We start from the raw sequence: 71,406 nt of genomic DNA, 5'->3' as shown, positions 1-71,406 counted from the left end.
TGGTTAGTAGGCCTATAATTCAGGTAGTTACAAGGTACGTCAGTATTTTATTGGGTGTGACCAAGATCACTATTATTTACTAGCAAAATGCACGTGCTTTGCACGCGATGTCAAATAAAACTTACTGAAGAGTGTAAACATAATTTGGGTGAGCATACTTACAATTCACATTATGCCTGAGAATACGCACTAGCAGCCGTTTAAAATTTGACTTGAAGGCCGGGAACTCCAACTCTATTTGATTTTCAGACATACATAAACAATAAACTTTTAAGTATAGCTCAAAATCACGTGTACTTTGAGCCTCTTATCCTAGCAAGTGCACGTTGTAAATGACAAAGATAAAATGTTAGTGCATCAAAAGCATCTTTGTAACATCCTTCACTGAAAGCAATATACAAACCTTAGGTAAATAAGTAATATACAACTGTAGGTATTGAATTTGAAGAATGTGACATAACCTCCAAAGCTTAGTCATTTGGTTTGTTAATTATTCATCCAAAATGGAGTTACAATGGCATCTGCGACACAACAACATACTCAGTCTACATAGGATATTACATCAATATAAGAATTAAAGTACACCAATAACAAAAAGAAGTAGGTCGCTTTGACTTGTCCTCTACTATAATAGCTGATATGTTGCAACCATCTACTCGTAAGCAGCTACTCCACAAGCGATGATGGATCAGCTGATGTGTTGCATTGGTCATATACATCAAGAACTTGTCCCGACACTTTACAAAAACACGCTTCAAAATCTAGCACTTCGCATTGAGAGCTAGATGAGAGACTACTGGCAGTTAAGTATCAAACACTTCGACTACGTCTCTACAACATGGAGAAAGTTGATGAATCTTGCAATAGAAGCGTCGTCCTCTCTCAAAATGAGAGAAAATGGTGGGAGAGGATTGACCTAGGTGTGAAGGCTAGCCGTTTCAGTGCTTAATGCTTCCTGCTCGTTTTCTTGCTTTTAATATCCTAAGGAGCATGATTTAACAGAAGAAAGCTTTTGTAATGTGACTGAAAACTAAGAACGGTAATTACGTAATGTGACTGAAAATTGGAAACTGGTAATTACGTCAGAGGATTGCTACCTTGACTCTTTCTAGAGACAGAGACAAATGGGAGCCATCAAGGTCTGACAACTCTAATCCTTCTTCCTTTAGAATATCAATTGACGGTCTCCATTTCACGTGATTGATGCCATCGATTCTACTGATGCATGATGCTATTATTGGTTTATATTCTCAACCCAAGCAGTAGATAATGCTATAACAGGTAAATCTCAAAAAACATCAACAATTAACCCTGACAGCCTGCAAGAAATCAATTAAACATAACCAAAATACAAGGGGCCAAATTAATAGCATGCATATTCAGTATAACCTTAACATAAATAATGGAGGGAAGATAATGGATGCATATAAACTCCACAATAATCTTTATAATCCTTATGACAAACATTTTTAAAAAGAATACCATAACCGATGGTGTTTATTAATAGTTTCTGCACTCCTTAGTAGTGAAAACTATAGCATGTTCATGTTAGGGGCTTGAAGATTCAGAAAAACCATCAAAACAAATGCAGAACTCATAAATTAAAAACTATAACCAAATTCACATTATGTGGATTGGGAAGTTTAATTAGAATGAAAATAGATAACATCTTCATTTATACATAACAAATGACATTCAATAGCAGAAACTGAATATAAAATTCACATTGAGGAAAACACTATATTTCTCCTTCCAATCACATAGAATAATTAAAAAGGAGAATCATTTTGTCAACTGGGATCAGCCAGTGAATCTATAACAGACCATTACACAATTATGACAAAATGAACCATGAGCTTTTCAACGTTCTCTTTTACAGGACCCACAATCCCACATGTGAAAAAATAATGTTTCAATTATGATTTCTAGCCATTTTTTTTACACACCTGGAAAAGATCGGAACTACCATAACCCCCACCCCCTTTTCCCTTCACACACACACACACACACACACACACAATTTTAGCATTATATTATACATTAGTATATGTTATGATCTTGCAGCTGAGTTACTATGGACTAAGTACCGTGATAACATAATTACACCAAACTTATCATATTGCTAAAATGATATACACTACTGTTTATTTACAGTTGTATTGCATAAGATATAAATAAACAATAATTTTCAGCTGATAGCTTCGTTCAACTTCACTCGTCATTTAAATTTATTCATTTAAAAGAAAGGGAAAAAAAATGTACATGAAAACACTTTCTAACCAAGGAATTCAAAATATGCAAACACAAAGAAGAACTAAAAGAACATAGATAAGTTCACGGAGTTATACCAGCATTCTATCCAAATTAAGTTTGACAATCTTAAAGAATCAAGGATGTGATAAGTTATGGCTTACATTTAACACTTTTTTAAGGTTACATCTTTCCCCAACCATGTAGCAATTACTGATTGAAAACAACATAAACATATAAGTCACTCAAATAGATATTATTAATCTTAATTAATCATTTTTTAGACTGTAGGCTTGATCCGAATTGGGGCTGGAACAATATACTCTGACACTGACACTAACATTAACACCAGAAGTGGTTCAAAGCTCCCACCTTCAACGTTGAAGATTCCAAAGTCATGAGGCACACACTCTAAATTAGGGTCTAAAAATCTATTGTGGTAGTCATGCATTTGTGAAGTAAATATGATTTGGTTTACACCCAGGCATATCTCAAAATTCAGTGTACATCATAAAACAAATGCACCTCATTTCACTAGACAAACAAATGCCTATTAAACCAAATCTTAATTCTAAATAGTTTTATATGTGATGAAACTTTAGCAAAACAAATACAATGTAAAGAATTGAACATAATAAGCACAATAAAATAAATTTCCCCTCACCTTCAATCCATGTACATAATCACCGCGCTTATAATAAGCCGGACTCTTGGCAACTCTCCATTCCACAGTCCCCATTTCATCTACAAAACAAAAACAAACCCAAATAAAAAACACATAAACCACAATGAAACAATCTGAAAACCATCCAAACTAATACTCACAATGATTATTCTCGAAAACCAAAATCGCAGGCAAATCCCAAAGAGCCGCCATATTAAGCGCCTCAAACAACTGCCCCTGATTTACAGCACCGTCACCATACAATGCAAAAGTAACACACCCATCTTTCTTATACTTATGAGTACCAACAATCCCATGGCCACCAAAAAACCCACTATCTTTTTTATAAAAATGTATGGACCCGCCTTTCCCTTTACTACACCCCATCCTTTCTCCCCATCAACTCAGAAAATACCTCAACTAACAAACCACCACATCATAAAAACAAACAATGGTCACGATAAGCAGTTATAATCACGTCTTTTTTAGTTATAACTGCTTCCATACCAATAGCAACAGCTTCTTGTCCATCATATATATGACAAAAGCCACGCATTAGTTTTGCTTTGTATAATGAATCTGCTGCTATTTCCATACGTCTCATTAATACCATTGTTTTGAAAAAGTCCATTAGTTCTGATGGGAAGGTTGGTTCAAGGCAATTAAAATATAAAAAAACAACAAATCATAAGAACTAGTCCATTGAAGATTTTTTTTGAACAACAAAGCAAGAAAATTCATTGAATATTTGTAATTGATTTTGAAAATTGACTGACTGAGAGAATTTAAAAGAAAAAGAAACGTACCTGATTTCAAATTATGCAACTTGCTAATCGACGGAGCGATGGGATGATTCTTTCTTCTTCTATTTTTTTTTTCTTCTTTGGTCATATAGAATATTGAAAAGAGGAGAGCAACCCTTCATTGGTGAGAGAGAAGTTTAAGTACTTTTCGTTTTTTTGAATAATTCATCAAAACCCACATACCAAAACATGAAAAAACCAAACCCCAACTGTGGAGGTACAGTTTAGGCATGACCTTACAATCTCGGAGAATAGGGTTTGTATAAGATGTTTGACTGAACTCAAGTCGGTGCTCTGAGTTACCTACATATCTAGTTATCTGATGAACTGGAATCAAGTCAGACGTAGTTCATGTTGAGTGATTGAGTGGGAGATGGAGACAATGTCCGCCTCTCTTTGAGAATGGAGAAGACATCTCCTTTTATAGGCGTAGATCCCTCGTTTGTGTTGTCTTGATGATTGGTTTTACTTCTTCCGCTTCTGGCAATGATCCGCCATTAATGATGTTGTTGTTGACCGACTTGCGTGTTTACATTTCCTAGGTCGTTTAGACGACCTGACCTTAGGTCATATGCACGACCTGTTTGTAGTCTGGATACGTGGTCTGCCACGAGTGGTTGAGAGTGGAGGGTACTAACATAGCCCCCTTTCTTTATATCAATGTTTGTAGAATACTGGTGTAAAGAAAGATAATAAAGGAGACCGCGTGTCTTACTTGGTTGAAAATAGAGATTGCTGCGAATTGAATTTTTTTGTGTTTGTAGGCTGGATGTCGATTGTTGCTTAGAGCTTTGTTGGGAATTTGATGTGATAGGTCCTACGTCGTAGTATGCAGATCGTAGCTTGTAATGCGTGGATCGTAAATCGTAAATCGTATGTCGTAGCTCGTAGTGCATAGATCGTAGTTTGTAGATTGATTTTGACTGATAATTAGCCTCTGAGTGGTAATTACAGTTGAATCAAGCTTAACCCTGGCGTTGGTGTTAAGTTGATTGTACGCCTTTTGGAGGCGTCACTATGGTTGATAGCTAGCCTTTTGGGGGTATCAGTATAGTTGATAGCTAACCTTTTGGGGGCGTCACTATGGTTGATAGCTAGTTTTTTGGGGGTGTCACTATGGTTGAATCAAGCTTAACCCTGGCGTTGGTGTTAAGTTGATTGTACTCCTTTTGGGGGCATTTTTATTGATAGCTAGCCTTTTGGGGGTGTCACTATAGTTGATAGCTAGCCTTTTGGAGGTGTCACTATAGTTGATAGCTAGCCTTTTGGGAGTGTCACTATGGTTGATAGCTAGTTTTTTGGGGGCGTCACTATGGTTGAATCAAGCTTAACCCTGGCGTTGGTGTTAAGTTGATTGTACTCCTTTTGGGGGCATTTTTATTGATAGCTAGCCTTTTGGGGGTGTCACTATAGTTGATAGCTAGCCTTTTGAGGGCGTCACTATGGTTGAATCAAGCTTAACCCTGGCGTTGGTGTTAAGTTGATTGTACGCCTTTTGGGGGCATTTTTGTTGATAGTTAGCCTTTTGGGGGCGTCACTATGGTTGATAGCTAGCCTTTTGGGGGCGTCATTATAGTTGATAGCTAGCCTTTTAGGGGAGTCACTATGGTTGAATCAAGCTTAACCCTGGCATTGGTGTTAAGTTGATTGTACGCCTTTTGAGGGTGTTTCTGTTGATAGCTAGCTTTTTGGGGGCGTCACTATGGTTGATAGCTAGCCTTTTGGGGGCGTCACTATAGTTGATAGCTAGCCTTTTGGGGGCGTCACTATGGTTGAATTAAGCTTAACCCTGGCGTTGGTATTAAGTTAATTGTATGCCTTTTGGGGGCATTTTTGTTGATAGTTAGCCTTTTGGGGGCGTCACTATGGTTGATATCTAACCTTTTGGGGGCGCTATTTGATAAAACATAAAAATGATAGTTTACCTACGAAATGAACGATGAAACTCAAAACGTAAGTAAACTAAAACTTGGTATCTTGCCTATATTTATCAAAGTTGTCTACTCTCAATTCTATCGAAATAGAGTGGAGTAAAAAATTCGTTCCACTCCTAGTTCTCTAGCATGGAATGATTTCATAGTTAACTAATCGGTCTTAAGTCTAGTGAGAGATTTACGAAGGGAATTCTATACTACGAGGGGAAAACAATTAACAAGTTACGAATAACGAAATGAGAGAATGCCCGCTAAGGGTTTGAATCTAGATAAAGAATTAAAGGGAATTGAATCCACCTCAACTCGACTTAATCCTACTAACAAAGACTCGTCGTGATCCATATTGAATGCTTTGCATATCAAAATAGTAATTATAATCCCTAATTATACATGACATTTCTACCAATTCATAACTAGCATGTGAGCAATTAAACCCATTCTCATGGTGAATTAATCGGTCCTAGAGTGGAATAATTATCACGACGATTCCTAAGTTTAACAAAGATCAAGCGTCATCAAGGCTTCTTCAACCTCTAATGGAGGTTTAGCCTTGATTCATACCACTATCATTTCCCATTGAATTATAACTAGACATCATATAAAAATTCTATCTTTATGCAATTTATCTAAACAATAATTGAAATTTTAGGTAATAACTAGGAAATGAATAACAAGTAATAAAGGAATTTAGATCTAAACAATTGTAAATGACAAAAATCGAAATTAACCAACTAACTATTTTATTTATCAAACTAATGAAGAACAATGATTCTAAGAGTTTAATCTAAAACAAGAATTGAATTTAAACTAAACTTAATTTAATTAATGAAAACTAGATCTAGAATTATCTATAGTTTTAGGTCTAACTAGCTACTTTTCTTATCCTAACCTAATTTATTTTCTAACCTAACTATCTACCATTAACAAAGAGTCAAGCTTTTTTTTTTATACTTTCAGATCCAAAAATCGTGCATGGGTTTGGAGCCATGTTTTTGGCCGGAAAATCGGGCCCAAAACCCAATTTCTTTAGTCCAAAATGGGCTCTTCAGCTGCAATTGGCTTTAACAAATATTTCGTCCACTTCTGCTCCTCTGATTGGATCAAGGCATGGACCATTGAAAAGCTCTTTCCAAGCCGGTCGTTTTGATGTAAGGTAGGCCCAATTCTGAGGTCTGAGTCCAAAGATATGGTCTTCGGAAGTTCTCACGACTTTGTACATAATCAAGTTTACCGCGTGGACTTTGACTTTTCATCTTTTGACCGGGCTTTACAGAGGCTTTGTCTTCTTGAAAATTGGCCTTTAATCACAGAACTCCTTAGCTACCGACCTTTACTCCTTTATCTCGCTAAAGTGGCACATTTCTGCACATAATGGACTTTGAAGCCTGGAATGCATAAAAATACGTAATCAGTATTAACTCTTACTTATTATTCACATAATTGGTCTTAAAAGTATGATTGTTAAGGGGTTAAAACTACAATTTTGGGCTCTTATCAAACCACCCCCAAACAGCATTTTGCTTTGTCCTCAAGCAAATATGAGAAATTAGAATAAGTGACCAAAAATGGAGTTCTAACTACTCTCTACTTATTTGAGTCATTGTATTTACCATATGCATAAGGCCTTAAACCACTAGGAATTCCCTAGTAGGCGAAGTTATAGCCTCGTGAGAGTTTTCCAGATGAAGGTACTCACAAACTTCATCTATACTACAACGACTAAGAAATAAAACTATTATTTCCTCATTCATGTCTCAACTATCTATACATCTCACTAGCAAATGAATAAGAATAACCAAGTCAAAACCTAAGCTAATATATGCATAATAATCAATCATCTATGATACAAATATATATACTATGAGTAATACTATGAAATGCCTAGCAGGTTCAAGATTCTCGAAAACTTGAATAAGCGCCCTTAAGTAGGTCCTCACATAAATGTCAAGACAAAACCACTCGATTTTTCTGCTCAAGTTTAATACTCCGATTGTGCGATGGGCACACTTTATCTTACAATCTCAATGACAAACAAGGAAGCCGGAGTCGATCAAACACATCTGCCACTTACTATCACACTAACCTATTCCTAATTGAGCTAGAGGTCTTTATTAGGTGTTGCGGAGATTAGGAGATGGTTTAAGAATGAAGGAAATGGATATTCAAAAGGACAAGTCTGAGATAATAGAGTCTTCATATTATGTAACTTAGAGAAAACCTTGTTATGTTCTTTTGCTTATATACTTTGTTTCCATCCTTAGCCATATTTTTCTTTTTCTTTTCTTTGGCTTTTGACTCCCTTTTATTCTATTTTTGGAGTTTTTATTTATTTATATTTTTTTTTTCTTTTCCTTGGATGGAAACTTCTTTTCTTTTCTCAAGCAACTAACTAATTTTTGTTTACATAGGTTTTTCTTCTTCTTTCTTCACTCATTCTATTCTCGGACTTATTCTAGATTGGGTAAGTTGAATTTTTTATTTTGTTTTGTTTTTGTAAACAGGGTAAAGGAATTGTGGTTTATGGAAGGCTAAAGAAAAGCTCGAGGGGCTTACTAGCGGAAAATAATTCATAGGTTTGAATTTCTCGGCTATATCGATCCAAAGAGGGCCTAAATTCTCGCTTTAGGATATGGCATAGTGATCAAGCAAGTGGGCGTGTGATTTCTCTATCCGATTTTACTTCTCCCCTTGTGTCATTTCTCAAATGTTTCGCCATATAAGGCTTTTAGGCTATATTCTCACAGATTTGTAGAATAAGTACTCTAGCCTAGATTTCAAAACTTATCGCTAACAATCATAGATACTCATGTAATATATTTATAGATAGATGCAAAGATTATTACCTACATATTAACCTAAGTTTCTAACAATTATTCTGATGCAAAAGCTACGTGAGACTTTTAGATTGTTAAGAGCATAGAAAAAAAAACAATACCAATATTCCTAAGTGTATAGCATAAACTTATTTATTTATATTTTTGAAATTTTTAACTTGAAAACAAATGCATATTATACATATCTATATCCTAACAGATGCCTTAATTACACGTGTTTCTATGCCCCCAAACAAGAAGCATGCTTTGTCCTCAAAGCATTTAAATAAAGAGGATAGAAAAATACCATGGAAACGCGTGAAATTCTGGAACATCTGTAAAACAAGGTTAGAACATACTAATATAGGAAATAAAAATACTGACGCAGCTCTATAAGAGTTCCACCCATTATGGGGTTAACAGAATGAAATTGCTTGGGACATAAGCAGACAATAACAAACTAAAAACTTACCTTATCTCCCGCTTAAACATCCTCCTCCTCATCAAAGAGATGAGGTTCCTTCGCATCCTGCCAGGCCATTATAACTTGCCAAGCTTGCCGCCATTTATCATATACTAATGCTAACCTATTAAGTGTTATTATGTCTGATGGGATGTACGGGGCGACCAAATAAGGCTGCACCTGCCATCCCGGCCAACTCATAATTCGCAATGAGCGAACCACCCAATTGGTGGGTCTCATGACTTCAACCCTTTTCCAATCTGTGAATTGGGCACAGAATATAGGTAAACAACTACGCATGATGCGGCTTACCAAAACAGGCATAAGAAGATACTTACGCCTCATGCTTTTTCTTATTAAGACTAGCTAGCTAAAACTCGTGGAATGTCATATCGGGCGACGCCCCTCACCTAAAGCGAGGAAAAAATGTCACCAGCCAGTAGTGTTTGCGTAAATGAACTGCCATTCCCCAAAATATTCATCGGGATGAATAACATGGTGGTGCCTACGCTTTAGGGGACAGGCTACCAAGGGCAATGTTATATCGCCCCTGGTCCATTACTCGAAATACCCTTCCCCCATAATACTCATGGAAATATGTATAATCATAAAGGTATGCATTATCGGTCATATATGCCCGTGTGTGAACAGGATCAGGTATTGGTAATCCGGAAACTAAAGCGACCACATTTTTATTGAATTCTAGTGTCGTGTCATTAACTACGACGGAGAATTCTTGTTCTCCATCCTGATTACAATAGAATCTAACATGGTTGTAGAAATAAGCGATGAAGTCGCGGCCGAATATGAATCGTCATCACTTACCGTAGATGACGCCATCCTAATCGGCAGGATCCCGTGGTCGAAACCAATGTCCATAGGTCTCGGTTCCCAACACGCCTTCGAAAGACTGTTCGGTATGACTATAGGAGATGTCATCTCATCTACTCTTTTCAATGTACTCAAAAATCCTGGAACAACCCTCGAAAAAATTGGAAATTTTCGTGTACCGGAGGCGAGGGTAGCTGGCGCGCTTCCACTTGGGCGAGGTGCTTGTTAGTTTTTTTTTTGAGTTACAATGTTTTGAAGCGAAGTCGCTAACTTTAAGAAGCTGGGTCATTCGGTGTTTTTTTGTTACGGTGTTTGGGCACGAAGTCGCTCTCTTGGTAGGCGAGAAAAGCGCTTAGTAAGTCTTTGAAAAAAGTTTACAAGAAAAAAGAAGGAAAAGCTTGGAGTGAGAGGTGAGAGATGATGGTGGGGTGTAGTGTGGGTTGTTAGTGTAGAATGAAGGAAGTTTAAATAGGTTATGAGCTTCCAAAACGAATCGGCAAGTTGCCAAATTGTTTTAAGGCAATTTTCGGAAATAGAAAAATTCCAAACCCGAAAACGGAAACAAACCATATTCTTGATTTTCTAACAACCCTGGTATCTTTTATAGTGAATTTAGAATAGTAACTGCTAAACTCTCCTAGATTTCATGCTACCACCACACATAATCATAGATATGCCGATATTGGCCAAATTCTCAACCTTTACTCCAAGACAACCTTACAGAAGATGATCATATAACGAATTATGCTCGGTATAAATATTACCACCCCCAAACAATTCGGGAAGGTGGAATTAATGATAAAAACACGTACAATTCTAAAATAACCATTTAAATTAAAATTTTAAATCCAAACAACATAAAACAAACACATAAATATTTAAATTTAACAACTGAATTAAAATCCAACAAATAAAACAATAAAAACAATGAAATAACAGCGAACACAAACTGAGGGTGAACACCTAGCCATGTGATGAAGATGGACCCTGAGATGGAGATTGGTCCTGGGATGAAGAATGGCTTGAGCCATCTGTCCTTCGGCGATGACGCTCATGCCTCTTAGACTCGGCTGAAACAAAATCCTCCACGGGTGGCATGCGTCGTAGCATCTCTATTCGGAACAAGCGCCGTATTCCATCTCATCCGAAGATCGCATAATCGGGCTTGGTGATGCTTGGTGGATAGTCTCCAAGTTAGACAAGATATATCGTCGACCCGACTTTTCGAAAGCATTTCAAATCTCGTCAAGGTTCGTTTTTGCTTATTTCGAAGTACAATCTGTCTATCTCGGATATCTTCACAAATACCATAAACGCAACGCAAGCCAGTTTGCAACACTTGCATGAGTTCTAAATTAGAATTACAACTATCTAATGCATCGTCATCCAAACATGTCATATCCTCCCTTTCATCTTCCGACTCCACCACATTTCCTTCAGACAACGGCCAAGTCTCTTGGATGCAATCCGTATAGATACTTGCATTAGAATGCAATTTGATCTTAATAGGAGCAGATTTTGTGACAACTCTAAATGAGAGCATGATCTTAGTGATCAATACGGGAAGAGGCGCCATGCTCTTTCCCACTCCTCTAATCACATTAAAAATTAAATCAAGGATGCAGAAATTATACTTATTGGTTTGCAAAATCCAGAGAACGTCGCGCATATTTGCGGGGCCGATATCGCTGACTTTGTCTTTCCCGAGGACGTTCCTACCAATCCACTGAGCTACAGCCAGTTGATTGGTTCTCAGGGTTGACTGGCAAACGCAATGAGAACTCGTATTGTATTCACCCTCCACGACAGTATCTTTCATCAAAGCAGAACTCCAAAGATAATCGATTCCTGAATGGTTGTTTTTAGGTTGCTTTCAGGCGTAATTCCTAATAGCTCAGCCAACAACTGTCTTGTTACTTCCCTCCTCGTTCCTGCTACCTTAATGAAAATCCTATCCCCCTCCAATTCTCGCTTCTTATAAAACTGTTCTACCAAATCGTAGTGATAGAACTCCTCAGTCGAGTACCACATGCAGTCCATTCCAATTTCTCCTAATCATCTCCGCATTGTAAAATGTAAAATGGCGCCGGCGTCGGGTCATAAACGCTGCTTCGACACAATTCTTCGTCGTAGAGCCATTGAAGTTTTTGAAACAACCAATAGTTTTGTAGACGGTGAAGGAGGCGAGTTTGATGTAAAACAACTAAAAACACGGTGGTGGCGATGGTGGGTATGGTGGCAGCTTGAAGCTTGAATTGGTGGCTATTTTCGGAGTTTTAAAATTGTTGGGGTTGGTGGTAGTAATGGTTTGGAGAAGATTTCAGTTTGGTTTAACTGCTTGGCGTGGGTGTAGTTAGGTTTTCTTTCCTCTTTTTTTTTTTTTTTTTTTTTTTTTTTTTAGGTTGAAAACTTTGTTAATGGCGGTGGTGGGATTAGAACGCGATACTGTTCGTGGAAACAAAGTATGCAGCGCTACCGCCAGTCTTGTCGAAGCTTTTGGGCCCAAGCCTAATTTGAATTTCGAACTTTTTCGATATTTCGCGCAATTTCAAATTCAATTTGCCGCTTCGTTACTGGTCCGATTTTGGCGAATGAGTTATGGAAATGATTAGTAGAGAATTTCCAATCCAATGATCCATAACACACTTAATTCCAACCAAGGGATGACGTATAAGAAGGTGGAAAAACGCCTCGAAATGCGTGTGTGACGTAAGTTATATGAACGAAGGAAATCTAAGTTTTAGATAACGTCAACCCAAATGAACTACAACTAATGGGCCTAAGCAATACAAATGGAAAGTTCGAGCAATCCGGATGGAAAGACCGACTGCCCACCCCCAAACAAATTTTTAAACACAAAATTTGTTTTAAACGTGGGTCGTTTAAAGTCAGATTCCCAAGACTTGTTGGATTGCTATTTCTATGATTTTAGAATTTTTATTTTTATTTTTATTTTTTTATTTTTTATTAGTTTATTATAAGAAACACGAAAAACAATAAATACATAATTCACCCTATAGAGGAACATGACTCAAAAACTAAGAAAACATGCAAAAGTGGAAAACGTGAATTATGTGAAACGGGACTTAGGATCCGATACTTACAAAGAACACACTCCATAGGGAGGGCCCGTTACTGAATGGTGCACTTACCACTATATGGAAGTGAAAGGAAGTACACCAAAAGACAAGAGTCAATCCTCATAGACAGGGTCCTGTAAAAGGACTTCCTCTACATCAGGGGACATAAGTTCGTGAAAATGTTTTAACCGTTGACCATTAACTTGAAAGGTACTGCCTTGGGATTTACTAAGGTGATTGCCCCGTAAGGGGGGTGACTTCAAGAACTTAAAAGGACCGCACAACGGGTTTTAGTTTCCCAGGAAAATATATATAGACGGAGTTGTAAAGCAAAACCTTTTGACCAACCACAAACTCTTTTTGCTAAGATTTGCTTATCATGAACACGCTTCATGTTAGCTTTATAATCCTTCATGATCGTAAGAATCGCCACGGATTTCTTCAAGCTCATTCAATTGCAACTTGCGCTTGACACCCGCTTCATCAATATTGAAGTTAAGGCTTTTATAGCCCACGAGCACGGTGCTCTAATTCAACGGGCAAATGACATGGTTTTCCAAATACAAGTCTAAAGGGAGACATACCTATAGAGTTTTGAAAGCCGTGTTATAATTCCATAAAGCATCCGATGACACTTTTCCCGAGTCTTTTTTCCTATCGTGGTTTACATGCTTGTTTCTAAAATCTTTTGATTTCCTATTAGAAACTTCTACTTGTCCACTAGTTTGTGGATGATAAGGAGTTGCTACTTTGTGTGTAACTCCATACTTTTTCACTAGGGATGCAATAACTCAATGCAAAAATATGTTCCACCATCACTAATGATGGCTTTAGGAATGCCAAACCGACAAAAATATATTCCTTAATAAAAATACAACCGCCTTATGGTCATTGCTACGGCAAGCCGTATGCCTCTATCCATTTAGACACGTAGTCCACGCAACTAGAATATAAAATATAACTGTGGGGAAACAGGAAGGGACCCATGAAATCAATGCCCCAAACGCCAAAAATTTCTACTATCAAGATTGGATTTAATGGCATCATATTACGCCATGGATTCGCCCAAGTTGTTTGGCAACGAATACACGCCTTGCAATGCACTTGGGCATCCTTAAAAGGGTAGGCCAATAAAATTCACATTGAAGAACTTTAGCGGCTGTTTTCATTCCACTAAAATGGCCACCACACTCTTTGTCATGGCGTAACGATAGAGCTTCATTATATTCCCAATCGGGAATGCAACGATGAATAATCTGATCCGCATAATACTTAAAAAGGTAGGGCTCATCCCAAAGAGTATAACTTTAACTCGCCAAGAACTTCTTACATTCATTTCTTGACCAATTATAAGGCATAACATCAGCCGCTAAATAATTTACAATGTCGATACCATGGTGTTTGAAAAAATAGCATACGATGCTCATCGAAAAGAGTCCGGTATGGACTCGAATCACTATTATCATCGCTTGTAAGTCTAGATAAGTGGTCGGCAACTACGCTTTTTACCCCTCTTTTTGTCCTTTATTTCTAATGTGAACTCTTGCAAGAGAAGAATCCATCGATTAATCTCTCGCTTAGCATCCTTCTTTGCAAGAAGGTACTTTGGTCGCATGGTCCGTGTAAACTAAAGTTTTAAAACCAACCAAATAAGGATCTAAACTTATCTAAAGCATAAATGACAGCTAAGAATTCTTTTTCAAGAGTTGAATAATTCCGTTGAGCATCGTTTAAGGTTTTACTAGCATAATAAATAACAAATGGACTTATTATCTAGTTTTTATCCCAAGATCGCACTAACCGCGATAATCACTAGCATCACACATGAGTTCAAAAGGTTTAGACCAATCGGGATGTTTGATAATTGGTGCAGAGGTTAGGGTGGCTTTTAAAGTTTCAAAAGCCTGCTTACAGTTAAAATTAAAATCAAAGATTGCATCCTTTAAAAGCAGATTAGTTAAAGGCCTAGCTATTTTCGAGAAATCTTTAATAAATCGCCTATAAAAACCTGCATGGCCTAGAAATGCTCTAATATCACGGACAGTCCGTGGTTTAGGTAGAGTCGCTATCTTATCTAGTTTGGCCTTATCTACTTCGATGCCATCGCTAGATACAATGTGACCTAGTACTATGCCCTTTTTCACCATGAAATTACACTTTTCCCATTTTAAAACGAGGCTCTTTTCTTCACACCGTGTCAAAACCTTAGATAGGTTAGACAAGCAGTCTGTGAAGGAGTCTCCATAGATAGAAAAATCATTCATGAAAACTTCCATAAAGCGCTTTACCATGTCACTAAATATATGAAGCATACACCGCTGGAAGGTACCAGGAGCATTACAAAGGCCAAAAAGCATTCGTTTATAGGCATACGTTCCAAAGGGACATGTGAAGGTAGTCTTTTCTTGGTCATCAATATCAATAATAATCTGAAAATAGCCTGAGTAGCCATCCGTAAAACAATAAAAAAGCATGACCCAACTAGGGCGCTCGAGCATCCGATCTATAAAAGGTAAAGGAAAGTGATCATTTCGTCATAGCATTTAAACGTCTGTAATCAATACAGATTCTCCATTTCATAGGACCTTGTGTGACAACATAGTTACTCTTATCGTTACGTACCATGGTAACTCCCGATTTCTTAGGAACTACATGAATGGGACTTACCCATTCGCTATCAGAGATTGGGTATATGATACCCGCATCAAGTAATTGTAAGACTTCTTCCCTAACCACCTCATGGCAGGGTTCAGACGACGCTGAGGTTCACGAGAAGTCTTTGTGTTATCCTCCAAATGGATGCGATGAGTACAAACATTAGGGTCAATTCCCTTAATGTCGGCTAGGGACCAACCAATCGCAGACCGATGTTCCCTAATCACCCTGATTAAACGTGTCTCTTCATCCTTAGTTAACTGAGAAGATATAATTACCGGATGACTATCATCCGGATCAAGTTGAATATATTTTAATTCTGGGGGAAGAGGTTTAAGCACCGGGGTGGAAGGAAAATCAATAGATGTTTCATCAGGGTCCCCATTTTGCATAATGAATACTTGCTTAGGTAGCAAGTCTTCATACGCAGTATATGGAGCAACCGGGCGGTCTATAATTGGTGTGGACTCAAGGATGGTGTTGACTTCCTCTAAGTAGAGTCATTTATAAAATCTGAAGTTCCAAAAGAAAGGAATTTATACAAATGGGTTTTCGTGAAACGTGTTGTTAAAATAATCTTGAGCTAAGCTGTCAATCATGCTAACCTCCCCATCTATAGACGAATCTAGTAAAATGTTTCATCATTTTAAAAACATTTACCTCAACAGAAAGATGGCCAAAAGATAAGGATATCTTACCATCGCGGCAATTTATAAGCGCATTGGCAGTTGCCCAGAAGGGACGCCCTAAGATGATCGGTATAGAGTCGTTAGCTAGCTTAATTTCCTCATCGAGGATAACAAAATCGCCAGGATAGTAGAAATCCCGAACCTTAACAAGCACGCTTTCCACTACACCCTTAGGATACTTAATTGACTCGTCCGCTAACCGCAACGTTATTCTTGTAGGTTGCATTTCCGTAGAACCTATTTGTTTATACAAATAATACGGAGTAAGTTAACACTCGCCCCGTGTCTAATAAAGCGGTCGTCGCCGTGGGACTCTCCTAAGGTGCATTTTATCAATAGGACGACCGTGGTCCTTGTACTTAACAATTCCATTATTTTCGGATAAAGTTGGGAACCGCTCAGGTTAGAAAGGCGCCTTTAGGTATGTTGGTCTTACGCCTAGTAGTGCACAACTCTTTAAGAAACATAGCGTGGTTAGGTAGCTTTTAATAGCTTCGAGAAAAGGAAGGTTTATCATTAGATTTTGAAAACGCTCCTAATCTCCTCAAAGTTTGTATCCCTCGTTAGCATGGCTAATTTCTAAGGGAACGGTGGTTTCGCTTATATATTTAAGCGTATGGCTCGACTTGATGTGTAACCTTGGCTTTTGTTTCTTAGTTTGTTGTTGAACCGGTACCTCTACAAAGTTGTAGGCTCTTCAGTTTCTATTTCGGTATCTAGTTCGATATCCGTGTAGGAGTATCATGGGGTAACTATAGGCATAGTTACTTTGTTATCAACCACTCTTCCGCAATCCGGAGAGTGGTGATGGCATTAAGGTCACTTACGATTGTAGTTTTCGTACTAGTATTACCGCTTACCTCAAAGGTCGTGGTTTGCCGTTTTAGGGTTTGGTATCGCTTTGTCCCGAAACACGCCTTTGGTTGGGTTTTCTCTTGGGCTAATTGTTGTATGCCCTGATTTATGGATTGAAAGATCTATTGGTTTGATTGAGTCATTGTTTGGAAAAGTTGTTGGGTAACCTGTATAAAGGCGTCGATACGATCCGATTGTGTAGGTGTAGTAGTCACAGGTGGTGCGACTGGAACTATCTCTCGTTGATTATTTATGGGTGGGTTGTGATAGTTACTATTGTTAACCCGAACGATACCTCTATTGGTATTATAACTATTATAATTACCCTGACCTTGTGCTAGACCTTATCGTGGTTACGCTTGGTTGTTATAATTATTATAATTTCCTTGACCTTGTCCTTGTGTAGGTGGAGCTTGGTTATAATTGTTTGCTTGCCTAACATTTTGGTTATTAAACCCTGGAGGTGTAACTTGTTGATTGTTTCGCCAACTAAAGTTGGGATGTTGTCTCCATGGGGCATTAGGAATAGGATAGCTATTAATGGAGCAAACATTATCTTGCTCTAATTATTGTTGTTCATAAAGCTTAGAGGACAATAGGAGTCGTGGTGCTCGTGACTCAAAACAGAAATTACATGGGTTGGAGTTGACATTCATGGACGGAATAGGCTTTGTTGAACGCAAATAGCCTATACCTTTTAGTTAGAGATTCGATTAAATTTTTAAGTTCGATCGGGTTTCATCTCAAACACACCGCGCCTTAATCATTGAAGAAGAACTAGCAGAGCGGGGATATCATCACTACCCCCACCATTATTATTGGCTTTAGTTTGATCTTCTAAAATTTGTAAGCCTCCGAGGCTCCTTTACTTAGGAAACTACCCCATTCATTATGTCAAGGACTTCTTTATGGTGGTGTAGAAGTCCTTTGGAAAAGGCACGAACTAATGTGTCTTTTGCTAGGTTATGGTGTGGACACTCTATAAGCAGATCGATGAAACGATTCCAAGCCTCAGAAAATGATTCATGAGGATTCTGTCGAAAAAAATGAATCTTGGAAAGCATCTCATCCGCCTTTAGGGGTGGGTAAAATGTTCCATAAACAAATGAAACACGCTTTAGCCCACGAAGTCCACAGAGTTAGGGCGCTTGGGCGCTAACCAAGACGCCGCCTTATCAGCTAAGGTGAAGGGAAATACCCTCAGTTTAATTTGTTCCGCACCAACCGTAGGATGATGGAATGTTGTAATGACTTGTTCAATCCTACGCATGTGACGGGTAACAAATTAAATATGTTTGGGGGGATTCGGAAATCCCCCACTGGGTCTGCTAGAACGATGCAAGATTTAGGGCTATCGCTCAAGGCTTTGTAAAAGTCGAGAGATGAGTCTCTTTTCTTCACCATTATGTCGGTGTGGTGGGTGGGATAATAGCTAGAGGTGTAGTGATTGGTAAACTCGATAGACTTGTTTGTTGACGCTGACGGTTAATTACGCTCGGTTTTTCTCCCACTGCACCTTAATCTCATGCAAGTCTAAGTCTAAACACGACAAACACTCCAAACAATTTTGATATATTAGTATAAACCTCTAACCGAGATGCGAGGTATGGAAGAAAGGAATACCTGATTGTGTCCTTGCTTCACTTATGAATAGCGCCTTATTTACGATGTTCAAGTGTATATAATAAGTTAGAACACCAAAAACTTAAAAACTCGGGTTCAAAACAAACCCGTGGAAATCCGCAAAATTCAAATTTTTAGTATGCGCCACTTTGGCGCTGGTCGCATCGTGTAAACTCAAGTTACAGTGTTTTAGTATGGTCGTGCTCACTTTGGGCTGGTCGCTCAAGGTTCCAGCGCTTGGTAGCGAGGCTTGTGCGCTTCGCTTTTGGTCGTCGCCGCTCGCTGTAATTTTTCGCGAACTTTTCAATTCTCAAACGGACAACCACAAGATGAATCAAACAAGGGTGTGGGGGGTTTAATGGGACTTAAAAATGACTAATTATACTATGAAAACAATGCTAAAGGTAACTACGATGGCAGCGGCACCATTTGATAAAACATAAAAATGATAGTTTACCTACGAAATGAACGATGAAACTCAAAACGTAAGTAAACTAAAACTTTGCATCTTGCCTATATTTATCAAAGTTGTCTACTCTCAATTCTATCGAAATAGAGTGAAGTAACAAATTCGTTCCACTCCTAGTTCTCTAGCATGGAATGATTTCATAGTTAACTAATCGGTCTTAAGTCTAGTGAGAGATTTACTGAAGGGAATTCTATACTACTTAGGGAAAACAATTAACAAGTTACTTAATAACGAAAACGAGAGAATGCTAAGGGTTTGAATATAGATAAAGAATTAAAGGGAATTGAATCCACCTCAACTCGACTTAATCCTACTAACAAAGACTCGTCGTGATCCATATTGAATGCTTTGCATATCAAAATAGTAATTATAATCCCTAATTATACATGGTATTTCTACCAATTCATAACTAGTATGTGAGCGATTAAACCCATTCTCATGGTGAATTAATCGGTCCTAGAGTGGAATAATTATCACGATGATTCCTAAGTTTAACAAAGATCAAGCGTCATCAAGGCTTCTTTAACCCCTCTAATGGAAGTTTAGCCTTGATTCATACCACTATCATTTCCCATTGAATTATAACTAGACATCATATAAAAATTCTATCTTTATGCAATTTATCTAAACAATAATTGAAATCTTAGGTAATAACTAGGAAATGAATAACAAGTAATAAAGGAATTTAGATCTAAACAATTGTAAATGACAAAAATCGAAATTGACAAACTAACTATTTTATTTATCAAACTAATGAAGAGCAATGATTCTAAGAGTTTAATCTAAAACAAGAATTGAATTTAAACTAAACTTAATTTAATTAATGAAAACTAGATCTAGAATTATCTATAGTTTTAGGTCTAACTAGCTACTTTTCTTATCCTAACCTAATTTATTTTCCAACCTAACTATCTACCATTAACAAAGAGTCAAGCTTTTGTTTTTAAACTTTCAGATCCAAAAATCGTGCATGGGCTTGGAGCCATGTTTTGGGCCTAAAAATCGGGCCCAAAACACAATTTCTTTAGTCCAAAATGGGCTCTTCAGCTGCAATTGGCTTCGACAAACATTTCGTCCTCTTCTGCTCCTCCGATTGGATCAAGGCTTGGACCATTGAAAAGCTCTTTCCGAGCCGGTCGTTTTGATGTAAGGTAGGCTCAATTCCGAGGTCTAAGTCCAAAGATATGATCTTCGGAAGTTCTGCTGACTTTGTGCACTGTTTCTGCCCGCGTGGACTTTGACTTTTCATCTTTTGACCGGGCTTTACAGAGGCTTTGTCTTCTTGAAAATTGGCCTTTAATCACAGAACTCCTTAGCAACCGACCTTTGCTCCTTTATCTCGCTAAAGTGGCACATTTTGCATATAATGGACTTTGAAGCCTGGAATGCATAAAAAACACGTGTCGATATTAACTCTTACTTATTATTCACATAATTGGTCTAAAAGTACGATTGTTAAGGGGTTAAAACTACAGTTTTGGGCTCTTATCACTATTGTTGTCATAGATGCCATTTGAGTTGGCTGATTAGTAAGCCTTTTGGGGGGCATTACTATGACTGATCGTTAACCTTTAGCTAACGTGCTTATCACTAGCCCCCAGTTTGTAGTAGAAGCAGCCCTTTGTGGGTGTTAATGTTGTTTAGCCCCAGTGAAATAATTTGTCCCAGTTCGGAGGTGGCTATGGCTATCCCCCAGCTTGATTGGCTTGCAATAAACTGCAAGGGAGTGAGCTTCCATTTTGCAATTCAAGTGAGAGCTGACTTGAGGACGACATGTCTTGATGGACGACTGGTGAGGATGAACCGATCCGAGGATGAGCCGCTCGGTGATAAGCCGCTTACGAGGATGGCCTGTTTTGAGGACGACCTGAGCTAAGGATGAGCTAAGCTGAGGATGAGTTGTTCTGAGGCTGAGCTATTCTAAGGATGAGCTGACTTGAGGAGGGCCTGTCTTGAGGACGACCTGAGCTGAGGATGAGCTGACTTGAGGATGGCTTGTCTTGAGGACGACCTGAGCTGAGGATGAGCTGAGAATGGCCTGTCTTGAGGACGACCTGAGATGAGGATGAGCTGTTCTGAGGATGAGTTGAGCTGAGGATGAGCTGAGCTGATCTTTAGCTAATTGGAGTAAGTTTGTTGTGTTTTGGTATTTTGGCCATAACTTTGGCTACAGTTGTTAGAATCACGCGTGTGAGCCAAATTCGGAAAGATCTCGGCAGCGCGCATACTATCACCACTAAGCTATGCTCTGTGGTGGCCATTTTCGAGGTCAAAATCCACTGTTTTCCCCTCTAAAATCACCTTTTTCTGTTTTTGTCCTACCAGAGCTGATGATGCGCTGATCTGATGGATGACCTGGATGAGGACGATCTGGAGGAGGACGACTTGGCTGAGGATGACGACCTGACTGAGGATGACCTGGCTTGATGATGTGCTGATCTGATGGATGACCTGTGTCACACCCCGAATTTCGACAAAATTCAGAAAAACAATATTTGTTCCCGACTCTTCGATCTTCGAGGTGTGACGCACTCTCAACTCCCAAAAACCCATAAACAATTTAAATATGCAAATAATTGAAAACCAATAAAAATTTTAACTTAAACAAAAGTCATCTTCATTACAAAAATTTACAAATGAAAATGCAAATACTTTTATCTCAACTGAAAATCTATATCACCTCAAAGGAAAACAAAGCCTATCTTGAAATGCGACGCTAACGCAAACCACAAGCAGCAACCAATCTTCTTCAACACTAAACCTGTCAAGACTTATCAACTATGTTCATTTAATGAACACACCCGATAAGCAAACATGCAAATCGGGTCAGCATTATAAAAATGTTGGTGTGAGTAGCTCTAAAATACAACATATACTTATACCAATATATACACAAACCATACGGCAGTTAGTTCCTCCACCGAGGCGCCTTAATTTTCAACGACTAATATAACATCCATAAGTACAATAATTAAGGCAGGTAGTTCCTCCACTGAGGCGCCTTAACTTCCCACTAACCACACAACAAACTATACACATAATAAATAAGGCAGGTAGTTCCTCCATCGAGGCGCCTTAGGTTCAACTAAACAAATAACCAACCAAACGTATTTTATACGTACCGCATTCCATGCTCAATTACAGAGTGGGTCATCCCTGCACCAGTAATTAGTTTGACCCACCCTTCTCCAAAACCATATACAATCATCTATTTAAAGATATATATATAGTTAACCAACATATTACCATAATTATATTAATTAAGGCTTTCTTTATGTGTCCATAAAATCACGTCGTATCTATGTCTTACCTAGTTTCTCTGGCTACCACAATCGCTTCCCAACGCCGAACATGTACATCCACATGCCTCCCCTTACATAATGAACCACTCCGTGTGTAACTACCTGGCGGGATGGATGCGCGCACTAGATAACCCTCACACGGAAGCCATTATGTAAGTAATCGCCACTATTAAGCATAAAATATCGCTACCGCTTCTTCTTTTTCTTAACGGAATAATCAAGCCACTATTCGGCTTTCCCGTAAGGGTCATTCAGATTAACTGAAACGCCAGAAGGGCCAATCACATTACTTACACCCGAAGGCCATTCAGATTCACTGAAACGCCAGAAGGGCCAATCACATTACTTACGCCTGAAGGCCATTCAGATTCACTGAAATGCCAGAAGGGCCAAATCACATGAGTTGTGGTAGCTAGGTTCTAAGATTTTCGTTATGTAATTTATTCAAGTGTCATCCATTTATGACTCATAATAATTCCACTCTATCACGTGCATGTCAAATACCTTATTGCACTATGCCACAATCTTTAGAAATATCTTAATTATATCTCATAACCACTTTCATTCTTTCACGTGCCAATATATTATTGCACTAAGCCACAATCCCGTGGGCAAACATTTACAAATACTATACTACCTCATAGTAGCATCTCACATATATAATAATGAAATGTTTATACATTTATTTCTCCAAAACTATTGCATTTAATATATATATCACAACATATTATATAATGTCACAATATCAACGTCAAATCTTAATTAGATAATGACCACCAAATTTATACAAGCTTCCACAACATTTTAGCATTTGATTTGTCCATACAATTTACAACATAAAATGTAGTACAATTAAACAGTCCACAGTCCACAATCAAAGCCCAATATATATATATGTTTTACACACTACTCACGTCAAATCTTAATTAGATAATGACAAACAACGTTATATAATTTTCGACAATATTTTATTACTATATTTGTCCATATTCTTAAATATGATAAAAATTGGAAAAAGTCAACATTTCCACAGTCACCGGTCAAAGTCAACGGTCCACGGTCAAAGTCAACGATCAACGGCAAATGGTCAATGGTCAAAGTCAACGGTCAACGGTCAAAGTCAACGCATCATGGTCGAAGTCAAAGTCAACACATCATTGTCAAAGTCAAACTGTCGTTTCTATGTTCAACAGGTTCATATTCATAGCCATGGTTCATGGCTAAGGTCAAAGGTGCATGGCTCATGGGCTCATGACTAAGGTAATGGTTCGGACCCAACTAGCCAAGCCCAAACCTTAGAACCCGAAAGTCTAAACATTTAAAGACCCAATTGAATCTCTATTTTTAAGTCCTGGATGGCCCCAAACAATATTAGAAATTTGCCCAAAACAGTTAAGTGGTTCGGCCCAAAAACTTTAAATTAAACTGGCCCCAAACTAGACAAATAGAAAATGGCCCAACCCACTAACTAATATCAAAACCGGTCTGCCCTACAATTTAAACCGGCCCAAGAAAACTAAACTAGAATCCGGCCCAACCAAACAACCGAAGCCCAAGAGAAACCGACCCAGGCTCAGGCTTCTCCTCCACCACCAGCACCAAATCGACCACCACCCCTCATCTCCTCACCACATCAGTTTCATTCCTCATCGAAAACCACCAACCTTTAATTAACACACCACACACTTATATGGATTGTCGAGATCACTCCCCAAACTCAGATCTCGACCGCCATTAACATATGTTCAAAGCTTCACCCGCTCCACTTGACAGCCCTCACGCTCCCCACTATCACCAAACATCATCCCCAATCTCCAATCGACACAAAAACAACCATAACAGTTCCGATTCATTTTGCTGGCGATTTCTCTGAGCCGCCATTTACAATGGTTAAAGCTTTCTCCAAGCTCCAACAACCCACCCAACTCTCTAAATCATCAATCAATCCCATAACAAAATACAACAGTTTAACATCACAATTAAAAAACATAGTTTATACAAATATGAACAGGACGATTCTGTTCCTTTGGCTGGGCGACGCCATTGACGGCCATTCTGAGCTTGAATAGCTTAAATTCAGAGTTTCCAAAACCACGACCAAACAGAGTTTAAACGAAACACAAGGCGATATCTTCTTTGTGGGGCTTCATACCATTAATTAACAACTTTGTCGATCTCCGAGTCTCAACAGAGTTTCAAAATACAGTTTAACCAATTTTTAGACGAATGCTAATAACAAAATAATGAACTGAAAATATGAGCAGAAACTTTTTAACAGTATACGCCGGTACACGGAAAACTTTAAATTCGGTGAAATAGCAAAAATAGCTACTCACCTTTACTAACAGCTCGACGAATCGTCATCATCCGAATCGTCGCGCTCCAAGGCTCTAGCCCACGAGCTTTTATCTCCGCCTCTATTTTTATTATTTTTTTATTCTCTTAAAACCCTATTCTCTAAAACAATGTGATTATATACTTGGGTCTGAAACCCAATCCCAACACAGACTCGGGCCCAGAAATCAGGCCCACATGTCCCAAATCCAATCCAACTGATTTTTAAATAAATTTTAATTAATTAATTAATTAATAAATATAAAAAATATGTATTTTAAATACAGGCGTTACAACCTGGCTGAGGATGACCTGAGCTGATGGATGACCTGGCGGAGGTCTTTGCATGAAATCTAGCTGAGGTTTTGATATAGCTCTGTGATGAGTTGTGCTGGTGTGCACTTCTCCTCATTGATATTAACATGCTCTGAAATTTTTGTTTTAGAGTGGTTGAATCAGCACCTTAGTTGGCCTGATAAGGAGCGACCTGTAAGCTGGATTCCTAGATCTGTATTGTCACCGATTCATCGTAAAGGAACGTGTGATATGGTGGTAGTTGTAGCCCTTGGGTTGGTACTGGACCGACTGCAAGTGATATGTAAATCTGAAATATATCTTGCAACATAGAAGTGTGCACAGATTATCCGAATTGATCTAAGATTAAAGATTAGTATAAATGAATGATAGTTGAATGTAGACTTATCTCTTAGAACGCTGACTTTTCGCTTGCTGCCATTGATAGTTGAATGGAAGAATGCTGACTGTTCTTCCCTGGTAGTTTTACCAAGTTTCGTGGGCTTGAGAAAATGGTGTGAATGTTTTTTCTCAAGAAAATGAATCGGCAGACGGCGCTAATGTGGAGGTACAATTTAGGCATGACCTTACAATCTCGGAGAATAGGGTTTGTATAAGATGTTTGACCAACTTCGTGTCGGTGCTCGAAGTTGCCCTCATTATCGATTCTCGATGAACTGGAATCAAGTCAGACGTAGTTCATGTTGAGTGATTGAGTGGGAGATGGAGACAATGTCCGCCTCTCTTTGAGAATGGAGAAGACGCCTCCTTTTATAGGGGGTAGATCCCCCTTTTGTGTTGTCTTGATGATTGATTTTACTCCTTCCGTTACGAAGTAATGATCTGTTATTAATGATGTTGTTGACCAGCTTGCATCGGTTATGTTTCCTAGGTCGTTTGGACAACCTGACCTTAGGTCTTATGCACGACCTGTTTGTAGTCTGGACACGTGGTCTGCCACGAGTGGTTGAGAGTGGAGGGTACTGACACCAACAATGAAATCTCACAAATTAAATCAAAACCTCTCAAGGACCGAATTGAGCATCAAACTAACCTTTTCTCAGGAGAATAATCGTTGATGTTGAATTAAAAACAAAACCCTTAGACAAATTAAACTTCAATAGCAGGAGAAAATATGATTTTTTTTCATTTTGTTATCTATTGGCAAAAAAAGGTGGGAGAGACGTAGAGTGAAGATTGAGAGGGGGACGGAAAGAGAAACGACTCTGTATTTATGGTAATTAAAGACATATAATTAATATTTAGTGGGCATTTATTGTGTGGGCGTACAATTCAAAATGGCGTGGATTTGGTTTTTTAATTAACCACCACATGAAATGACCGATTACCCCTATTAAACAGTGTTAAACAACACTTTAATTGAATGACAATATCAGTACAACGAATTTACATGGGTGTAAAAAGACCAAATAATTATTATTAATATTATTTAGGTGTTTGATTTAATTATTCATTTGGGGGGAGGGGGGTATTGTGCATAAAAAAAAATACCCGGATGAATTTAAGAGTCCAGGTTAGTTATACAAAATACTACGAGTAGAGATTTATTTATATATTTTGCATAATAACAATATAATATATTTACCTAGGGATGTCCATCTTGCCCAAAACCCGAAACCCGCCCAAAACCCGAACAAAATACCCGCACCGAACCCTGCCCGAACTCGACAAAACCCAAACCCAAACCCAAACCGAAATACATAGGGTAGGGTTTGGTCACACACTCTAAATCCGGACCGACCTAAGCCCGACCCGATAATTTAGCCCTAAACCCGTTAAAAAGGCTAAAAACCCTGAAACCGAATCCGGACCGAAATCGAACCCCAAATCCGGTTTCAATTGCATACTACTAATCTCATATAAAAAAATGAGTTAGATAAATATTTGGATTATGATCTCATTCATGTTTATAATGATGAGTTATTTAATATATTGGATTATGACAAAAATTATGTCAGGATTTCCAATTTTTTCAGTAATTGCACGTGATCATGTGTCTATAGTTTATTTCGAGTCCATCTATTTTTAAATCATATCAAATAATTATGTCCGAGTATAGGTGATAATTACTTTCAAATTCATTAGAAGTTTTATTTTGCTTGAAGGATTGGTGGATAGCCGAAAAAGAAATAAAATGTAGATATATATTTCAAATAAAGTTTCTTATTGCCTTATTTCTTCATTTATACAGGGCTTTATCTTATATGAAACCCGAACCTGAGCCCGATGGGTACCCGAAATATAGGGTTAGAGTAGAGTTTGGTCACACTTTTTAACAAAATACCCGACTTCAAACCCGACTTGTTGAAAACCAGTCCGGGTTCAAATAACCCGATACCCGTTTAAAACCCAAAAAGTCGAGTTCAAACTAGGTCGGGTACCCATTTGGACATCCCTATATTTACCCCCTAATAAAACTACAATATATTTTGTATGATCTCCTACAAATCTCTACAAAAGATTATTTATTTATATATTTATTATTATTTTTTTAATTTTTTTGGGTGGTGAATAATTTCACCCCTAACACTATATTAAAAAATCTTGCGCCATCCACCAACTCGAGCAATATTAACCATGTTATTGTAATCCCCACAGCCATTACTGACTATATCCCACCACTAGCACTATCATCAACAATGAGAATCCTCTCTATACATACAAGCAATAAACTAGTTATTTTTAGCTACAACATCAAGAACAATTTTTGCATCGGTTATCATGAACTATTTCAGCAATATGGACTTGTGCTAAGGTGACTGTGGTGGACAAATATCGTATACTATAATATTCGCCATTATTTCGATAATTTTAACACCTTAACACAGTATATCCCAAATAAGATTAATTAATAATTATTATATTTATTGAATGAAACTAATAACCACGACCCCATCAGAAACACACAAAAGAAGAAAAGTAAATGAATCAACAAATACGGCTCTCCTTGATTAGCCCACATTGGAATTTGAACCCGCGTTCCTATTTCCTTGTTTGGTTAGACAAACAATAAAATCAATGAAATTTCCGTACATACCCAAAAAGAAAAAAAGAGGTTCCATATGAAAATGAGCGGGTGGGAAAGAATAAGAAGAACATCAAGAACAACGAGACTCGGAGGAAGGGGAGAGAGAGAGATGAATGAAAGACAAGGATCTGTTCGACTCGGACGAGTTCAACCACAAGCTCCTACTCATCGTACTATTTTTATTAACGATCGTGATGCTAATCAGCCCGTCAAATTTAGGGTTAGTTATGTCCTTTCCTTTTATTTAATAATAATAATCAGATCTGTGAATCTTTTTCATCTATTCATTCAATTCAATTGAAAATATGGTAAAGCCGAGTTGGAAGTTAGAGGCTTTAATAGGAGGATAGATGCATGTTGCTTATTCAAACACTAAAATATATTCGAATGCTGTTTTCAGTTTTGAGGTATATGATTCAATTGTTTTGAACAGAGTTGTAATTTCCATTTGTTAATCATGAATTCATGTGTTCATCATTATTCATTATAATTTCCTACTTAGAATGTTTGTACTGGGGTTCAGTTTTGTCACTTCAATCCGTTAATCTTGTCTATAAGAAACTCAGTTTATTGCTGTTAATGTTTCTTTTCCAATGAGGCTTAAGAACACGAGCCACTCCTTCACTATGACTATTTGTTTGATCTATTGTTTCCTCTTTTATCCCTCTTAAACATTCTCACCAACTCACATGCCCTTACCTCTTAACTTGTTTAGCTTAGAATATAAATTTGTAATACAGGCTGAAGCTTTTAAAAATTCCCACCACTTCACATGCTCTTAGCTCTTCTTTTTTTTTAACATGAACCTTTTGTATGTTTAGTGGTGCAAAGAATATACTGTGTCATTGACTATTATTACTGAATTTTATGTTGGTGAACTTTTGTTAATTATGAATGGTTATTATTTATGTCTGTTAGAATATTCTCTAATTGATTGCTCCAACTCTTAGTATTATACTATTATCACTTATTGGTCTTTCTGGTTATCCTCTGATCGATCTTTTCAGGGGAACTCTGTATCAACAACAAAGTACAGCATTCTAACCTTTTTACCGAAAGGGTTGTTTGAACAGGTAACTCCACACCAACCTTTTATTTACTTGTTTAACTTGTTAGGTAATATTTCTGCTGACAATCTTTCAATATTCATCTTTTCCTAAAATGATTCTACTTTTACACTGACAGTTCAGGCGGGTAGCTAATCTCTACTTTCTTATGATCTCTATCTTATCTACGACCCCAATCAGGTATATTCTCTAACTTAAATTGTCGTCGTTCTTTAAATCAGATTGGAGATGTTTTAACTGGTAAAAACGTGGGTGTGGTTTGTGGTACTAACATGTGGAGTCTGTGCCAGTGGTACCTACTTGATTGTGCATTTAAAACTTCTCTTATGGTGTCTGACATGGTCAGTTAGAGAATCCTTGACAACCGACATGCCTGTACGCATATATTTGTATGTGGATATGTTGCAATTGTTGCATACTCATGATCTTCAAAATAAACATATGAGAAATGTTGTACACATGCAACTTGATTTTAAGTAGAAATGTAATCTGAAGAGTGAAAACTTTTGGGTTTAGCAAGTCACCAATCTCTATCTGAAGGACATGGATCTAGGGCTGTCAATGGTAATACCAGACTCTAACCGATAATATTATAGTTCATCCGTAACCGAACCGGTAAGATATATTGCCAACCGAAACCGAACTGAAAACTATGAAATCAGTCAAATCTTAAATTATATCAATTAATTTCAGCCACACAATTGATAAAACTATACAAAATTCATCATAAATATTACTAAAATGCCATCTTATAGGTTCAGGTTCGTATCGGTTCGGTGGATGCCAAATCCGGAACCAAACTAATATCTTATCGGAACTCAAAATTGAACCAAAACTGAAACTGCTTTTTATCGGTTTGGTTTGGGTTGGTTATCGGGATATTCGAACCCATTGACAGCCCTACATGGATCAGACCAAAATATCTGTACTTTGTGAAGAAAATTGAGGATTGTCAGTTTGTATGTTTGGTTTGGTGAATCCTACAGAATCAATTTGAGAAGGATAGCCACTAAAGTAAGAGTTCTGTCTGGTTTTGAGACCATGGGAACACAGAATAGTAAAGAACTGTTTTGGTGTTAGTAGGTCATTGAGGATGTGCGGGAAGTCAAATATAGAAGGGGAATGGGGCTTTTTGTTGTTTGCTTAAACTTGAATGGGTTGAGTGGTTCATGGCTATTATAGTTTTAACAATTAACTATGTGCAACTATTACATTTGATGAATAATGTTACTCTTTTTGCAGTCCTGTGAGCCCTGTCACAAACGTTGTTCCTCTGAGTTTAGTGCTTTTTGTCTCTCTCGTTAAAGAGGCATTTGAGGACTGGGTATGTATGTCCAACTATTTTGTTATATATGTAAGCGTTTGACGGGCTGTTATATTGTTTCGGTATGGGTTTATAGGAAATTGAAGGATGATATCTTTGGTTGTTGTTTCTTATTTTGCACAACAGAAGCGTTTTCAGAATGATAGGGTGATAAATAGTTCGCTTATAGATGTATTACAAGATCAAAAGTGGGAAAAAATTCCATGGAAGAAGCTTCAGGTTGGGGACATTGTCAAAGTAAGCATTCTCAATAATCTTTGCTTATTATGTTGGATTTGGTTTTCTGTGCGAGATGAACAGCCTTTGTTTAATAATCCTTTCTTTTAGGATGTTTTCCATAGATATGTGCAATATATACATTTGGCATGTGCTACTCCATTATTTAGGGGTTTAAATTTTGCTGATTTAATGTGCAATTGGGATGGGCTAGTGAGATGTATGAGCTCCTTGCCACTTTGGACCCTACAACATTGTAGTCTTTATTTTATTGTTAAATTTTCAATTGAAAGTGAATGTTACTGAATAAAAAAAATATATATTCATTTTGGTACAAGAAAAGGAGATAAAAAAACCTGAGACACATAACAGAGAGTCTTAATGTGGACCCTATTGTGAGTCAGTTGAGTTACTTTTCTGTCGTAACAATAGCTATACCGCTTAGTTTCATCTGAATATTGCGTTGATTTTAGGTCAAGCAGGACGGGTTCTTCCCTGCAGATCTGCTGTTCCTTGCTAGTTCTAATCCAGATGGTGTCTGCTACACTGAGGTTAAATTCCTGTTTCTTTAGTCGTGTTTAATGGGGAAATTCTCCAATTTTTCTGAGTTGAAATGTTGTGCACCAAATTATACTACCCATATAGGTTATTTTAATTGAAGAAGTGCTGATTTTCTGTCCTTGTTTCTGGCTCACAGACTGCGAACCTTGACGGCGAGACAAATTTGAAGATCAGAAAAGCATTGGAAAGGACCTGGGACTACCTGACTCCTGATAAAGCCTCAGAATTTAAAGGTTATCCACCACTTAAGAAACTGCTAACAATCTTCATTTACGTGTTACTTTTTCTAAGTAATCTTTAGCTTATTCTTCTCTTTAAATGTCACTTGGCTTTATAAAAGACGTGGTTGGTGTGCCTGAGTTATGTTTTAGTGGTTTTCTTGGGTTGTACAGGGAGCTTATCTTCTGAAAATTGTTAGCGTTTCAATTAAGGAAATATTTTCGTGGTTAAATGTTTTTACTCTATTGGCACCAAAGATAGGAACTATAACAATTGTTGGGTGGGATCGAATCATTTAGTCAATGCTCTATTTTGCTCCTGCAGTTATTTTCAGTTTCTTTTTCTTGGCTTCGTGATTTATAAGGCAAGTGTTTTGCTTTTATACTTTCTAAAGTCTTGTTGATTCTTTACAAAACTAAAGATGGTTGTATAGTACTTGTTTAGGTAATCAAAAGATCACATTTAGTAGGTGATGCATGTTACTTGATGTAATTATTTAGGTTTTTTTATCTAGTCCCACTTGATTTAGCGGATAATTTTTGAAAGGGGGCTTCTGCATAAGGGCTTGGAATAGAGAAGGTACAAAATGGTGACGATGGCCTGCCTTGCTGACTGGGCCATATCCTTTGTATTATATCCTATTATTAAATGAACAGAGTAGGATTATCTTGATGCTGTTTCTTTGTATCACCCTTTCTTGACAAAGTTATGTCTATATTTTTCCTCAATCTTTGAGTCATGCATCATGTTTCCTCTCTTTTTTTCATTGGTTTATTCTATAATATTTTTCTATAGATACTATGAGTTATTGTAGTTTACTTGTTTGGCTTCGTGATTTTCTCATAGATTGTTCTTTTTTGTGATTTCAGGAGAGCTACAATGTGAACAACCAAATAACTCATTGTACACCTTCACTGGTAATCTTATAATTGAAAACCAAACACTGCCACTTTCGCCAAATCAAGTTTTATTGAGGGTATGCTTTGTTCTATTTTTTTTTTCTTTAATTGGTTAAGATATATATGAAAAAAGAGAGAATACAAGGTAATCGGATGCTTGGATGAGATATCCAGCTTAACTAATATAACATCTACTCAAAAAAGAAACAAATGAACTAAACTTCCCCAGGCAGTAGCAGTGTTCTAAGAGACTCCTAGCCTGTGTAGGTGCCACCTAGAAGGCCTAGGCGCTATCCCACTGTCCGGCTACCGCCTAGCGTCTTTTAGAACACTGCTACTGCCTGGGGAGATTTAGTTCATTTAAATGGGAGTCATTGAAGGGTTGTGCCTACAGACTTCTTAAAATGCATGTAAGTGGGCTTTTGTATGCCTTTTATTTTGGACAGATACCGTTAAAAAAATAAAAAAATAAAATTGGTCCCGTAAAAACCATGCAGCCCTGCCTAGGCCGATTAATCAGCCAGCCTGGGCCTGTCTAATTGGACACCGATTTGCTCACTGATAATAGGCCTAAACAATTTGGCTAGGCACCTCCTAGAAGGCTGCCTAGGCTACTGGGCAGTAAGCACAACCCTTCAATGACTCCCATATAAGCAGAAATCCCTCAAAAGGAGTAAATCCATTCTACCCATATCTTTTTGACCAAACGGAATTCAATCCTCTGATTAAACTAATGCTTTTCTCTGGCTTTCTCTGGCTTTCATTGTATTTCAATTTGATTTGGCCTGCATGGAAACACTAATGCATCATGATTGTTTGTCTATATCATAGTGGTCTTACTTTTCTAGGATTTCAAATTCATGACTAATATTCTTTCTTTAATCTCATTTCTCTTCTTTTAGGCATAGGCATCATTGCCAATTTTTCAAAGATAATTCTTTTTTGTGGCCCTACTTTCTGGTTTGGCGCACAGTTTTCAGTTGACACCTTTATGAGCTGATATTTTCTGGTTGCAACTTGCACTGAAGTTTTATCCGTAAACAACTAAACAATGAATGTCCTGTTTATTTCAAGGTCTTTATAAGACAAATTTCCTTATATGTTGCTTGATTTAAAGCTATTACTTGATTTCAAGGTCAAATAAAAAGCTATTACTTGATTTGTGTTCTTGTTCATGTGTTAGAAGCAAGTACAACTAGCTAAGACAACAGTGATTTTCAACAATTGACCAGTAATAAAACAATACCAACATTAACAGCAACAGCAATAAGTAATTTTTATAACAATAATTAATTCTTTGGTAATTAATTGATAAGGAGAGTAGCAAAATTTAATTATTGTAACAGTGAAGATAAAACTATTGACAATGTATATGAACCACAATAATGGTAAAGTAATTGGCATATTGAAATAACAATATAGACTGTTTAATTATTTAAAGTAAATCAAGTTTATTGACTGAAAGACAACCTATGTATTGTGTGCTAAACATGTTACCTAAACAATCTTGGATGGATTAAATGATCTATTTCTTCGGAATTACTCAAATTACAGTAAAACAGAATAGAATCGTTGGACCAGCCAATCTGTAAGTGGGAGTTAGCATGCACAATTGCCTAGGATTCTCAGAGATTGTTACTCATATTTCTTGAGAATTTCCTTTCTCTGGAGACTTTCGAGAAGCGGTTCACGAACGCACCCTTAGTGATATATCAATTTGTTTGTTTGGTTTGGTTTTGTTTTGTCTTTTATTTATTTATTTATTTTTTTCTGTGAATTTTTTTACTGATCAACATCAGAGCTATTGTTACAGGGCTGCAGTCTTCGAAACACGGAGTACATAGTTTCTGCTGTTATATTTACTGGGCATGAGACGAAGGTATGTCTGCTTTTTATCTGGTTCATCCGTATTTTCTTATTCATCCGGGCATAATCACTTTTGGGTTTGTGTATACATCATGATGGATTCAGCAGCTTTCCATTTGGTAAACATATCTTCTAAGTTTGGTGAGAACTGCTATTAGTTAGTGACTTGGTGATAGGTGTTTACAGAGGCATTTTTAACCCCCATCTCACCCCAATTAACAAAGAAGAAAAAAGAAAAGCGTTTAACTAAAACAGTGAATAACCTATTCATTTTGATATTAATTGAAAGTTGTGTTGTGTGTTATATATCAATCTATCAATTTTGAGTAGGGAGATTGAGATGATTATAGAAAGTAAAAAGCATGAGTATGATTAGTAGATTCATCAGTGATCAAGGAAGAATATTATCTAGACGAGTGCATACTGCATGGCATACTCTCTGTTACACAATAGATGGTGGTTGGTCTCCAGTTCCACAAATATGTGGAATTGTGCATTCTGATGCGTTTAATAAACTATAGTTTTCTTTGCCAGATATTCCCTCGTGTATACGTTTAACAAATTTCCTGGTATTTAATATATTGTAGGTTATGATGAATTCAATGAATGTTCCTTCAAAACGAAGTACCTTGGAGCGGAAACTTGATAAACTTATTCTTACTCTTTTTGGGACTCTCTTTTTAATGTGTTTCATTGGCGCCATCGGCAGGTTTGACATTTAGCACTATTTTGTTTTTATTTTTGGTTGTTTACAGAAGTCCTGTCCTCACATCTTTTAGCTTATTGTACATTTCTGTACAATCTTTCTTGCCTTTTTCTTTATTTTGTTTATACAGTTTCATCCATATAAATATAAATGTAATACTACTTTTATGTTCTTCTTTTGCAGTGGTGTTTTCATAAACCGCAAATATTACTACCTAGGTCTTGATGAAGTTAAGGATAAGCAGTTTGACCCAAGGAACAGATTTGTGGTAAAAATTGTTCCTGGAGCAGCAACTTTTGATTATTCAGTCCTTTTTTTGTCAGAAATTGACCAGTTTCTATTCCCATGTTCTGTTTCAGGTTGCCATTCTGACCATGTTTACCCTAATTACACTGTACTCAACAATTATCCCTATTTCTCTTTATGTTTCCATTGAGGTGAGTGCACAGCCTACTCATTTGTCTTCTTCATCAAGAAAATCAATTGTACTGATTATTGGAAAAAGAAGGCTGATGTATTTGCTTAATGATGTGCCTTGTTCTAGCTTTTGGCCTTCGATAGCTGTTTTATTATTTTTCTGTTGAAATTTTCAGATGATCAAATTTATTCAGTCTACCCAGTTTATCAACAAGGACTTGAATATGTATCATGTGGAAACAAACACCCCTGCCTTGGCACGGACTTCTAATTTGAATGAGGAGCTTGGACAGGTATGTTGATGCAGTATCTCTATCTCCGTGTTGATGAGTCTTCAACTGCTTTAAATGTGTGCTTTTCTTTGTCCGGAGGAAATGTTGTCCTTTACTTCTTTAGCCAGTGCCTTTTTCTTAAACTGAAAGAGTGAAGTAGGAAATGCTATATTGTGTCAAAGTGTTTATTTTGATTCCAGTCCTATTTGGACAGGTGGAATACATATTTTCAGATAAGACAGGAACATTAACAAGAAATTTGATGGAATTCTTCAAGTGTTCGATTGGAGGAGAGGTGTATGGAACTGGTATCACTGAAATAGAATTAGGAGGAGCTGAGCGAAGTGGCTTAAAAGTAGAAAAGGTACTTTGCATATTGTGGGGATAAAAAAGTACCTTGAAAATTGTCAGGAAAAGGTTCTGATGATTTTCTTATAATTGCTTTTACCTTTTTTTCTTGTAGGTGCCAAAATCGCCTGCTGCAGTACATGAAAAGGGTTTTAATTTTGATGATGCTAGGCTGATGCAAGGTGCTTGGAAGAACGAACCAAACCCAGATGTATGCAAGGTACATACCTATCAATTAAATAGAAAAGGGGGCTTTTGAGCTATATTTATTGACGTAGTGGGAACAGGGATTAGTATATGAGCTCAGATCGCTATAGTTCTAGTGATTGGAGAAGTTCAATGCAGTTCACGTGGATAAGAAGACTCTGCTTTTCCTATTAGTTTGCTATACTAGTTTAAAACACAATAGTTTGCATTATCTTTGATGGATTCAAGTTACCTTCCATTCATTATTGGGCCTTCAGTATTTACCCAAAAGAAGAAAAAACTGATCTTTTAGTATGCACGTCTTATAAAATGTTGGAAAAGTGACAAATGTGATGCACGAGGTGAAATTTCCATATTGATGCGTCACCTTTATCCCCTCAAATGATCGTTTAGCTGACCGTTAAATAACTTATACGTAATCAGGTTAACTGTGATTGCATTGACTACTTAGGCAAAATGTCTTTCTTACAAAAGTGCAGCTGGATTTAATCTGGTTAGCTTGCAACGTCCCTCGTGTTGAGGTTATTCTACCCCAATTTCTACATGTTTCCCACCTATGTTCTCTCCCCGAGCCTTTTGTCATATTCATAGAATTTGCCCTACTGCGTAAGTTCGAGCTTATGGAGAAATTGGCAATTTGACATGGTATTAGAGTTCAGCTTATAAGAGGTCTCAGGCTCAAGTTTTGCCAGGTGAAGTTGCATAGAAAATAAAAAGTGACCACCTGTGTTTATTTCCATGGTGTTTTGCCGAGAGTAGTTTACCCCTATCCCCAAGCCTCCTCTCATATTCATAGAATTTGCCCCTCTAACAAAGTTCGAGCTTATGAAACTACGGCTAGTGTGCTGCTTGGTCTAGTGCCTTGTCGGTTGTTGTTTGCAGTAATTTTTACAAGTAACCTCTATTCTTTACAAGTGATATAAGCAAGGCCTATGATTTTGTGAGCTAAATTTTGGTACCGCCATAGGTTGTGGCAGAAAAAGATTATAGACATAGGATACACCTTTAATTCAATTTTTTTTTCAATGTTCATGAACAATTCCTGTACAAGTTTCTCGATAACCACAATTGTTGGAAGAGACAGCTTCAGTCAAAACTCAAAAGTGGCCAGGGTTACCACTTACAAACTTTACTTGATCATTCTACCTTGAAGAATCCACGTAATCCAATTTGGTCGGTTCCCCATTTTACGAAGTAGTTTGATCGTAATAAGTGTCAAACATGTAAACATTGCGCTTTATGTTATATACTTATGGAGACTTGGCCTACATAAGCCCTTTAGAAGAGTGATATCTAGCTAGTCTCCCCTAATTTTATAGCGAGTTCTGCTTGTGTTTGTAGGTGAACTCAAGGAATATTAACGTTTAGCATGGCATGGGGTGTGAGGATGTTGTTTTCAAGAGCTGGTCGTAAAGAAGATAGAACTTAGTGTAGGCTTAGTGGCTGGTCATGTGATAGTGTTCATGGTGAGATCTCTTGGAATCTACGGTTACAATGTCCAACTATTATGGCACAGTCATAACTGTAGTCTCACCACCTTAAATAGCTTTCCTAAACAATTCATCTATTATAGTTCCCTGTGTCCCCCTCATGTAACTTTCCAAAGAGTTGCTCCTGAGAGTAGGCAAAAATTCCCTTGTGCCTGTCAAATGCACTGTTTGAACTCCCAAGTGCCCCATGTCTCTTTAAAAGTTCTTTTTTTGGAAAACATCTCATACCCTCCAAAATCAAATGTTTCCTTTGTCTGGACAAAACTTTAATGGTGGATAATCTAAGTCAAGATGAATTCAGGGTCCTTACTCCTTAGTGATTAAGGATTTTGTAATTGTGTAATAAACTAATATGTTCTCTAGGATTTGGTAAACCTGTGCATCCAAAACCGGGAATCATGTTTGTTGAACGCAAAGGTGTGGATGGAAATCATAGTTAAGCGAAATGTTCCCCATTCTGTTAGGTGTGTCCCCAGGAAATCTGTATGGGAAACTGGTGTAGCAGGAAACATCAGGAAACACAAGGCAAATTATGAGACATGTATAGGGATTGTGAGATGATTTGGGAAACAGGTTCCACATGCAGGACAAATATGGTTCATATGTACAGGAAGTGTACAGAAAACCTGTTTGGGAAATTGGAGTTGCAGGAAACATAAGGAAACACAAGGCAAATTATGGGACATGTATAGGGATTGTGAGATGATTTGGGAAACAGGTTCCACATGCAGGACAAATATGGTTCATATGTACAGGAAGTGTACAGAAAACCTGTTTCGGAAATTGGAGTTGCAGGAAACATAAGGAAACACAAGGCAAATGTTGAGACGTGTATGGGGATTGTGAGACGAACTGGGAAACAGGTTCCACATGCAGGACAAAACATGGTTCATATGTACAAGAAATGTGAACATTGTTTGGGGCTTTATTTATTTATTTATATATTTATTCTTATTTTAAAGAATTTAATTAATAGTATATTAGCTTCTGAAAAGAAAAATCAATTACCAAGATAAAGAGACTTGAGAATTGTTAAGAGAAGGGAATTGTTGGAGTGAACCAATGACACGAGAGGGTATTCTCCGCTACTCAGGAGGAGGTTATTTTATAGGGATGGCTTTATTACTTTGGTGGTCCAACCTCTTCAAGGAATATAGATGGTGCATTTTGAGTGCTTTAAGCTTAGCTGCGATCATTGTTGTTTTTGGATACAGGATGATGCGTTGTACCGTTGGGCTTTTGGGGCTCATAGTTTTTTTTTTTTTTCATTTAACGAAGTGTGCTTTTGTTGGGAAAGGAAGAAGGGAATGTCTCATTGTACATGCTTCTTCCGTCTTTTATAAGAACGGATAGACAATTTGTGGATTGTACAATGAGTATGAGTAGAATGATATTTTGTTTTGGTAGAAAGAGCAAGGTGTATTTTGGCTTTATGTAATGTCACTTAAAAATTTCTAAAACACTATGAAAGTATATCTGAAACTACAAACAGTATACAATATACACAGTGAGATTGCATTTTCTATTTTATTAGCACATTCTTAATGGATTTTTTCTTTCTTAGTAGGAATTCTTCAGATGCCTAGCTATATGTCATACTGTTCTTCCCGAAGGTGACGAATCACCAGAAAAGATTACATATCAGGCTGCATCCCCAGATGAAGCTGCATTGGTTACTGCTGCCAAGAACTTTGGTTTCTTCTTTTACAGGTTTTAATTTCCCATTGCTAGTTTTTTTGTCTATGATATGATAATACCTATCGCATGAAGTTACTTAATACACCATATGAGGTAAACACGAGTGTTCTTCATACAATGGATTAATTATAATGTATATATTCTGTATTATGTAATTAGTTGATTACATCTGTGTACTGCACCAAACTTATGAGAGTTTTGTATTTTGTATTGTGTAATTTTTTTCCGGGGTTTTAATTGCTGACAGTAGTTGTTATTGGACTATCTCTCAGTAAATTTAGTGTTATTGAAGCTTTATTGTCTGTAGTTCTACTAGGCCTAGATATGTAAGGTTGTGTGAAATACGTCCTGTTTTACTCCAACTGTGTCGTAGTTAGTCTTATCTTCAGGTGTCCGACTTATCAAATTAATTTTCAGGCGTACACCTACTTCAATAATGGTCCGTGAATCACATGTTGAAAAGATGGGTAAAATCCAGGATGTGGCTTATGAGATTCTGAATGTCTTAGAATTCAACAGGTGAGAACTCATCTTCCATTCTAGTTAATTTTCTGTTTTCCTTTGCTGCTGTGCTAATGCTTTTCTCTGTCATGTCAACAGTACCAGGAAGCGCCAATCAGTTATATGCCGTTACCCAGATGGCAGGCTTGTTTTGTATTGCAAGGTAATAATATGTTTGGGTTCTCTGAAATCTGAAGTAGTTGTGAACATTTCTTATTGCAAAAATAACTGAACTGAGAGACGTACTTCACAGGGTGCTGATACTGTCATCTATGAAAGATTGTCAGGTTGCAACAATGATCTTAAGAACCTATCCCGGGAACACTTGGAGCAGTTTGGGTCAGCCGGTTTACGTACTCTTTGTTTAGCATACAGGGATTTGAGTGCAGAGTTGTATGAAAGCTGGAATGAAAAATTTATCCAAGCAAAATCTTCCTTACGTGACCGTGAAAAGAAGTTGGACGAGGTACTTTAATCTGTGATATATCTGTTTGAATAAAACTTTTGCCTGGATAGATAAAACTCGCAAAGTCTCCCCTGCAATCTTTGTAATTATTCAACTTTTGCAGGTCTCAGAACTTATAGAAAAAGATCTTACTTTGATTGGATGCACTGCAATAGAAGACAAACTTCAGGAAGGAGTGCCATCTTGTATTCAGACTCTTTCAAGAGCTGGAATCAAGATTTGGGTGCTAACAGGAGACAAGATGGAAACAGCCATAAATATTGCATATGGTGACTAAATCCTATCTTTACTGTTGTCCCTATATCAGCACTTCATCATACTCCCTTTAGTACTTTCTTTGATTTGCTCTTGATTCCTGTTATGTTTCAGCCTGTAGCTTGATTAATAATGAAATGAAGCAGTTTCTCATCAGTTCAGAAACTGATGCAATTAGAGAAGTTGAAAGTAGGGTAAGTGATATTTAAGGCATCATGCTTATTTTCTTGTAAGAGTTTGAAATGTTTAGACTATTTAAGTTGGTAAAGTTTCCCTGCATATTCTGTGGCTAGGGTGATGCAGTGGAGATTGCACGTTTTATTAGAGACACAGTTAAGCAGGAGCTGCGAAAGTGCCTAGAGGAAGCACAAAAGTCTCTACAGACTTTTTCTGGACCCAAGTTGGCCCTAGTTATCGATGGGAAGTGCTTGATGTATGCATTGGACCCAGCTTTACGGAAAACTCTGTTGGAACTAAGCTTGAACTGCAACTCAGTTGTTTGTTGCCGCGTTTCTCCATTACAGAAAGCACAGGCATGCATATACTGTCTTTGAAGCTTCTCATATGTTTCCTTCTAATTATGTTATTTTTTATTTGATTTGAATTGAAAACTAATTTGTGGTCAAAAGGTATGGCAATCTAAAACCAAAAAGTACAAGAACACCCCTATCAGCCGCGTTTGCACCGTTACATTCTTACACATTTTATATCTTCAAATTCATCTTTTTTTCTTTGCCTTCTCAAACTTTTGGTTTCCAGACCATGCCATTTCATCTCAACTCAATATCTAGATAGATCGTGATTCGAAAAAAACACACACCATTTATAGACCCTTGAATTGCCGTATATAGTTTATGAGGAACAAGAGGATTGTTGAAGACAAAGGAGAGTCTTTCAAACTGTGGGTGGTATAAAGGCATTCCTTTGGCATTGGGATGTTGCCTATCCAGTTATGAAGGGTATTGGCTTACTGAGTTTATGTTAAGTGCCACTTTAGTTGGGAAGAGGTTGTCTTAGATGTAATTTATGTGATATGCTTGTAAGCTGGGTGTAGTGTGATACTCTATATCACACATGTTCCTAATAAAAATGTTGTTTTACTGGCAAAAAAACAAAGCAGAAAACTTGTCATGTCACCAAAGTATTGGTTTTCCTCTCCAGAATTTTGTTTATAAGTCATGTTTCAGAAAAACTCCCTATATAATGGATAGGATGATAAAAAAATATTGTTTTGTCGATTTTCATTTGATCTTTCACAAGGAAAACTGGTGTAACCTAGAATTTTAAGAGATGAAATTTTGGGAGAGAAAAGAGAAAAGGTGCTCACAAGTTTGAAAAGGGTTCAAACGTTGAGAAAAATATCAGGAAAATTGCAACTGCTACAAATCTTTCGTTTTGTGGTACATAAAAGACGGTTTTGTTGTTTTAATAGCACAGATGAATGTTTTTGAATATCTTTTGTCGATCAAAAATAAACTTAAATAGCAGAGATGACAAGGTGAACCCAAACCGGATGTTTGCCTCTATAATGCAAAAGAAGTGTAGGTGTGGATCTTATTATGCGATATAAGCTAAATTCGTAGAAGTATATCTATGAATAAACCGTTTGCATGTATTCAAATGGCCGTGGAGTTTACACTTAATTTCATTCAATATTGCAAGGACTAAGTTTGATTCTGAACAGACTTTCACAGGCTATTTGAATGTTTGTTTAACAGGTGACTAGCTTGGTCAAGAAAGGTGCGCGGAAGATAACGCTGAGCATTGGTGACGGTGCTAATGATGTGAGCATGATCCAAGCCGCTCATGTTGGTGTTGGCATCAGCGGGTTGGAAGGAATGCAAGCAGTCATGGCTAGTGACTTCGCAATTGCTCAGTTTCGTTTCCTTAGTGATTTACTTCTTGTGCATGGTAGATGGTCGTATCTCAGGATATGCAAGGTTGAAAATTTTCTGGCTCATCTCAAGTAGAAAACAAAGAGTTGAATTTGCTGGACATTGATTAATGCAGACTTCCTTACTTTGCAGGTTGTCACATACTTCTTTTACAAAAATCTTACTTTTACTTTAACCCAGTTTTGGTTCACCTTCCAAACTGGATTTTCTGGTCAGAGATTCTACGATGATTGGTTCCAGTCGTTATACAATGTTATCTTTACAGCATTGCCTGTCATCATTGTTGGACTATTTGACAAGGTATGGTAGAAATTCTATTGAAATACTCTTGAACCTGACTCTGTTTTTATTAGCATGAGAATAATAAATAGTTTCTACTCCACTGTACCAGTGAGTAAGTTGCTTTTGTGGTAGACATAAATATGGTAAAGGTTCTTTTTAATCGTAAGTTTTCTGAATGGTTCTATGTTTCCAGGACGTGAGCGCGGCTCTTTCAAAGAAGTATCCGGAGCTATATAAGGAAGGAGTTAGAAATAATTTTTTTAGATGGAGAGTTGTGGGGATCTGGGCATTCTTTTCTGTGTATCAGTCATTGGTCTTCTACCATTTTGTTACTGCTTCCAGTCAATGGGGACACAATTCGTCTGGGAAGATTTTTGGGCTCTGGGATGTTAGCACAATGGCTTTCACATGTGTCGTAGTCACCGTTAATGTGCGTCTTCTTATGGCATGTAATTCAGTTACGAGGTGGCACCACATAAGTATTTGGGGAAGCATTTTAGCGTGGTTTTTATTTATCTTTATTTATTCAGGAATCATGACCCCATATGATAGACAAGTAAGTACTGTTAACCTTGTTTTTTAGTGTTTTTTTTTTCTACTTTCTTTTTCCGTAGTTCTTACAGACCAACCTAAGCAACTGTTTCCTTTCTATATTTCTTGCAGGAGAACATATACTTCGTAATTTATGTCTTGATGAGTACATTCTATTTCTATCTTACACTTCTTCTCGTACCCATTATTGCACTCCTCGGCGATTTTGTTTACCAAGGGTGAGATATGGAATAAATACTAAAGTGCTGTTTGTTGTTACATCCTTGTGGTTTTATTTATGTTTAGATTTTGTTATAAAAATAAAAAAAAATTAAAACTAATTGAACCATATTAAAAAAGGGTGCTGATTTATTATGGGAATTGGGCAAATGGACATTTTGTCTCAGGTAACCAGATGTTCTTGTACTAGTCTAATTTTTCCTTCTACTCTTTCAGAAGAATTAGTCTCAAAGGGTGAGACAAGGGATAACTAATAAAGTCCCGTTTGTTTATTGAAGCCCTATTTGTTGTTAGTGGTTTTATTCATGTTCAGTTTTTGTTATTAAAAATGCAAAAGTCAACTAATAGACCCATATTAGAAAAGGGTGTTGATTTACTAATTACTATGGTAAACTGCGTGCCTGCACAATTTGTTTCAGGTAGCAGAAGCCAAAACTCTTGAAGTAGAGTGATGTTCCATTCTACTCTCTGAGAAGAACTAAAATGGATTGTCAAAGAAAATGATCCAATTTCTTTTTCTTTGAAAGGCGGCCATTTTGACTTTTTTGTGATCAAACCTGCGAGGATTGAAATTATCAGTGTCATTCATTGCCTCTAAATTTCTCATTATTTCCCTGAACAATGTTTCCTTGTGTTTCTTTTGTGCATTATGAATTTGTATGCGAATCTAATTTTCAATTAATGTGTTTCAGGATTCAAAGACGGTTCTTCCCATATGACTATCAAATAATTCAAGAAATCCACCAAAATGAACCTGAAGTCAGCAGTAGGGTGAAATTGCAGGAAGTTGGAACCCGTCTGACTCCGGATGAAGAGAGAAGTTATGCTATATCTCAACTCCCTCGGGAAACATCAAAGCACACAGGGTTTGCTTTTGATTCGCCTGGCTACGAGTCGTTTTTTGCTTTACAGCAAGGCATACATGTCCCACAGAAGGCATGGGATGTGGTCCGAAGAGCCAGTATGCGGTCTAAAACAAAGATACCAAAGAAGAATTGAACGAATGTAAAGTTTTGACAGTTAACACAAAAGATATGTACATTTGATGTGAAATATAGTACAATTCTTTTTTCCATAATTTCCTTTCATTTCGCCCTCCTCTGTTCTGTATCTGTTTACCCTCGAAAATACATAGTGGCTTTAGTGTTAAAAAGAGTTTGGAGTGTTCCACAATGTACTGTTATGTGATTGTTTGATGAAAATACTTTTCTTTTTGTCGAACTCGTTACCTTTTTATCCATTGGCTTCTGCTTCACAATTATTCTGTTTCAACTTTTATTCAAACTTCTTTGATTCCTGTAAAGTGTAAGTCCACCACACTGCTTAGTGTTAGAATAGTTGTATGAACCGCCTGCAATGGTATAAAGAAACAAGGGTTTTCCAGTCCCCAGAATCCAAGATTAAGTGATTGGTCTTGTTTCAATGTTTGATTTGCACTAGAAACGGACTACCCTCTAGAACGACAATATAACTCTCTCTACTTTGAAGAAGAAAAGGACCTGGTTTTAGTTTTACGTTTCTTTGAGTTTCGATCAAGTCTATTCTCTATGGACTCAAAATTTATAGAGGTTAGGAGAACTGAATCTGAAATCTTCTTAAAAAATGAAAACAAGTTTAGATTCAAACCACTTTTTCAACAAGTAGCCCAAGCCCAAGCCCGACCCTACCCGATGTGGTGGATAACATGTGGGACTATCTACTATGCACTAAAGTGGCGAGAACACCATTTGTTCATCTCCTCCACTTTGCACACACACACTAGTATTTAGAAATAGAAGGATTCCAACAATCCCCCACTATTTCAAAATACTAATAGTCCCCCACTATTTTGGAATAGGATATTACAAAAGAAATGGGTTAACGAAATGCTCGAAAAAACAATGATAAGATAATTTGGTGTTTACGGGCTTGAACCACCATAGGGTAACATATCTTATAATACGGAAAGTGGTGGATTAAAAATCTTTGAACCAACATTCCCTTGGTAAAATAGCGAACTGGCCATTGCTTTTTCATTATATGCCCGTTTCAGAAACAAGGTTATGTGAATGCTCTAGTTTGCTAATACTCATAAGAACCCACCCAGTTCTACATTCACGCCATCAAGGTACATAGCTTAAAATACACTATCTCATAAAAATAATGGACTATGGATTCCATTAAGAAAAATAACTCATCCTTTTCTCATTGTTATTCAAGTTATACAAAGTATAAATAATGCTATCTAGTCATAGGGTGACGCCTCAAAGAAAGACAATAGCATACCGTTAGCGGAATGAGGTGACTTGTTTTTCCCTTTGAACCTACTTCATGGGGATCTCCAATCACATAGGTTTGCCGTCCGTCTTCTATCTAAGGCAAAAGTCCCATCCCCTCGACGATAACCACTTGCCTCCAAAGAAGTGTCTGCGGTTAGACATGTGGCCAAACTAAGTCCAACCTAACATAATCTCTAATGCAATGTGATTAAAGTTATATCTCAACTTACATGTATTCTTTTCCCATTGCACATAAGATAACATGTCTTAGCTATTGCCGTTTATACACATCAGAGGTCAGGAGCAATGGGAAGATTTGGAGGTTGCTAACCCACTTATCATCACATGCCTTTTCTAAGGCGATTAGCATGATATCCAAGACACTCAATTTCCACCAAAGGTTAAACATTCTTTTCCAATTTATAACATATTACCCTTCTAACAATGATGGAAATCTACTAAATATCAGCCATAATCAATGGCTCGATAGTACTTGGATAATCGACAATATACATCAAAGTTCCTTATAAGGACACAATGGGTTATCAGCTCAGTATGCCATTAATGTAGGCAATGTCATGTCTCACATACATTATCCATCAAGTACAATTGGCTACCAATGATATTGACTTATTTAGTATGAGAAAACACAAAGAGATTATTTTTCATAAGATGGATATTTGCCACAAAAGGTGTTAACACATGCTTACTATCATAATATCCATACTTTTCAATGAAAAATATTTCTACTAAGTGCTATAACAATATAATGAGACCAACATGAGTTTTAATTCCTATATTCACCGGTGCAATTCTCAGAGTGCAAATTCATACCATCCGGCCGGTTTGGTTTAAGGTACAGTTTCAACCATATTCAAACGCCAACATCTTGACAACCAATATAGCGATTCAAAATGAGTTTAACAACATAATAAACTATCATTTTCAATGACGGTTTATGATGTGTTTCAAATAGAATTTCTCTGTCTCATACACATTCTCAATTTCATGATATTAAATCATCTAAACAAAGAGAGATTAACACATATGTCTTGCTTTGCTCTAAAGAAAGTACACATTTTTTATCAACAACGGTGCTTTGACATCCATATGACACTAATATGTTGTTGAATTGCTCATGCCATTTATAGGCTTGAATCAACTCATACAAAGATTTAACTAAATTGTATACCTTCATTTCATCACACCCCAGACTACTTGGTATTGTAGTTCCGAACTAGAGTCTTTAGAATTCGTAGAAGAAATTCTAGTTATATGAGCAAGGTTTCAAAATAGTATAAATCTTGTCTCCTCGATTGAAACCCCTTGGCTATTATTATTAGCATTGTATTTTGCAATACAACTATCACAGTTTTCTTTTTGAAGATCCAATTCAACCTATAGATCCCCCAATAAATCAAGAGTCCGGTTTAGAGGAGTTGTATCCTTCAAAAAGGACACTTCTCATGATGCAGTTCCTTATAGGTTAATGAATCTTCCTCAAGAAACATATAAACATCATCACCGTGGAATGGTGGAAATACTCATTGATAGTCTTCCAAATTTCTTGTAGCGTCCTTAAATAATGGGATTATCTTATGTAGTTCATTATGAACATTCAACCACTCTATGCCAATTTCTCGAAAAGCACAACCTCAAATAAAATTAGCATATAAGACATTCAATAATAGTGTGGTATCTACAAAATTGTTATCACTCATGACAACCTAAAACAAACATCACTATTATGAGTTTCTCCAATGAATATCTACTAGATAATTCTAGGTCTCAAAAAATATTTCTTTTAGATTCATTCACAATAGCCTTTCAAGACACCCCCATTTTGAAACATTTTGGATAGGCCCAAGACCTTTCCATACTTTGTAGTTCAAAAAGTTTCCAATTATCTTGTGAGATGAACTATGGTAAAAACAATGTCATGCATATGGGTCACCACCCCCACTATTACTCAACCTAATCAAACTTATATGCAAAACACATTATACCGCTACAAACACTAAAAGAAACAACAACAATAAAATGCACTCTTTATGACAAGAATATACTTTACTCAAGTCTATAATTCGGATCATATAAACATAGTCATATTATGTTCATGCTATCTATATGAAAGGAAATTCACGAAAACTGATTCAAATGAATTTTAAAGAATAGAAGAATTAGATGAAAAAGGTTTTACCCAAGATAATATCATTATCATTCTTCTTTTCATCATTCAACATTCCAATTTACATAGAGAGACAATCCACAACATCACCTATTTATTCATAGTCATAGGAGGATAATGCCTAATAAGACAATCCACAAGCGTTACATCTCATTGTCTAAAATAGTCAATTGGAGGATATTATCTAAGAAGACAATCCATAACCTTACATCTCCTTACTAAATTAGGTTTAGGAGGATATTGATTGTTTCTCATATTGTTTCCTCTCATAGACAACGATGCTCATTACTTAATAATATATGACATGGTTAAACTTCATGCCTATGTTAAATAATGCATTCATGCCAAACATGGTTAATATCATATCATAGGTTCGAAAAAAGTAAACTTTAACTGTACCCCTCCTACAACAAAAGTATACGATATTTAAGCAAATCTAGCCATAATATGCAAAAACAACTGAGGACTTCACCTCCTCTTTTTACATGAGCTCAAGCAAGATAGGATACCCTATCAACAAGACCTCAAGTACTACCACAACATCTAATGGCTCAACCCATTAATGTCTTCAACTAGAAATTTTTTTTTTTTACCAATAAACTATTATCAAGTTTAAAAGCAAATCCATCGATGATTAATATCCAAAACTAGCATGCTACACAACTTTAACATATGCTATATTGGATATAAGCTACAAGTTACTTCATCAACATGTATTTTCACAACAAAGATAATTTAACCATCGCCTAACAACACGCTCAATTAATAAAGGTAAGCAATTATGCATTGAATACATTATAATTACTATCCAAGATTTGAGTGTGGTTGATATTAACTATCTTAAGGTCTCTCTTAGACCATCTACATACATCTACATATGTACAAAGAAAATTAATATCAAACTACTTCTAGTCAAACCAATTAATTCCTAAGTGATAAACACGGAAAATTTGTTGACTAGGTTATTAAAGAAGTTTAAGCTTAGGGATTTCCTCCCTAAGAAAAAACTAGCATGCAACTCAAGGCAAGAATATCACCATATAATCAAACCAAAAGAATTGCAAAGAGTGAAAGAATACGATACCTAACCGATTGAAAAATCGGATTACCATATTTTCCTCCTTCTAGAAAAAACAGCTCAAAAGAACTGTAATTCGGAACCAGCTCATGAAGAATTGGGTATCAAGCCTTATACCTATGGAAAGCTCTTTGAATCAGCTATCCAACACAAAAGCGGATTGCAAAACCGAGCTCGAGCTGAAAGTTATAGCAGTTTCATAACAGTGACGATGTCAAAAAGACGAACTTTGACGTTTTTCTTGATAGAAATCTCATATTTGACTCCCACAAACGTAGGAGAAAGGTCTACAACCATATAGGGTTTGATAAACCACAAAAGATCAATAAATATTCAATCTTTAATTGGTTTCCCTACCAAAAACGAAATTATTAGAAAATTTCTAAAGTCATAACCCAATAACACAAACAATAACTCAAAGTAAAAGACTTATCTTTTGATTGTTTTAAAAAGCACTCTCCTTTGTTCTACTACAGAAATCTTTCCTTAAGATTGTTAGAATAGTTGTATGAACACAGCAACTAACGAGAAACGAAACTATATAAAGAAACAAGGACGGCGATAGCTATCAATAACCAAAGGCGGATTAGGTCGTCATTAAGAAAGATTTCTTCCAATGGTGCGAGAAAGGCAACAATGGCGTCTTCCTCACAGGATTCAATGGTTAACAAAGACTGACTTTGCACTAGAACGGACTACCCTCTAGAACAACAATATAACTCTCTCTCGAACAAGAAGAGAAGAAGAAAAGGACTTTTTAGTTTTACGTTTCTCTCGAGTTGAGTTCGATCAAGTCTATTCTCTCTATGGACTCACAAATCCTATTTATAGAGGTTAGGAAAGAGAGACCAACTCCTAATAGAACACCGAAACTTGTTTGCTTAAGAAAAGGCAAAACAAGTTTAGGCTATTGGTCAAACCACTACCCACAACAGTAAGCCCAAGCCCAAGCCCGAACCCTACCCGATGTGGTGGATAACCAATGTGGGACTATCTACTATGCACTAAAGTGGCGAGAACACCATTTGTTCATCTCCTCCACTTTGCACACACACACTAGTATTTAGAAATACGCAAGAGATTCCAACACTTAGTGCTTACTGCGAAGTACGTCCGCCTGCAATGGTATATGTTTTCCAGTCCCCAGAATCCAATTTAAGTGATTGGTCTTGTTGTTTGATCCCTCGATACTTTGAGCGTGTCATTTGCCAAAAGTCGAGCTTGCAGGAACTGAATCTGAAATCTTCTTAAAATATGATGATTCACAGTTTTCGTACCTTTTATTTGTTACTGATATCATGGGGGTTTTACTAGGTGTACCCATGACTATCTTGGGTTGCTAGAAGGTACAACACTCCGATTACTCCTAGAAACAAGGTTTGAGTTCTGACTAGGAGATCTTTGTGTTCGGAGTAGGTTGGTCATGGAAATTGCGAACTGGCCTACCAAATGCCTTACAGAGTAGTTGTGCATGGTTGCTATATGTAGTTGTGCATGGTTGCTATATGTCTCTTGCAGGACTACTATATAAAAACCTCATTGGGTTAAACCCTATAAACTATCTCCTTATTGTTATCTCACCCTTCACTCTCCACAATTTCCTTCTTCTGTCTGTTCTCCAACATGTTAATGGTGAATTGGTGATCTGTGACACATCTCCGTGTTCATAACATCATTCACAGAATCGGATAGTCCGTTTACTGGAAGAGGGCACAATGGACTTCTTATAGATCACATTCTTCTTTAGTTTTCTTTTGAATGACGTAACATCTCTATGCGGCAAAAGATGTTTGAGATGAGTAGTTTGACCATAGGCGAGCGTTTTCGATATTCCAAAGTTCTCAGAGAGAATGTTCAAAAGTAAGAATTTTTTTCAACAAAAGACAGCACATGCAAGGTCAACATATTGATTTGTTTACAGTTGATATATTGAACTTTATACAGTTGGAGGCTTGTAGGTACTTTTTCTTTGCTGAGTTATACAGTTGGAGGTACCGTTGGTCAATTTCATTTCCAAATAAAACTGTAAGATCCTCCTATCAATGCCAGTTTGCTCTTCCGTACAACCATCATTTCGCAGATCCCAGCTTCATCCCACTCTTATTAAAGGAAACAATTATCACAGACTGGTTTCCTTGCAATTTAGCGTTACTTCAACGAAGTCCAATGCAGTTCACGGTTTGCCAGAGGGATCTAGTTTCGCGGAGGCAACTCTACTTCCCCAGTCTCTGGAGTTGCTTCAGTAGCGTCCTTATGTTGCTGTCGAAGGACATTCTGCTTGGAAACATTCTCAAAATGCTCTTGGTTCTCGATCATCTTCTCAAGTTTTCTGGTCTCTTCTGGCATTTCCTTTTCGTCTCCAGGTTCCTCTTCCTTCTGTTTCAAGTCATCACCAAATAAAGGAGCTATATTCTCCGTATCTAGATCAGCATCTGAGCTAATGACAACGCTGCCGCACGATACAAACAACTCAATCATAGTTAAAGAAGAGGGAAAGGGCTTGAAATATTAGGATATTCATGTCTGACAAGAGAAAGAGAGAGACATACAAACATATATCAGCTGATTCAGCTCTCTGGTCAAGGCAAAATTGTTCATAATCACCACAGGTCTGTGAAATTACAAACATATATTAGCTCCGTATTACTGCACTATTTAACGGAAGGAACACCAAAAGAAGCATAACTCAAACCTTGATCTGACAGTATTCGTCTTTCTTTTTCCTTTTTTTTCTTCGATTTCTCTTGCACTTGATCTAACAGACGTCTTTCTTTAGTTGCTTCTTTTACAGCATCAGATTTCTCAGCAGCATCTATGTCCGCAAGTTCCTCCAGCTGATCCTGGATATAGTAAAGGAACCAAAATTAACCAAGTCTGTAAAGAGAAATGTAAGACAATGATAAAAGGCAGAGAGTTGGAAAATCAAAGCAGACCAGAATGCATGACTTCAGTAAATGCAACAGAAAAGCATGGTAATCATCAGCAGCGAGACGGTTGATCTTAAGCTCCAAATTCTCATTTTCCTTTACAGTTCGAATGATCTCTATATCATTTTTCATTAGCTGCAGTACAAGATATAAGGGCCATTAAAGTATAATGGCATGGACTTTGATGATTTTTGTCGAACAGATCAAATTATGGACAAACCTACCTGTAAGTCTATATTTTTACCCATTTTCCTGACTGCTTCTATTACACAAGTGTCTGCTTGGTGGAGGGAGTCCCGTCTGGCTTTATCACTATATTCAAAAGTCTCCCAATCACAAACACTGTTAGAGTATGTGTACCGAAAAGAGAAATAGTCTCATATTGAACAAGAAAGGAGTTCATCGTGGGTTGATAAAGTAGGAAGCTCACTAACTAGTACCGTGGGTTGATAAAGTGGGAAGCTCACTAACTAGTACCCGTTGGCGGATGCAATTTGGAAGGCGGAGGTCCCTAAGCGGTTCAACCAGCCTAAATTTGAGAGGTATGATGGGACCGGAGATCCGGTGGTCGACAGGAGATCCGGCGGACCACATCCACTACTTCCGGCAACAGATGCCGTTGTGGTAGAAACCCAGGTACGACGGACTGCCTCGGACTGGTATTATAGGCTGCCCTCGAAGAGTATAAACAACTTCCTTGAGTTAGAGCAAGCTTTCGTGGACCACTTCATACATCAGAAAAGGTGAGTGGTGGACATAGCGGCCCTATTCAACGTGAGGCAGAGGACTGCGGAGTCAGTGAGAGAATTCTTGTGCAGATTCAAGGCGGAAACGCTAAAGGTGGAGAACTTGGACGAAAGGACCGCGGTGATTGCCTTTGAGAGGGGGTTACGACCGGGAACCAGGGTACACGAATCTGTGGCTAAGAATGAGATCCCGACGCTGTAAGACTTATATCCGAGGGTGGAGAAATATATAAGGTATGAGGATACACTGCAGAAAGAGACGAGGAGGTCGGGGAAGGCCATGTTGGCTTTGGATCGAAACGATGACTGTGGAAGATACGAGTTATCAGACAGGGGAAGCGGAGGACGTCGTGGTGACGCTTTGCGGCCGAAAAGGGGAAGAGTTGAAGCTCGAAGGGAAAATAGGGAACGGAAGCCATATCGAGAAATGGAGCCGACACCAGTAGACCGGCCATTGAGTGAATTGTTGCCGCTGATTAGAGATTTGCCGGGCTATGAGGGTCCGCGAAGCAAGCCAGACGAAATACCGGGTAAGCCATACTGTGCCTATCATCGGGTACAAAACCATGAGACGAATGAATGCTACGCTCTCAAATGGTTGGTCCAAAGGATGATAGGGAGGGGGTTAGGAAAGAGAAAGAGGAGCAGCCGCCGAACCAAGGGAGAATACTGGGTACCATAAATGTCATATTCAGCGGTGATAGGATACGAAGGACGACTAGCATACAACAAGTTAATGAAGAGACAGGTTATTCGCGGCCTTCCCTATGGCCCGCGACTGGAAAAGGAAGCATAGTGTTTATAGAGGCGGACTTGAAGACGGTTGACTCCCCACATGAGAACGCGTTGGTGATCACAGTGGTTATGGGAAATTACATGGTGAAAAGGGTATTGATCGATTGCGACAGCGCAGTGGACTTGTTATTCGTGGGGACGATGGAGGAAATGAAGATAGACCGGAGACAGTTGAGGCCTTCGCGGACCAATTTGTATGGGTTCAATGGGAGTATGACTGAACCACTAGGGGAGCTCTTACTGCCTGTGACCACAGGGCCAGTGACAGTGTTTTCTCGGTTCAAGGTGGTAGACGCAAATTCGCAGTACAATGCCATCCTTGGGAGGCAATGGATCCATGAAATGAAGGCGGTTCCATCCACATATTATCAGGTGATCAGATTTCCCACACCAACAGGGATGCATGAAGTGCGCGGTGATCAGGTGACAGCTACGAACAGTCATCAGGGAACGGTGAAGAGGTTGATCTGAGGAGATGAAGGAGAGGCTTCGAAGCTGAGAAAGAGACAGGCGTAGCAATTACAGTGTGCCTCCGCGGAAGAGGAGGCTGAGATGCCGGCTGTATCGAAAATGCTAGACGAGATTGAGACCGTAAACGTGGGAACGGGGGAGGAGGAGAAGTTCACATCGGTGGGACCTAATTTGCCAGAAAAGTGGAAGAACGAATTAATACTATTTCTCTCAGAGAATAAATATGTCTTTGCTTGGACGATTGAGGAGATCATGGGGTTGGATCTAGAGTTCGCATGTCACCAGTTACACACGAGGGAAGATGCCAAACCAGTGAGACAGAGAATGCACGGTGTGAGGCCAAGTACGCGGAGGGAATCCGCGAAAAGGTTGCAAAGTTAAAGGGAGCAGGCATAATTTGAGAAGTGGAGTTCACAGACTGGTTGTCCAACATAGTTGCGGTACCTAAGAAGAATGGAAAGGTGCGTATTGTGTAAACTTCACGGACGTCAACTCGAAGTGCCCTAAGGACAGTTATCCAATGCCTCGGGTGGATGAGCTAGTGGATCGGACAGCGGGGTTCAAGATTTTCTCTTTCATGGATGCCTCCATGGGATATAACCAGGTCACGATGTATGGACCGGATCAGGAGAGGTTATCGTTCATAGTGGAGGGAGGTACGTATTGCTACATAAGGATGCCATTTGGTTTGAGGAATGCTGGGGCCACCTTCCAGCGACTGGGGGAGAAGATGTTTGCGAGCAAGATACGTAAGGGTATTGAGATATACATCGATGATATGGTGGAGAAAAGTATGTCCGAAGAGGAATATTTGGAAGGGTTGAAGGAAACGTTCAGCATATTGCGGGCGCACAATTTGAAACTGAATCCCGAGAAATGTACGTTCGGAGTAACTACAGGGAAATTTCTAGGTTACATAGTGACTCACCGGGGAATAGAAGCCAATCCTGAGCAAATTAGAGCACTAGTGGAGATGCCGTCACCCCAGGACGTTAAAGAAGTACAGAGGTTAGCAGGAAGGGTCGTGGCATTAAACCGTTTCATATCTAAATTGTCCGACAAATGTAGGCCGTTGTATAGACTATTGAGGAGGACTCCAGACTTTGTGTGGACACCGGAATGTGAGAAGGCTCTCCAAGAGTTAAAGAGGTATTTGGGCCGGGTGCCTTTGTTATCGCGGCCTGAACTAGGGGAGAAACTGTATTTGTACTTGGGAGTGTCCGAGTATGCGGTAAGCTCGGTTCTTATTTGGGTGGTAGACAAGGTTGAAAGGCCGGTATATTTCCAGAGCAAAACACTATTGGATGCAGAGACCCGGTACAGCAAGGTCGAGAAATATGCCTTGGCACTGATATTCTCAGCATTAAAGTTGAAACCATACTTCGAGCCACATTCAGTGGTGGTGGTGACAAACTTACCCCTCAAACAAGCGCTAAAAGCGGAGAAGTCCAGAAGGATGCTCAAATGGGCGGTCATGCTAAGCTCTTATGAAATACAATATCAAGCAAGAACCGCGGAAAAGGCGCAGGCGGTAGCGGAGTTCCCAGCAGAGGACCCCACTTCGGGGGAAGAGATGCTCATGGAGCCCGAACAGGAGGGAGAGCCAGATAGGTCGGATCCCTGGGATAAAAGGAATGGGTGGAGAGTGTTCGCAGTCGGGTCTGCGACAGATGCGAGGAACAAAATAGGAGTAGTGTTGGTCACACTTGACAATGATCGAATTGAGTTGTCCATGAGGCTCGGATTCGCGGCCACCAATAATGAGTCGGAATATGAGGCCGTAATAGCAGGGATGGGAATGGCCGAGGATTTGGGGGTGGGGGAATTAATGGTTTATTCGGATTCCAACTTTGTGGTATGCCAAGTGAATGGAGGATTCGTTGCTAGATGTGCTCGAATGGCGAAATACTTGGAGATAGTGCATCGAAAGGCAGCTAAGTTCAAGAAAGTCAGATTCGTACATTTGGTCTGCGGAGAGAACCGGCATGTGGACGCCTTTGCATACATCGCGGTCGCAATGCCGGGGTCGGAGGAGAGGACCATAAATATAAAGAAGTTGGACAGATCAAGCATTGAGAAGGTGGTGGAGGTGTGTCAGGCTGTGAAGGTGGAAGGGGGATGGATGAGCCCTATCAAACATTTCCTGATGGGAGGAGAGGTGATAGATGAGAAAGAAAGAAGGAGATTAGAACAAATGGCACGCAGATACACTCTGGTAGAAGGAGAAATGTACTGAAAGAATTTTGATGAACTGTTGCTAAGGTGCCTAGGGCCGAGTCTAGCACAAGAGGTATCGACAAAATTGCACGCCGGGGACTGCGGAAGCCACTCGGCGGGGAGAACAACGGCATACCGGTTGTTAACACAAAGCTACTTCTGGCCTCACATGAAAAGAGACGCGGTGGAATTTGCCAAGAAATGTGGCAAGTGTCAACGGTTTGCTTAGCTAATATTTGCACCAGCCGAACCGTTGCATAATGATTCCAGTTCGTGGCTGTTTGCCATGTGGGTCATGGATATCGTGGGACCGTTGCCAATGGCGAAGGGGAGGAGAAGGTTCATGTTAGCCGCCACGGATTATTTCACCAAGTGGGTGGAGGCTGTGGCCTTGCAGCAAGTCAAGGAGGAGCAGGTGATCAAGTTTTTATGGGAGAACATTATTTGTAGGTTTGGAGTGCCGCATTCCATCATCACAGATAATGGGACGCAGTTCACGGGGTAAAAAGTGAGATAGTTCTTGCAGGCCTATAATGTGAAACAGGGATTCTCAGCTCCGTACAATCCAGAAGGTAATGGACAGGCCGAATCCTCTTATAAGACAATCATGAACAATCTCAAGAGAAAGTTGGAGGACCGGAAGGGAGCATGGGCTGAGGAGCTAAGCCATGTGCTGTGGGCGTACCGTACTACACCACAGACCTCTACGAAAGAGACGCCTTTCTCCTCGGCATATGGTATAGAGGCCGTGATCCCTTCGGAGATGGTGGCAGCTACGACACGCACAAATGCGGTTGAGGCTGGGCTAAACTGGGGCTTTTGGCCAGACACATGAATTTGGCAGAGGAGAAATGGGATGCCGCGCGCATCAGGCTAGAAGAATATCACCGGCGCCTGCAAAGACAATACGACAAGCGATTGAAGCCCCGTCAGTTTCAGTGGGGGATCTGGTTCTCAGAAAGAGTGACTCCAAGCACAAAAAAGGTGAATGAAGGAAAGTTGGGGCCTAACTGGGAAGGGCCGTACATTGTGGTGGAGATCGGAGGAGCTAGAAGATACAGACTGCGGTATGAGGAAGGAAGATTGATAGAAAGACCTTGGAATGTAAGAATGTTGAAAAAAATTTATGTTTGAATGTATCACCAGTCCGGGGCAAGGGACTAGGGCTGTTAACAAAGAGCGGTCAAATTTAGGAGTAGCGGTAATGCCCAGCATGCGTGTCAGCCATAATGAGAGAGTGGGGGGGAAGAGCCCTTCGCGGACATGGAGTCCGAATCAAACTTAGGGGCAAGGCAATGCCCCAAAGAAAGTCGGCCATCGAGAGAGCGGGGGCAGAGCCCTTCGCGGACACGGAGTCCGAATCAAACTTAGGGGCAAGGCAATGTCCCAAAGAAAAGTCGCGACCAGAGAGAAGCGGGAGGAAGGAGCCCTTCACGGACACGGAGTCCGAATCAAACTTATGGGGCAAGGCAATGCCCCAGCAGGCGTGTCAGCCATTGAGAGAGAGTGGGGGGGGGGGGGGAGAGCCCTTCGCAGACACAGAGTCCAAATCAAACTTAGGGGCAAGACAATGCCCTAGCAGGCTTACCAGCCCGTAAAGTGGGGGTAGAACCCTTCGCGGACATGGAGTCCGAATCAAACCTCAAGGGCAAGGCAATGCCCCGGTCGGAAAAGAAAGTTGAGGATGGGAGAGGAAGCAAAAGCGTACGAGATTAGAGATAGCAAAAGTCTTAAGTAAACATAATATATGAAAGAGAACCTCTCCGGAAGGAGGCAAACACAACAAGAAAGTCACAATGCATCACAACGCTCCTCACAAAAGGAGAAAAACCAAAATGGAAGTGTGCATCGCCGTTTAAGGCGCCAGAACATACATAATCAATTACAAACCCAGTAAAAACAGATTCAAGGGGAAGCTAAAGGTATATCTGATGTAATATCGATGGGATCCTCCAGGTTGACATCTTCAGTAGAAGGGGTAGCAGCCTCTTCATTCGCGGTCTCTTCAGCAGTCACCTCAGCGTCAGCCGACCCCTCAGGCTTGGACGGTCCGCGATTCCCATCTCCTCATCGGCGGGGATGGCGGCACCTCTGGATGGAGGCGGCCCTCCTTGAGAAGTCGTGCATGTTCCTCCTGAATTTTCCTACCCACCCTCTTGTCTGCCAAGGATCGATAGTGGGTTTGGAGGGTCGCCATATACGCCTTATGTTGTGCCGTAAGTGCCGCGGTATCTTGTTGGTGCTCCTGGATGAGAGAAATGCATTGCTGACTCAGACGGTCATTGACGGAATCCATATAATCCTGATGGTTGTTTTCCGCGATCCTCAGTTAATCTTGAGCCCGGGTTTTAGCTAGATCAGCAGCTTCGAGCTCTTGTTGGAGTCGGATACAAGTGGCTCTCAGACCGTCTGGACCGCCGACCTCTTTATCCAGAGACTCTATCTTGGACCGAGCACTGAAGAGACCGCGGATCATAAATGATATGTCCAGACTCACCTGAATACAAACAAGACAAGTAGATCAGAAGGGAAAGACCAAAGAGCAAGAGTAGAGTGAAGGGGAAGTACCTTCTCCCAGTTGGTGTACAAGGAGGTGCGGTGGTGTTCAAAGGTGCTTGCTTCTGCATAAGCCAGGTCCTTCGGCAAATGAGAGCCATAGAAGATGGAGGAGGCAACGACAGGATTTTCAAGGGCCGAGTCTGCGATATTGACTTTGCGGTGGCGAACTTTAAAGACAGGGGCAAAATCAGCAGGGTCACTGGAGTCGGTGGGGGGAGCAGTCTCTTTGCCTGGTCTACGGGTGGTGGTGGTAAGGGGAGCCTCTTCTTCCGCTACTGTCTGGGTGACAGGAATTGGGCCTTTGGATGCTACCGTCCTCTGGCGTTTGCTCGGTGGCCCATCAGTAGGAGTAGCCACCGCGGACGGAGAGACTTCGGTGACTTCATCTTTACTATCAAACAGCTTCATCTGTGAGCAATCCATTTTCACGGAGGGGGACTGTAGAGGGGTATATTGATCTTCCCAGGTGGAGATGGCCCGATAGGAGGGCAAAGGTTCGAGAGCCAAGGGGATCAAGATGAGCACGGGATGAAGGGTGGGAGCCGCAAGTAGGTTGACGACGGTGGGAGCGAGAGTGGGAACGGTTTTTGGGAGAGGATTGAGGTCTGCGTTCTTTGGGAGGGGGTGGACGGTAGAAGGGGGCCGAAAATCCCAAAAAGTCGCTCAAGCAAAGGAGTGCCCGTGGTGGGGTGGACATTCAAACGGTCAGCTTGGGCAATACCAAGGGCGCGGAGTCTATTGAAGATTGGGCAGATGTAGCTGGAATATATTCTTGACTTAGAATCAGGCCGCCAACCTGCAAGGGAATACAAACGAAAGAATATTCATTCGCAAAGCTAAGGCCGAAAGAAGAAAAGGCAGTAACGAAACTCACCACTGGACTGAAAAACGAGGTGGTTAAGTGTCACCCCGGCAGGGAGGTCCACGGGCAGGAAGTCACCGAATACATACAGCGGGTAGTGGTGCCACTGTTTATCCGAGGTGGTGACGCGGAGTAAGAAAGTTTTCTTTTGGGGATGGACACAGAAAGATTGGTACCCTATACCCACATCCTTGGTACTTTTCTTTATGAAATACTGGGAGACAATATCACGACTGGTTAGCTAGGGGTTACCAGTCCTGTTGTAGTAATTCGCGGCATACATGACTCTCTAGAAATTTTCGATGCCTTGATAGGGAGGGATGTTGAAATGATTACACACCTCTACATCCAACACAGTGAGAGGGAGCCGCAGCCCGACAACAATCTGACCTACAGTCACTACTAGGCACCCGGGCCGCGGCGACACTAAGTGGGGATAATGGGTGACTGAGGGCACATGTTCTATCAGAATGCCAGCTGGAATGCCGTAGGCAGCCCTAATTGCACTTAAATTAGGTCTACGATATCTAGAAGGCGGCAACAAGGGGGCCAGGAAGCGACCGGAGGTGGAGGGGGCCACAGGAGGAGGAGAGGCCACCTCAGTAGATCTAAAGGACGAAGAGTCATCGGAATGAGAGGGAGAGGGATTCTCGGAGGCCCTCGCCGACATCGAGAAGAAGATGAACAGACTATAAGGGGAAAATTAATACTAATAGCTGTAAGGTAAAGCGGAAGAAGACGACAATGCCAGCAGTAAGCTAAAAAGAACAAGAACCAAGAAAAACGAACCTGAACCTGATCCCAACGATGACAAAATCCAACCGGAGCCATGCCGAAGGGGAAGAATTCAAGGGAGGAAGAGCAGTAAGGTTTGAGAGAGGGAGAAAGAGGTAGAGGAAGAAAAAAACCAAAGGAAAAAAGTGAGGGAGAGAATGGAAGCGGGAGTTTAAATAGTGTAGGGGCAAAAAGGTAATTGCTCGGGTACGAAAACCGAAGGGACGACAGAGGAACCACCAGGAGGTTAACATGTGGGGGTGCAGAACACGAGGAGGCACAGAAATGGCGCTCGTAATGAGTGCCCTGCACGCACGCGAACCCCAATGGAAGACCAAACGAATCCAAATAAAGAAAAGAGGAGAAGGTTCTCGATCCCGGGCCAACCCCAAGGCCGCGGCATCAAGAAGGGGCATTTGTAGTGGTAGGATCCGCGACTAACAAGGTCAAAGGTTAGCGGACCGATGCAAGCCGCAGTAACTGGAGTCGGGGAGTAGAGGATAATCAGAAATAGCGAGCCCGAAGTAATACAAGCGGTAGAGTCGGGTGTACAGTATCGTGCCGCGGAGTGCAAAGGTGTACGGAAACCCTACGCGTGGTAGACCAAGAGGCGTGAGATGGCTGGACAGTTGGACGGCTGTGAGGAGAGGGGAGTGGGTATAAAACGAATAGTGTTGAGGGACAGAGGGGGAAGACGAGATCTCAATAGGGGTAACTTACTCTCATACATTAGTCATTAGTACAATTGATCTTCTCAGCATATGTTTCTGTAGTATTTTCACCTTGTAGCAAGAACTTGTCCAAAACAATACGCAATGAGTCGTCATCGAGAACAATCTTATCGTCAACGGTGTTGTAAAGGAGCGTTTTAGTTTTCTCCTGATTATAGTAGAGGAGGACGAGATGGGTTTGGACTTTGGATGGGACCGAGGTCGCTGTGAGCGAACTGCCTACGTATCTTCTCTCGTTCTTCCTTTTGTTGGGGAGAGAAGAATCAGTCCGGCGAAGTTCCAAAAAGAGATGGTATTTATAGGATTTTGGGAGTGGAGATCCTTCGCATTAATGCGTGTACCCTTTGTGTACAAATGTAGGGTAGAGATCGTGAATGAGTCCTGGGGGTGGTTTGGGTGTAGGTCATACTTTGATTGGGAGTGGGCGGGGTAGTCCCTATTTCCGGTGGTGGGAAATACAAATAAGATTTTGGCAATGATTACATCTGGTGGGGGCTCGCCTCCGGCGGCAAAGTGTTCGTGACCGGCATCTTTGTTCGCACCACCTACTTGTAAGGAGTCGCTCGCAGATCGGTCTTGGAGGTCGATACGTTGAGGTCGCTTGTGCTTCGTCTGCAAAACACACCTACTTGTAAGGAGTCGCTCGCAGATCGGTCTTGGAGGTCGATGCGTTGAGGTCGCCAGGCTTCATTCGTGCGCAATGTTCCTTAGTGGGGATATTGCTCCCCTACACAGCCCCCTCTCAGTAGAATGGCTGGGTTCATGCAGGCGATCTGCTGAGAGAAGACTCAACACTTGGGTGAAGCATGAGCGAGCTATGGAGATCGTTCTGTTTGGGATGCCACCGAAGTTGAAACCGGGCGGGAAAGAAAATTTTTGCGTGTTGCTGGCACGTGACAGAATCATAGCAGTTGGAAAGGAATCGTGTCGCCGCGGTATTCGGAAGTCAGGAAAAGACAGTTCCTTGGACACGTGTGTGGGCTATATCATAGGCCGTAATCATAACTTCTTGGGAACTGAACAGGCGGTTGTGCAAAATCAAAATTGAGGCAACCAAAAAGGCATTTCCAGGCTTCTTCTTCCGCAAAACGCAAGCCGGTGGGCTTCTGCGGTGAGTGCTTCGCTTCTTTGTTTGCTTTTCATTTTCGCTTTGCTTTCTTCGCTCCAAAGAGGGTTTATTAAGTTGGTAGGTCAGTGTTAGGTTATAGGGTTTAGGGTTTGGTGATTCGAGAATAAGGTGACATTACAATGTCGGATTATGATGACACTCGTTCGGAAGAGGTACGGGAGGTTTCACTGAGCTGTGGAGAGTATGAAGAAGAGGATGAGGATTCGTTGAGTGGCGGTGATGATCGGACTGTAGTGGAAGAAGAAGTTAGGGTAGAGGAGGTTAATAGCCGATCTGGGTCAGAGGATGAGGTGGCTAAGACGTCCGGGTCGAGGAGGATGACGCCAGCAGTGACCCACCCCTAAGAGCTCAGAATCAGCCGGGCTGCCACCTTTCGTTTCCTGAGCTGCGAAAGCAAAGATGGGATTAATGTGCCCGACCGGAAATATACTGAACCTAGGCCGAAAGTGAAAATGTTCGTAGTGAGGGGTACAAGCCTCCGATGGTGGAGTAATCATATGTGAAGGTCACCGGAGAGCGCTCATGCAAAATACCGCTTCAAATTGGTTTGTGACTTCTTGAGTTATTGTGGGAAGTCTCCATGTTAGTTCGTTGGCAACACCTCGCGACTATTCAGGGTTCAATCTGTTAAATGCGAGTGGGGAATTCCACATAGGTGTGTCCGACATAATAGAGCATTACGTAATGAGGCGGTCCGGTATCCAACTTTAGCTTGCAAACCATGCCGACGCTGCTCATTGCGGCTTGATGGTGTAAGCAATGAGGCCCGGGCGAGGGAGGCCGCTGCCTTGCTAGAAGGGCAACTACCGCGCTGGATGTAGGTTCGCGAACTAGGATGTGTAGTCTAGCCGTGGGTAGGATTGGCTTCCTCTTGTTGTGTTAGTGGGTGAGCCATCGCCTCTAACCGGGTTCATCTCTTTGTTTTGTTTGCGGATATTCCCCGTGGCGGACTCGAATCGATCGTGGGGAGATAGAAAGGTTCGCGACGGTTGAGCATCGGAACAAAAGCGAGCTAAGCTTCCGGAGTTTGCTCATTTCTTTGAGGAAAAAGGAGGAGCTACGATCCGAGAAGAGGAAGGTGCAAAAGGAGCGAAGCTCTAAGTCGGACGGCGAAGGGTGATGGAGAAGCGCATAAGTGATCCGATAACACGGGAGGACCGAGACGGGCGCGGGCGCCTCGGGCGGCCCCCCCGCTGTGGAGGCTGCGGGGCCGGAAGCTCGAGCTTTTATCCCGAGGATCGACCATTGATGCTCCCCGAGTTGAGATCAGAAGCCGCTGCTCCTCCCGTGGGTAGGTCGGAGAAGAGGAGAGCTGAAGTGGCCGAAGCTAGAGGAGCTCGAATGGCTAAAGTGGTCGCGACATGCCCCGGGGAGGGCCTGAGTGGAGGAGGTGGTGCTAGCGGTGGGACCGGGCGCCGCCCCGAAAGCAGGTCATGGACTTGGCTACCTTCGGTCGCGGGATCTAGTCCGCCGACAAGGACGGAACCCAAATTACCGTGAAAGCCGGCGGCTCCCCGTAAAGCGAAAGTGGAAAGCGGCCGTGGAGTGGCGATGAGCCGGAGGCCCAATTTGTGTACCGGACGAAGCACGGAGGGCAAATAATCAGAAAGCGCGACCGATCGCAGCTTCAAGTCGAAAAGTAAGGTAGCGCCCGCTTTGGCCGAAATCGATCAGCCTCGATGGGAACCGCAAGGAATTGGATGAGAAGGGATCGGGCGGATACCATACGCCGGATGGAAATCGCGCAATGTCCGGGTAATGAGAATTATCGTCCGCTAGTATAGCATGTTAACCTATGTTCGCTTTGATCTGCTTGCGTGTGTGCATTGTGGCAGCTTTGTCGGGCTTCCAAAAGTTGAAAGAGATTGCGCAGGGCTTATCCTTTATGTTTGGGGCCCTAGGGTTCGGAGTGGTACCATCATGACTGATAATGCAATGGTTTTAATAATAAATATTACCGCCAGTACATATGGTATAGCCTCGAACCCGCCCAAAATAGTCACATAGAAAACTGATGGTCGGGGTTGGCTGGTGGAATCCATTGCCCGTCTGAACTAGAAATGTCGATGGGTGCATATCCGACTCTCTTTGGGCACCATGCTGGGTGCTTAATAAAAAAGCAGTATATACATGTTGAGGTCTTTAACGTCGGATCCTCAGGCGATTCTAACACGTAGAACAGCGGAGCGGCGAGGAAGTTTATCCTGTTGGTGGTGTCGAGACAATAATATACCTTATCTGGCTCATCTGGGATAGAAGATCAAGACCTGGACGAAAGAGTTTGACGATTCATTACCACCCAAATCCTTCTATACATGAAAACTTTTCGAGCAAAAGTACTATGACCATTACCAATTGAGATGGGTGAGATTTACACCAAATGATGAGTTGGGTTAGCGAGGAATAGAATAGGGAAAGGAAAGAAAGGATTTGAAATTTTTGGTACCCGTTGTTTTCCGGGAGCGTTTGCTTTCGATTGCTCGAGAAGACATTTATACTCGATTGCGAAATAGAGTTTTGTGGACTAAGGAGTTAAGTGACTTTATGACCACACACTCTAGGGATTTTAGAAAAAAAAATAGAAGAGGGCATTTACCCTAATGGCATACTTTCTGTTTAAATACATGGAAAAAGTACACAACAAATTTATTAGTGCGTGTAATTTGGATCATTGAAAAGAGTCTCTTCGACATCTGGGCCAACTCATGATAATGTTTAAAAACCTTTGGCCATTTACTTGAAGTCGCTACCATCATTTCACGTTTTCCTGAGATAGCCCATAGGGGTGGCAAGAAGAGCGGTGAAAGGACCAGACCATCCGAGTTTTAATTTTCACGGAAAAATGTAATCTTGAGTTGTACATCAAAACTTTTTGACCGACTTTGAATTCTTTTCTCAATATGTGCTTGTCATGCACTCTTTTCATGTTGGCTTTATAGGATTTGAGATAATAGGCATCACTCGAATTTCCTCAAGCTCGTTTACGCAATTTTCTCTTTTGCACCGCTGCGTTAGTATTTATAATTGAGGCTTTTGATGGCCCATAGAGCCACGGTGCTCAAGTTCAGCCGGAGGATGACAAGGTTTTCCAAAAGCGGCGATCTGGAGACATCCCTATAAGTGTCTTAAAAGGTGTGCGTATGCCTGAGGGCATCGGATAATCGTAGAGACCGGTCTTTCCTAGATGGATTGATGGATTTTTTTCCAAAATGGATTTGATTTCTCGATTAGAGACTTCTACTTGACCTTTGGTTTGAGGATGATCACGGGTTGCCACTTTGTCGCGTGACTCCATATTTCTTTACTAATGATTCAAAAATTTTTGCGAAATGTTTTCCCCGTTACTAATTATAGCTTTTGGAACACCAAATAGAGAGAAAATATTTTCTTTTCACGAACAAAAGCGACTGTTTTATGATCGTTATACGACATACCAATGCCTCGATCCATTTTGACACATAGTCAGCTGCTACAAGTATGTATAGGAAGCCATGAGAATTTGGAAATGGACCCGTGAAGTCGATGCCCCATACATCAAAATTTCCACAATTAGAATGGGATTGGGGGCATCATATTGCATTGAGTAATCGCGACCTAGCTGGCGGGCGATTGCATGCTTTGCAATGCTCATGTGCATCTAAGCAGTGTTGGCCAATAAAAACCACATTGTAGAACCTTGGCGTAGTTTTCTTACCACTAAAATGACCACCCACAAGATTGTTCATGGCAGAAGGATAACACATCGTTGTGTTTCCCGGTCGGGAATGCAGCTTGGCGGATTAGATTAATTGAGAACAATACTTGAATAGGTAGGGATCATCCAAAATAGAATTTCGGTGGATAAAACTTTTCCGGTCATTCTGAGACCAAGATAAAGGGACTTCCTCGGTAACTAAGTAATTTACTATGTCTGCGTACCAGGGGCCGAAAAAAATAGAGTACAAGTGTTTATCGTAAAAGGAATCATGATAGGTTGATTGTCGATATCAACATCAGCGACAAGTCTTGATAAATGTGCGCAACCACATTTTGGCTACCTTTTTTATCTCTAATTTCGAGTAAACTCTTGCAAAAGGAGAATCCATCGGATCAACCTTTGTTTTGCATCTTTTTCGCTAATAGATAGCGAAGTGCCGCGTGAGTCGGTGTGAGACAATAGTTGGAGAACCCACTAGGTAAGGGCGAAACTTATCTAACGCAAATACAACGGCGAGAAACTCTTTCTCCGGTGGTGGTATAGTTCGTTAAGCTTCATTAATGGTTTTACTCGCATAGTAAATGATAACTGGCTTATCTTACCACAGGGGTTGCCCTAGTACATCTCCTATAGCATAGTAAACAAGCGTCACATTAATTCAAAAGGTTTAGATTGTCCGGTGGTTGAATTATGGGGGCGGTAGTTAATGCGGTTTTAATATCTCAAAGGCTTGTTTGCAACTGAAACTAAAATAAAAAAAGCGACATCTTTAAGCGGAGATTGGTTAAAGGTCTAGCAACCTTTGAAATCTTGAATAAATCTCCTATAGAAACACAATTGTGTCCTAACAATCGCGAATGTCTCGAACTATTTTTTGGTATAGGAAGTGAAGCAATTTTTTCTATCTTAGCTTTGTCGATTTCGATTCGGTCCTTTGAAACATGTGTCCTAAAACTATTCCTTTAGTAACCATGAAATGGAATTTTTCCCAATTAAGAACAAGGTTTTCTCTTACTGGCGTGTAAAGACCTTTTCAAGATTTGATGAAGACAGACTATCGAAAGAATCTCCATAAATTGAGAAGTCGTCCATGAATACTTCCATAAACCGTTCAACCATATCACTGAAAATATGAAGCATGTAAAGGCGTTGGAAAGTACCGGGTGCATTGCAAAAGGCGAAAGGCATGCGATCTATATGCAAATGTACCAAATGGGACGGTGAGCGTTGTCTTTTCTTGATGGGGTCTATGACTATCTGAAAATAACCTGAATAACCATCAAGAAAACAATAATAGGCATGACCGCTAAATGTTAGAGCATCCGATCGATGAATGGAAGTGGGAAAGTGATCCTTACGAAAGCGACATTAAGTTTGCGATAGTCAATGCATATTAGCCATTTTCTTTGGGATCGAGCTTTGAAATGCATTCATCTTTATCATTTTGCACAACTGTAATGCCAGATTTCTTTGGAACTACGTGTACAGGACTCACCCAAACACTATCAGAGATAGGGTAAATAATACCCGCATCTAGTAATTTTAACACTTCCTCTCGGACCACATCTTTCATGGTAGGGCCGAAGCGACGCTGTGGTTCAGCGGCGTCTTAGCATTTTTCTTGAGGTGTATCGCGATGGGTGCACACATTAGGTTCAATGCCTTTAATGTCATCGAGGGACCATCCATTAGCGAAGCGATGTTATTGAATGACATTAATTAAAGCGAGCTTCGATCGTCGGTCAATTGTGAAGAAATAATAAGCGGGTGGCGACCATCGGCATCAAGTTGTATGCGTATTTTAATTCGAAGGAAGAGGTTTTAATTGGGGGCTGGCCGAGTGGGTATTAAAGATTCTTGAGGGCCGGTCATCATCCATGTAGTAAAGCAGATTGATGATCATCCAAGTTACTTGACATCAACTGTTGTAGGGTCAAATAATGGTACCGACTCCTAATAACTCATTTACTTCTTGTGTATAATCATCGCCCTCAAACTCAAATTAAGCTAAAGGAAAAGAAATTGGTACACTTCATCTTCGGAAAATAGTTTGTGAAATACTCTTTTGCGGAATGTCAACCCAATTGACCTCACCCATCAATGTCAGGGCTCACGGAAGTTGTTTCATCAACTTGAACACATTCACCTCGACCGAAAAAGATTTTGAAGGACATGGTCATGGAACCATCTACTGATTAATAAGAGCATTGAAGCGATATGAAGCGGACGTCCTAAGATGATAGGAATGGAATCACAAGCAACTTCGTATCCAAAATAACAAAGTCTCTTTGGATAGAAGAAATCTTAGACTTTTACAAGGGACGTTTTTCCACAATTCCTTTTGGATACTTTATGGAACGATCGGCTAACTGTAGAGTCATGGTGGTAGGTTTGAGCTCATGAAGACCTAGTTGTTTAAATAAATAATATGGAAGTAAGTTCACACTAGCTCCTAGGTCTAGTAGTGCAGTAGCCGTGTATTTGTCACCTAAGGTGCATGGAACCGTTGGTCTACCAGGGTCCTTGTATTTTACTATACCATTGTGTTCGGTGATGGAGGGAAACTGTTCAGTGAGGAACGCTTGTTGAGGAACATTAGTTCTCCTTTTTGTGGTGCACATATCTTTCAGAAATTTTGCATGTTTTGGTAATAGTTTTAAGGCATCGAGAAAAGGTAAGTTGATTGTTAAATTTTGAAAAGTCTCGAATTTCAGCAAAATTCTCATCAGGTTTATTCTTTGCCAAAGCGTCGAAAGGAAACGGTGCCTTAGAATGAATTTGGCAAAGGGGTCTACTTGCTTGTTTCCTACATCCGGAGGTGTTGACTTTGTTGGATCACGGGGAATCTTACGTAGGTTCATTATTAGAAATAGATTCCTTGGAACCCTCTTTTCCTTTGGTTGATCATCGGCATCGTATCGATTGTCTACAGTTTTTCAGATCGTAGAGTAGTGATTGCATGCACCTCACCTTGGTTGGGGGTGCTTGTACCAGGGGCATTGGTGAGTTCAAAGGCTGTGTTTGCTGGTTTATGGTTTGGAACTGCTTGTGCAGGAAACACGCCTTTCTGACTCTTTTCTTGTGCCAATTGCTGAAGTGATTGTTGGATAGACGTTAAAATTTGAGACTGTTGGTTCATGTAAGCCAAGAATGTCTCATTTGTCCTATCCGTAATGGTTGGCGAGGTTATTAAAGCGAGTAGTAGTTCTCGATTATTACTTAGAAGTTGTTGATTATAGTTGGGATCTGGATTAGTTGGAACAAGGCTGCGATTGGTTTGATAGTTAGCATTGGAATTATTTTGAAATTGACCTTGTTGGTATTGTTGATTATTTCCTTGGCGGTATGGAATAAAATTGTTGGTAGGTCGAGCAGGGTGGATTAGCGAAACACGGAGGAGCCCCCATTTGTTAGTTATTTTGGCCAAGCGAAATTAGGATGTTGTCTCCACGGTGCATTAGGAATGTTGAATGCACATGCCTCCTCCGATTGTTGAGTAGGGGAAGCATACAACAAGGGAAAATATGCATCGGGATGGTGGGGACTAAGACAAAGGACCAAAGGCGGTGTCAACGTTCATATTTGGTTTTGGTAGTTGATCGTTTACTTGAACTGCAAGGGCATCTACTTTTTAGTTAGGGATTCTATCAAATTTTTTTTATTTGGGATCGGGTTTTACCTCAAAATAGATGTGGCCTTTGTAACATTGTCCTTTTGATGACCGAGGCGACTCGGTGTTACCCGGTGTGTACTTTTTTCGCTTGTTTTTCAAGAAAAGTATAAGCTTCGGTAGCTCTTTGTCCATGAAGCAACCGCTGTTCATTATATCAAGAGTTTCTTTTTTATGATCAGAAAGACCATTAAAGAATGAACGAACAAGGACAGCTTTGTCCAGTTGATGATGAGGACATTCTAACAGAAGATCAGTAAAATGACTCCATGCTTCTGTAAAAGATTCATGAGGATTTTGACGAAAGAATTGAATTTTCTGAAGCATTTCAGTTGTTTTCTTCTAAGTGTAAAATTGAAGCATGAAAGCTTGAACTAGTTTATTCCATGTATCTATGGACTGTGGTTGTTGTCCCGCTAGCCGATTGACATTTTTCCGCTAAAGTGAATGGAAACAATTCGAAGCAAGAGTTGTTCCTTAGAGATCTTTGGATGGTGAAATGTTGTTGCCACTTGTTGGAAGCCCTCACGAAGATGATTGTAAGGTTTTTCGTGCTCCAAACCATGATATATAGGTAACAAACTGAAAACGTTTGGTGGGATCACGAAAATCACCGACAATGTCCTCAAGTTTGATGCGGGGAAGAAGGTCCTTCCCGGTAATCAAGATATAGAAACCGAGAGGGCTTCTCTGGCTGGTGGAGGATCGTCCGGCCATAATGACATAAGTTGATGGATGGCGAAGGATTGTGATGAAGGTAATTAGCAGAAGAAGAACAATTTTTAGGTGAGAGCTTATGCAATTGCTTATCATATTTTTTTCGACGATAGGTATGTTCAATTTCTTTACTGGAACCAGACCTTAATCTCATGCAAGCATAAAATTAGATCTAACTTACAGAAGGAATTTAGTAGGACTCGAATTTTATTATTATCTTAAGCATTAGAGTTTAACAACATATGCCTAAGCCGCTAACGCTAACGTATTTTGAAGCTAGGAATATGTGTGCATAAACCAACATCCAGGTCACAAGAGAGATATGAGGGAGGCTTTCCGTGCAAGCACGGTTCTAATTAAGTAACCTCAATCTTTCAAGTTTTCTAGACACCATCGGAATATGATTAAGATTTATGGAATTAAAATTTATGCAAAGGCGGTATTAATTTTAATTTAATTAATTAATTAATTTATTTATTTTTATTTTTATTTTTATTTTTATTTTTATTTTTATTTTTATTTATTTTTTATTTTTTTTAAGATTTATGCAAGGGTGAAAATACAAACATGCAAATACAATCTACTCATACAATACTAGGTGCAATAGCATGTGAAGGTACTCTACTCATACGTATAGCTATACGTATAGGCAAGCTTGTGTCATCGATAAATATTTCCATACGTACAGGCAAATATACATCAGTAATACGTATATGTACGCTAATTTGTAAATCGATATTACGTAAGCGATATATCAACAAGACAGAGGCAAATTTGAATCACTCATACATTATCTAAATACATAAGCATCGCGGATATAGTATACATATGCGATAAAATCACGACAAAACTAAACATGCAAGGTATTATACATAAACTAAAAAATTTACTCTTGTATTGCATAATAATTCGATTTCGACAATACTCATTGAGATTTAATGTCATATAGAGAGCGACTTTACCCCGTAAGGTTTAGAAACAACTTACCCAACTCAGATTTTAACCCTCGTTGGAATGTT

General features: G+C 39.5%; 5 protein-coding genes across 10 annotated transcripts; 3 read left to right on the top strand and 2 right to left on the bottom strand.

Moving 5' to 3' along the window:
• Window positions 1–413: 413 nt before the first annotated feature.
• LOC147497763 (pyruvate dehydrogenase E1 component subunit alpha, mitochondrial-like) lies at window positions 414–3,926 on the bottom strand. 4 transcript variants are annotated; one of them, XR_015197197.1, is made up of 4 exons: window positions 3,076–3,926; window positions 2,915–2,994; window positions 1,098–1,319; window positions 414–981 (listed from the first exon to the last, which is right to left on the bottom strand). XR_015197197.1 is itself a non-coding variant. In XM_086563729.1 (3 exons), exons 1-3 carry the CDS (start codon window positions 3,299–3,301, stop codon window positions 1,299–1,301), a joined length of 327 nt encoding a protein of 108 aa, XP_086419855.1. In that variant the 5' UTR covers window positions 3,302–3,926; the 3' UTR covers window positions 414–1,298. The 4 variants fall into 4 exon arrangements, 1 of the variants encoding a protein (XP_086419855.1); XR_015197198.1 differs by having other exon boundaries at window positions 414–1,319; window positions 3,076–3,334; window positions 3,721–3,926; XR_015197199.1 differs by having other exon boundaries at window positions 414–1,319; window positions 3,076–3,151; window positions 3,721–3,926.
• A 24,023-nt stretch (window positions 3,927–27,949) lies between these two features.
• Window positions 27,950–44,789, top strand: ALA3 (aminophospholipid ATPase 3). 2 transcript variants are annotated; one of them, XM_086560082.1, is made up of 27 exons: window positions 27,950–28,328; window positions 29,116–29,181; window positions 29,294–29,355; window positions 30,418–30,499; window positions 30,626–30,736; window positions 31,189–31,266; window positions 31,413–31,509; window positions 32,365–32,471; window positions 34,208–34,273; window positions 34,848–34,969; window positions 35,150–35,234; window positions 35,326–35,403; window positions 35,560–35,676; window positions 35,870–36,019; window positions 36,119–36,223; window positions 39,268–39,410; window positions 39,816–39,917; window positions 39,999–40,062; window positions 40,153–40,365; window positions 40,469–40,634; window positions 40,735–40,814; window positions 40,914–41,153; window positions 42,339–42,560; window positions 42,648–42,815; window positions 42,991–43,353; window positions 43,461–43,567; window positions 44,261–44,789. In XM_086560082.1, the coding sequence occupies exons 1-27, from the start codon at window positions 28,143–28,145 to the stop codon at window positions 44,565–44,567; spliced, it is 3,687 nt and encodes a 1,228-aa protein (XP_086416208.1). In that variant the 5' UTR covers window positions 27,950–28,142; the 3' UTR covers window positions 44,568–44,789. The 2 variants fall into 2 exon arrangements, with proteins under 2 accessions (XP_086416208.1, XP_086416209.1); XM_086560083.1 differs by having other exon boundaries at window positions 28,262–28,328; window positions 29,299–29,355.
• Window positions 44,790–50,978: 6,189 nt separating this feature from the next.
• Window positions 50,979–52,367, bottom strand: LOC147497761 (uncharacterized). 2 transcript variants are annotated; one of them, XR_015197195.1, is made up of 5 exons: window positions 52,244–52,365; window positions 52,026–52,154; window positions 51,785–51,932; window positions 51,642–51,703; window positions 50,979–51,541 (listed from the first exon to the last, which is right to left on the bottom strand). XR_015197195.1 is itself a non-coding variant. In XM_086563728.1 (4 exons), the coding sequence occupies exons 1-4, from the start codon at window positions 52,265–52,267 to the stop codon at window positions 51,693–51,695; spliced, it is 312 nt and encodes a 103-aa protein (XP_086419854.1). In that variant the 5' UTR covers window positions 52,268–52,367; the 3' UTR covers window positions 50,979–51,692. The 2 variants fall into 2 exon arrangements, 1 of the variants encoding a protein (XP_086419854.1); XM_086563728.1 differs by having other exon boundaries at window positions 50,979–51,703; window positions 52,244–52,367.
• Window positions 52,368–53,359: 992 nt separating this feature from the next.
• Window positions 53,360–54,031, top strand: LOC147497760 (uncharacterized). Its single transcript, XM_086563004.1, has one exon. It carries the CDS (start codon window positions 53,360–53,362, stop codon window positions 54,029–54,031), a length of 672 nt encoding a protein of 223 aa, XP_086419130.1.
• Window positions 54,032–56,567: 2,536 nt separating this feature from the next.
• LOC147497759 (uncharacterized) lies at window positions 56,568–57,083 on the top strand. The gene is made up of 2 exons (XM_086563003.1): window positions 56,568–56,663; window positions 56,793–57,083. The coding sequence occupies exons 1-2, from the start codon at window positions 56,568–56,570 to the stop codon at window positions 57,081–57,083; spliced, it is 387 nt and encodes a 128-aa protein (XP_086419129.1).
• The last annotated feature ends 14,323 nt before the right edge of the window (window positions 57,084–71,406 follow it).

Source organism: Coptis chinensis, chromosome 5 (genome assembly GCF_015680905.1).
Source record: "Coptis chinensis isolate HL-2020 chromosome 5, ASM1568090v1, whole genome shotgun sequence".
NCBI lineage: Eukaryota > Viridiplantae > Streptophyta > Magnoliopsida > Ranunculales > Ranunculaceae > Coptis > Coptis chinensis.
The sequence above is the reverse complement of the archived record's forward strand: the minus strand, read 5'-3'. Positions and strand labels throughout refer to the sequence as shown.

Bases quoted from the DNA above. Each gene is read 5' to 3' on its own strand.
- LOC147497763 (XM_086563729.1), bottom strand. From the start codon at position 3,301: ATGGGGTGTAGTAAAGGGAAAGGCGGGTCCATACATTTTTATAAAAAA. The intron at 2,995-3,075 runs GTGAGTATTAGT...TTTGTTTTGTAG, and splicing joins GGTTTTCGAGAATAATCATT to ATGAAATGGGGACTGTGGAA. The intron at 1,320-2,914 runs GTGAGGGGAAAT...GATTTCTTGCAG, and splicing joins ATTATGTACATGGATTGAAG to GCTGTCAGGGTTAATTGTTG.
- ALA3 (XM_086560082.1), top strand. From the start codon at position 28,143: ATGAAAATGAGCGGGTGGGAAAGAATAAGAAGAACATCAAGAACAACG. The intron at 29,356-30,417 runs GTATATTCTCTA...CTCTTTTTGCAG, and splicing joins TTATCTACGACCCCAATCAG to TCCTGTGAGCCCTGTCACAA. The intron at 43,354-43,460 runs GTAAGTACTGTT...TATTTCTTGCAG, and splicing joins TGACCCCATATGATAGACAA to GAGAACATATACTTCGTAAT.
- LOC147497761 (XM_086563728.1), bottom strand. From the start codon at position 52,267: ATGGGTAAAAATATAGACTTACAG. The intron at 52,155-52,243 runs GTAGGTTTGTCC...CTTGTACTGCAG, and splicing joins GTAAAAATATAGACTTACAG to CTAATGAAAAATGATATAGA. The intron at 51,933-52,025 runs GTCTGCTTTGAT...TACTATATCCAG, and splicing joins TACTGAAGTCATGCATTCTG to GATCAGCTGGAGGAACTTGC.
- LOC147497760 (XM_086563004.1), top strand. From the start codon at position 53,360: ATGGTTGGTCCAAAGGATGATAGGGAGGGGGTTAGGAAAGAGAAAGAG.
- LOC147497759 (XM_086563003.1), top strand. From the start codon at position 56,568: ATGGCGAAGGGGAGGAGAAGGTTCATGTTAGCCGCCACGGATTATTTC. The intron at 56,664-56,792 runs GTGATCAAGTTT...AATGTGAAACAG, and splicing joins AGCAAGTCAAGGAGGAGCAG to GGATTCTCAGCTCCGTACAA.